Source organism: Cucurbita moschata, unplaced genomic scaffold (genome assembly GCF_002738365.1).
Source record: "Cucurbita moschata cultivar Rifu unplaced genomic scaffold, Cmos_1.0 Cmo_Scf00004, whole genome shotgun sequence".
Taxonomy (NCBI): Eukaryota; Viridiplantae; Streptophyta; class Magnoliopsida; order Cucurbitales; family Cucurbitaceae; genus Cucurbita; species Cucurbita moschata.
The window spans coordinates 187485-259573 of NW_019268520.1; the positions used below are offsets into that span (position 1 = coordinate 187485).

At 34.1% G+C, this 72089-nt stretch overlaps 1 protein-coding gene and 1 non-coding gene across 2 annotated transcripts; both read left to right on the top strand.

The window, feature by feature from the left end:
• Positions 1-17038: 17038 nt before the first annotated feature.
• On the top strand, positions 17039-28511 carry LOC111441681. The gene is made up of 4 exons (XM_023078767.1): positions 17039-17244; positions 17324-17405; positions 18985-19062; positions 28271-28511. Exons 1-4 carry the CDS (start codon positions 17100-17102, stop codon positions 28509-28511), a joined length of 546 nt encoding a protein of 181 aa, XP_022934535.1. The 5' UTR covers positions 17039-17099.
• Positions 28512-38559: 10048 nt separating this feature from the next.
• Positions 38560-38632, top strand: TRNAA-AGC. Its single transcript has one exon. It is a non-coding gene; the product is annotated as a tRNA-Ala (tRNA).
• Positions 38633-72089: the final 33457 nt, after the last annotated feature.

A 72089-nucleotide genomic window follows, 5' to 3' on the forward strand; every position in this document is an offset into this window, starting at 1 on the left:
ATATTCTTTTGAAGGTTATTTATTTCACTAATCCTCGTGGGCGAAAGGAAATTAAATTTTATCTTCTTTCCTAAAGCCTTTGACTCTAATCCTTTTTCAGTTATTTTAAAAGGATATAATTGAGTAAGGAAAGGAGTACCTAGGATTAACTCTTGTCCTAAGCCCTTTAATAAAAGGAAGAAATTTACGAAGCAAATTCTATATTGCAAACATGAACTTTTGATAGTCTGTAATTAATTTTGAGTTTGTTGTTGTTAGCACGTTAAGGCCCTCGGTAGTTTTTTCAAAATACTTTGTAGGTATTAGGCTTTCTTTAATGCAATTTTGATAGGCTCCAATATCTATGAGAGCCTTTAGTGTGATTTTGAAATCATAAATTTTTAAGGTAGCGAGAGAGTACCATTTTTTATATTGAGAAGTGGTGATGGCTCCAACGAAGGAACTTTGAAAATCTTCTTCGTCCAGGTTCGGTTGCGTCGTTTCCCTTTGTTCGGGCAGCCTTTCCTGAAGATTGAGAATTTCTTGACGAAGCATATAAGATTCTGACCTAGTTTCAGATCTTAACGCCTGTACTTCTTGTTTGAGATTATTAATCTCTCTTTGTAGATCTTGAGCAGTGAGTTCTCTTGGTTTTTCAAATCTTTGGAGAACTTATTGGAGTTGTACGGATTTCTTTCTTCCCTTTTAAGCGGTTTAGAGATTGTCATGGCATCTCTAAGTCGTTGAGCAATTTTCTGTTGAATTTCTGGATCTTGAACTTTTTCTACTACTTCGAGTAGAATTTCTTGATCCTTTGTAAGGACATTTATGCATCCTTCGCATGTCCTTTTTCCCTCCTGTTCTGATTCGTATTCTGTGCTAGAATATGAATCAGATTCTTCTTGGAGTTCGAGGATTTCTCCCTCGCTTGATTGCTCTGAGTCGGTTCGGGTCAGTCGTAATAGCTTATTTTTCAGCTCTTGATCTATATCCAACTCATTGATCTTTTCTCTAATCGGACACTTGTTAGCATAGTGTCCTTCTTCACAACATTTGAAGCAAGTTTGCTTTTTCTTTCCTCTATGGGTTTTCGTAGGAATATACTTTCTTCTTGAATACGTTGGCTTTTGAGATTGCACGGGTTTATTCCGGTACTTTTCTCTGGGCCTGTATGAATTATAAGATTTTGGATGCATCTTAACCTTCTTTCTTCTAGAGGTTGAGGGAGCTTCTATCCCCTTGCATACATATTGGTCACAAAATCTTCTAAACTTTTTTCTGTTTGATATTGAAGAATTGAGCTTGTTTTGAATCTTTGACTCATTACAAAATCTGAGTTCTTTTTCTATGATGAAGGATGCTATCGATCCATATGACAAAGTCTGCCATGGAATTGTTCCATTATACTTCGTTTTCAAACCGTCTTTGATCCTCTTTCGTTTTCATACCGTCTTTGATCCTCCTTGAGAAGTGTTTTGGTAGTCCATTGACAAAATTCTCTTTCCAGAATTCCAACGAACTATCTGTTCTAATAAGAACTTTGCTGAAGTACATGTCTTTATACCACCTGAAATCACCTAAGGTAGGGCATTTCAGGTTCATCAGTATCTCGGCGGATCTCTCCTAGTATTTCAGAGGGCCGCCGACGATAAATTCTATGAGGGTATAAATGAGGGTGTTGACAGCATCCTCTACCCTTTCATGTTGTATTTCAGTCCTAGTTGATGGAGCTTCTTCTTTGATGACTTGAGTAGTTGGCCTAACGACATAGTGGTTTAATATCTGTTGGCGAGTTATTTCGTCTAGATATTTGTCCCACCAGTCTTTGAGTTGCCCGGTAAATTCGGTTACTAAAACTTGAGCTATCTGATGGTCAGATTTATGGCCCTGTAATTTATACGCGCCTGCGACCATCATCATCTCATTGACAACATTCATTATCAGATAGTCAGACAATCCATCGATATTCCATTCATAGATTGTCATGCAATCGTAGTGGGCTTGAGTTTGTAGAGTCTTTTCTTCGAATTGAATATCCGGAAAAGACGGTTGAGGATACCAGTTTTTCTGATTACTGGTATTATTTTGACTTTTCTTGGAGATTCTTTCGATTCGATTGTAGAGAGGTTCTTCAACCTAGCCCAAAATCTCATCTTCGAATTCCTGGATTTCGTCGTCATTGTTTATGACATTGACAGATGAATCCTGATGTGTTATTACAGGATTTAGGATTCTATCCAACTTTTCTTCTATTTTGGCCATAACGGCCTCTTCTTTTGAAATCCTTTTTGTAAATATGTCGAGGTTTTCCGGTCTGAGTATTGGGATTGACTCATCGACTTTCGGTATGAACTACCCGCTTGTTCTTGCAGAGTACCAAAATTCTTCAAGATTTTCCCTTCGATACTCTCAAGCTGAGTGGAGATCATAGATAAAATCTTGTTTGAATAATTATTTTGATGCTGAATATTCTTGATATCCTTTAGGGTCGGATTACCCTTTTCTAGCCCTTCTGGGATAGTTTTGAAGGGACTAGCTTTGACCTTTTCTCCATAGTAATTGTCGAATTCGACTTCTTCTAACGGAGGATGTTTTGAATATACTTCACCTCTTCTGGTAGTCTTCCAGCTTCTTTGAGTCAAAGTGCATATTTGTAAAATATTTTCTTCAAACCATTCGAAGAATGGTATGTTTTCTTCTACGGTTTCCATGTGAGAATACCACTGAGCTCTTAACTCGCATCGCTCAGTTTCTTTGTAGGTTTGGAAGAAAGCTTTTCTCTTTGAAGAGTTGACAGCTGACATAAAATCTACCTTTAAAAATTCTTTGTCTATCTGGAAATCAGCTGTAATGACATTTAGCTGACTTTCGTAGACGGATTGAGTATCCATATCTATATGGGTTGGAGATCTTGAGCCATCCTCATAGTGGATTGATGCCCTCTGTTGATCATAACTGACCTCCTTTACCTTTAAGGGGTCATACATTGATCTTGAAATTCCCGACGTACTTGGTCTAGAACTCAAGAATTCTTTTACTTTTTATTCTGACGATGGTTCCTCGCTGAATTTTATCTCAATGCTTCCATCGGCATGCTCGATGATTTGTACTGGGTTTTGAGATTTCTTTTTCCTTGGAAGATTAGCATCTTCTATTTTTCAGAGTGTATTTCTGGTTATTTGATCCCAAGAAAGGGTTTTTGGAACAGTCACAGAAGACTTTCCAATATTTGCTTCTATGAGCATGGTTGATCCTTTTGGTGAGGATCTTAATGCGAGAAATATTTGTATTCATGAGTTTGTAATAAACCTTGAATATGACGACTGAAGAATGAGTTTCAGCCTTGATGTTCAAATTTTTTTATTGTAAATCCAGCATGAGGGCTGATAATATGTGCGGGTCGTGGAGCGACAAAGTAAAATTTGGATAACAATTGAAATAGACTGGTCCATTCTCTAGATTGGATTGAACCATCCCTAATAAAGAATTTGAGAAATCTTCATGTCTCTTATCTCGTAAGGAGATAAGGACTGAGATATCTAACCCAAGTCTGAACAATGGTTTTACAGCGACTTGGACAAGACCGACGTGAAGATAATTAAACTCCTCACGGTGTTGGAGTATAAGGGATTTTGAAAAAAGATTCAGAGACTCCCTATTGCTGTGAATTGGGATATTTTTCTCTAAGAATTTGATGCATGATCTTTGAGCAAAATTGAATGTTGAAATTTGGTAGATAGTTTTAGGATCTACCTTTAGAATAGTCCAATTTTGGAGTTGATCTTCGATCTTCGCGATCTGATATTCTTGATTGACAGTATTTGAGATTGTGAGATTTTCTCCCCTTCTATGCTCATTTGAACTTTCTTCTTCATCGGTAGAACATTTGAAATGGTTTGATTTTCTGAGCTTTCTCAAAAATTCGTTCATAAAGAGATATGTAAGATAAGAGATAGAGTAGAATTATTTTTCTCTGAATTCTTCAATTGATATTCAAGAGAGAGCTATCAGTCGATCGATTCTCTCCTTACATTGATGAAGTCCTTTTATAGACTTCGAATTTCAACGTAAATTTGAAAAAAGCCAACTAAGAGATAAGATCGAATCTAGCCGGACAGGACCCCTGCAAGATTTGTTTTTCTAAAAGTAAGAAAAGATATAAATTAAACTAATAATTTAAAAGACTAATAATTTACAAACACTACTAATTCACGTGTGAGCCTTCATTGTGTGGCTGACAAGTTGTCAATCTTTTTTTTGTCTCTGATGAAAGTGTCAGGTTGTAGATAAGATTTTCTTCAGAATTTTTCATATGACTAAGCACCCAAGCTTGCCAACGGACTTACTGCGCTTCCCGCGTCTTACCACCTGGAACACAAGGGCTATAGGCTTAGCTATCACATACTCCATATTATTAAGCGTAGGAATGGGCCCAAGTCTTGAACAAGGGGCCCCACCCTCTCATTGGCCCGAGAAGGATTTGGTTTGGTGGTTGGACCCCAAACCAATTGTTCATTAGATGATCAGTGGGACTCAAGGAACAAGAAGTAACTTTATGGGTAAAATGGTAAATTGACCCAGCTATAGTTACGAACAACCTGTGAAGGATCGACTTACCAATCATGGTTATATCAAATGGACAGAAATATATCAATAGTGAGGGGAGTGCAACTACTAGGCTAGAGTGGAGTGTCCTAGTAGTAAATGAATGTTGGTAAACAAGCTTAATGAGTTTAGCTGGTTAATCTCGGATCCTTAGAACAGTGTGACAAGTGAGTTCGAAGTGTTCGAATTCAAATTAGGGAATATACGCTAAATATATACGATATATTTAACTGTATTTTGTTTTAATTATGAATTAAACAAAAAGAGAGAATTGGAGATATTTAAATAAGATTTAAACATTTTAATTATGAATAGAGATTCATAATCAATATGTGCCGGAATTCATTGGGATTGGCATTTTATTTAATGTTAAATTTTAATTAAATTGTTTAATTAATTATTTCATATTATTTTTATTTGAAATTAATTATTTAAAGAAAGTTAAAATGTTGACTTCACCCAATAGAAAAATCCATGTTTGAGTTACAGGAATATTGTGTGTCAATATATGGTTTAACCAAACTTGCATATTTGCCGCATAATCCCACAAATTTGAGTGAAATTTTGAGTGTCAAAATTTGGTTTAACCAAACATCATGTTTGTCAAATAAACCCCACAAATTCAAGTAGAACTTTGAGTGTCAAAATTTGGTTAATTGGAACTTGCATACTTGCCACATAATCTCACAAATTTGAGTGTCAAAATTTGATAATCTCAAATTAGCATGAACATGCAAATAATTTGATTGAGATGTTGGGGCAAGCCCCAGGAAAGTCTAGGTTGTCTTCCAGCTCCATCTCGGCCGGCATCCCCCTTATCATGCAAATATGACTATATAAATAGAGAGATTAAAGTACATGGAAAGTTTGCTCGAAAAACTTTGAGAAAATCGCTCAAAACTCTCTCTTTACATATACTAAATTCCTATCAAGTTTAGTCACTCACCAGATTCCACAATCCCATTCTAAGGCCGGAGAATAGTAGGGAAGACACTAGTGATGGTTCGAAACCGGTTCGTGAGGAAAAAGAAATTCGATCTACAAAAAATAGTATTCAAACTCGTTGAGTTTTAATGCTTTTGAACATGCTAGCTAATTTACTATAATTGATGTACTTAAAGTGCCTAAGATCTAAATTTCTTTTGCACGTGTTATAGTAACACCATCAATTGGTATCACAGCAAGTTTTAGGCACTTTATTTACATTAATTTGAGCATGGTGGGTACCATTTCATGAATGAAATTTTGTGGTTGCTAAAGTGGATGTTTATGGTTTTGGCATTTTTTTTTATGTTTCCATTGTATTCAATTATTGTAATGGGCCTAATGTGTATGGGCTTTAATGAGTGGAGAAAGGTCTATAATTTTTTTGGAATTATTAGAGTCCATTTTAGGTTGTAATGTATCGAAAATGGAAGAGATAGCAAGCTGAACTGAAGAAGAAAATGGAAGAGGCGGTTTAGGTGTTTTTTTCTGCCAGCTAGGGTCCAGTTCAATGTTTTTAAGGGTTGGTTCGGCCTGTTTGTGATCCTCGGGAGCGATTCAAGTTATTTTTAATTATTAAAGTAATAATTTAGTTAATTGCTTGCTTTAAAATGCCAAAACCAATCCATTTTAATGTATTTAATTAATTTATGCATTATGAATGTATGTTTTAATTAAATAGAAAATGTATATGCATAAAGTATGTCATATAGATTTTAAATCCCATCATAGGCTAAGCATGTTTCATGCATTCCAAGTATGTTATAAGTGTTATAATATATAGTATGCATGTTTAGGGTTTTTTTAAGTTGACGGTTTACGGAACACCTGCTACCTGGAGATCGGGTCAGTACTTGAGCTTAGTTAGCCCAGTTTATGAGCATGCGTGAGTGATGTAAGGATTTTTTTTTTTTAATGAAAAATCACCTAGACATCATAGGTAAAAATTTAGTATAAATGTTATACTTGGAAAAATCACCTAGACTTAAAGTTATATTTAATTAGCCGGAATATACCTAAGTAATAAGTATACCCAACCATCTAAAATACTTAGTGGGAGGAAAAAGGTGTATGAGATACATCCTTTTCTTTTTACGCTCTCTGAAAAATTCACACCGTGAGATTCATGCTCAACCTCGTGTCGCCCTGGGAGCGACCTCCATTCGAAAGGTATTTGCATGAGTCAATAACAAGGTGAATAGAGAAAGTATTTATAGTAAGTGGGAGAAGGAAGTATATCAACACATCCTATGGTCTCCACCACTAGGTTGTACCGTGAGATTCCCATGTTCCGCCTGCATGTTGTCCTGGAGCAACTACCCATTCGGAGGGTCATAACATGGTAGTCGGAACAACGCCAACTTCAGAAATGGATAGGATTTCTTAGGTCAATTCCCAACTTTGGCTTTTTCATTCGATAGCATTATTGGGGCCGATCTCTGGGGTCTGAAAATGGCGAATCACACTTATGAAGAATTACTAAGAGTTAGTATATTCTTGACCAAAGTGGCGATAACTAAAACACTATAGGAATAAGAGTTATTCTGGGATTAGTGTTTAAGTCAAGAGTGTCTTGTTTAGTGAAGAAGTGATTGACTGCCCCTCAGTAGCAATTGCTCTAACTCACTAAAGTATCGTTGTAAATTAATAATTTTTGGGTACCATTATTACATTTGCTAAACCTGATTTGATTAAAAAGGATTAAGTCAATTCACTAATAGAATTTGTTTTAAATCTTAGCATGTCAAGCTCAATAGTACAATTACTCGCTTCTGAGAAATTAAACGACGACAATTACGCAACAAGGAAATCAAACCTAAACACAATACTTGCAAATGATGATTTGAGGTTTGTTTTAACGGAGGAATGTCCCTTAAACCCCGACTCAAATGCAAACCGAATAGTTTGGGATGCATATGACAAAAATGGTAAGGGGAAAGATAAGATTCCTATTGACCGCAAACTTAAGGTTTAAAATGCAGAGAATTGAAAATGTTTCCATTGCAATAAAAATGGGCACGAGAAAAGTCACTTCCCAAAATACCTTGTAGAGAAGAAAGCCGAAAAGGCACAACAAGGTAAATATGATTTACTAGTTGTAGAAATACGTTTAGTAGTAGAGTATGATCACTCAACCTAGATATTGAATTTAGAGGCCACTAATCATATTTGTTCTTTTTTTCAAGAAACTAGTTCCTGGAGAGTGTTTGCAAAAGGCGAGATAACACTCAAGGTTGGAACAGAAGAAGTTGTCTCAGCAAGACCAGTAGGAAATTTAAATTTGTTTTTCGGAGATAGATTCATTATATTAGATAATGTACTTTTTGTTCCTGGAATGTAAAGCAATCTAATATCTATCTCTTGCTTATTAGAACAATTGTATAAAGTATCTTTTGAAATCAATGAAGTGTTCATTTTCAAAAGAGGTATTCATATTTGTTCTGCAAAACTAGAAAACAACTTATATATGTTAAAACCGAGTGAATCAAAAGCTGTTTTAAATACCGAGATGTTTAAAACAGCTAAAACTCAAAATAAATGACAAAATATTTCTCCTAATACCTATCTTTGACGCTTAAGACTAGGCCACATTAATCTCAATAGGATTGGGAGAATTTTAAGAGAGGACTTCTAAATGAGTTAAAAGACAACTCTTTACCTCCATGTGAGTCCTGTCTTGAGGGTAAAATGACTAAACGACTTTTTTCTGAAAAAGGCTATAGAGCCAAAGAAACCTTAGAACTCGTGCATACGGATCTCTATGGTCCAATGAATGTCAAAGCATGAGGAGGGTATGAATATTTCATCAGTTTTATTGATGATTATTCAAGGTATGATTATCTTTACCTAATGCATCACAAGTTCGAAGCTCTTGAAAAGTTTAGAGAGTATAAGACTAAGGTTGAGAATCTATTAGGAAAAACTATTAAAACACTTCGATCAGATTGAGGTGAAGAGTATATTGACTTAAGATTCCAGGACTATATGATAGAACATGGAATAACGTCTCAACTCTCAGCCACTGGTATACCCCAACAGAACGGTGTATCAGAAAGGAGAAATAGAACTCTGTTAGACATGGTTCGGTCATGATGAGTTTCGCTCAATTACCTGATTTGTTTTAGGGATATGCAGTGGAAACTGCTGCATACATTTTTAACATGGTTCCTTCTAAGAGTGTTTCAGAAACACCTTATAAGTTATGGAGAGGGCGTAAAGGTAGTTTACGTCACTTCAGAATTTGGGGATTCCCAGCACGTGTTGGTGCAAAACCCCAAGAAATTAGAACGTCGTTCAAAATCATGCCTATTCGTAGGATACCCCTAAGAGATGAAAGGTGGTCTGTTTTATGACACTCAAGAAAATAGAGTGTTTGTATCAATAAACGCTACATGAAATGCTTATAGACTCCAACTCTTAGTGCTATTAATGCAATTATATTTCATATGAGTTTGTCATAAATGAAACTCAGGTGCATTCAATACAACTTTATTTTCTTGCCATACAAGGCAAAACAGAAGAACTAAATCAAACAAACTGATGAACTGAACCGAATCAATCTAACCAAACTGATTAGTTTGTTTCCTTTTTTGGGTGGTTGGTTTATTTGATAACTCTTGCATATTAGAACAATTCAATATTACATGCCTTACTTACAAACAAGTAAAATACTTGACCATCAACTTTTTGTTTTATAGTCCAACAACCCCTCAGGAAAATAGATTTCAAACTTGAGAGAAAAAAACATATTGAGTAGAAGATAAAAATGTTGGGTTTTATAGTAAGGGTATTTGGTCTAGTGGTATGATTCTTGCTTAGTGTGAGAGGTCTTGAGTTCAATTCTCGAAATGCCCCTATGTATTAATCTTTTTATTAGTATGGGCATTTATACTTACCATCTTTATAAACCATGAAAATATAATGATAATGCTCTTAATATTGTAAAAAGAAGAAAAACAGAAATTAAGCCAATTAAAACTATAATGATAATGTTCTTAATATCGTAAACCCTGTAGATAATTTTAGAATTAATCCTCTTAATATCGTAAAAAGAAGAAAAACAGAAATTAAGCCAATTAAAACTATAATGATAATGCTCTTAATATCGTAAACCCTGTAAATTAATCAAACACTTGCGGCTGTTTAGATCTAAAAGATATAATTACAAAAAAAAAAAAAAAAAAGAAATAACGATGATACATTCAATAAACAACTTAATATAAAGTCCATAATAAGGACAAAATTAATCAAACTCTTGCAGCGGTCTAGATCTAAAAGATATAATAACAAAAAAACTTAATATAAAGTCCATAATAAGGGCAAAATTAATCAAACTCTTGCAGCTGTCTAGATCTAAAAGATATAATAACAAAAAAAAAACTTAATATAAAGTCCATAATAAGGGCAAAATTAATCAAACTCTTGCAGCTGTCTAGATCTAAAAGATATAATAACAAAAAAACTTAATATAAAGTCCATAATAAGGGCAAAATTAATCAAACTCTTGCAGCTGTCTAGATCTAAAAGATATAATAACAAAAAAACTTAATATAAAGTCCATAATAAGGGCAAAATTAATCAAACTCTTGCAGCTGTCTAGATCTAAAAGATATAATAACAAAAAAAAAACTTAATATAAAGTCCATAATAAGGGCAAAATTAATCAAACTCTTGCAGCTGTCTAGATCTAAAAGATATAATAACCAAAAAAAAATGAAATAACGATGACACATTCAATAAACAACTTGATATAAAGTCCATAATAAGGGCATTTGATTTAGTGGTAGATTCTTGCTTTGGGTGCAAGAGGTCTCGAGTTTGGTAACCAAGAGTGACCCAATTCACTCCTCTCGGAAGAGAATGTTTGCTCTTAATATCATTTTGTGTTTCTCACTTTCAATTGACATCCCTATGCATCGTGGTGTTCATGTAGTGGGTTGGTTCACTTGAGCTCCCCTTTTCAAATACAACAATGGCAGCAAGCGTAGATTCATCATGGGTAAGATTCTTTCTCAATTGTACTATCGTCATCATTTTCACCCCTCTTGGTTGGTGGATGTTTGTTTGAATGATCGGTTGGTTCACTTGAGCTCCCCTTTTCAAATACAACAATGGCAGCAAGCGTAGATTCATCATGGCTAAGATTCTTTCTCAATTGTACTATCGTCATCATTTTCACCCCTCTTGGTTGGTGGATGTTTGTCTGAATGATCGTCGTTAGACTCCGTTACTACTAGGCATGTAACTTACCAAGAAAATTAATTCCAAGAAAATTTACCAAGTCGGGTTAGACTCCGTTACTACTAGGCATGTAACTTACCAAGTCTCCAGCTTGATAATGAATTTACCAAGGAAATTAATTCCAAGATGCTTCCAATTTGAACGATTGAGAGCTCATCTCCTCTTGATTTTTTCTTTAATTGTGTTCCTTAATTTACCCTACCGCTAATTGTATAAGACTCATTAAATGAATCAATCTCTAGACGAAGAATTTTAGACTCAAATTTCTAAATTTCAAACTTAAAACGTTTATCGAAAGTAAACTGATGGGTTCCAACGTTCCAACGTCGTTTAACTTTTGATTTCTTAACCAAAGTTGTTCCTCTCATAGCCATAAAATTCTACAAATTGGTTTAAAAGGATGACATTCATTATGAATGAGTAATTTCGCTATTTTTCAGAATTCTTTGCTAAAAGTTGCATAAAGATAATAAGAGCTTCTGTTGACTTATTTTTCTTCAAACTCTCTTCTAAAAACTTAAAAACTTATGCTCTTTGGATATGGGCTTATTTATAGTAAAAACCTGACAGAGATATATATATACTATTTGTGCTTTATAAGGTTGGATATAGAGGCAGGCTATTTATAATAAAAATCTGATAGGGATATATATACTAAATATTTATATATACTAGGTAGTTATATCTATTAAAGCTATATATATAATAAACTGAAATCATATATTTACTCATCAGTCAATTCTTTTAAAATGTACATTTCTCATTCTTCATATCCTCTATTTGCGTACCTGAAGTCATTAATACAAAACCTTAATCAATAATTCTTCTTACATTTTCTCTATCATGTTTTTTGTGTTCATTTAGATCGAGTGTGTGCGTTGTTGTGTGATCCTAATAATTGGTATCAGAGCAAGGCAAGATTCATCATGATCTGTGAAGATGGAAAGTTCAAAAACTGGAATTGAAAAGTTTGATGGATTCGAGATCAGTTTCTAGAAGATACAGATTGAAGATTACCTGTACTAGAAAGATCTTCAAAAACCTCTTTTGGGGGTGAAGCCGGATACCATGACCACAGAAGAGTGGAAGCTCAAGGATCGTCCCGTCTTAAAGTTGATCTGGTTGATGCTGTCCAGAAACATGACGTTCAACATCATCAAAGAGAAGACGATGTCGGGTCTATTGAAGGTGTAAAATATGTACGAAAATCTGTCGGCTATGAACAAGGTGTATTTGATGCAGAGGTTGTTCAATCTACAAATGTCTGAAGGTAGCTTTGTTGCAGATCATATAAATTAGCTCAACGTGATTGAAAGTTTTTTGAGCTCGGTGGAAATTATGTTAAAAAATGTAATTAAAGCATTGATTTTGATGTCATCTTTACCCGAGTTGTGGTATACTGTTGTTACTGCAATCAACAGTTCACGAGGATCTGATAAACTGAAATTTGATGAAATTCAAAATGTCAGCGAAAGTATTCCCAAATGGAAAATTGGAGATTCATCAGGCAATGCTCTCAGTGTTGATCGAAGGGAAAGAAGTAAATCAAAGAGCTCAAACAAACATGGGCGACCAAAATCAAGGAACCGAGAAAAATCTCCAAACAAACCAAATGTAAAGTATTAAAATTGTGGAAAAAAATGACACTTTCGGACAGATAGTACAAAATTGAAGAAAAACAAAATCACAAGTTTGAAGATGACAATGATTCTATATATTCAGCAGAAGATAATAAGGATAACAATTTAATTGAATTCTGGATTTTAGATTCAGTTGCTTCATTTCATTTGTCTTCAAGTAAGGAATTGTTTCCAAATTTCAAATAAGAAAATTTTGAGAAGGTGTATCTTGTCGACAACAAATGTTGGAGATTAAAGGGAAAAAAGATGTCTGCATACAAACTCTAGGAGGAAATGAGTGGACATTATAGGATATCAAATATATTCTTGATCTCAATAAGAATCTGATCTCATTGATCAGTTGGATAGCATAGGTTATGCAGCCGAGTTTCGAAAGAGTCAGGGGAAGATTGGGAAGGGTGTCATAGTGGTAGCATGACACAAAATCTAGAACCCTATACACCACTGTAGCGTGACCCCTATACACAATTCGTAATAACAACAACCATGTTTATACACCCTAAAGTAGTGTCAATAGACTTGCACATATGAGCGTCAAAGAAATGAAGATGATGGCTGCGAATGAAGTTTTAGAAGGCCTAAAATTTATTGATATGGGTATTTGTGAGAGCTGCGTTAATGGAAAAATATAAACGAGTTAGCTTCACAAAGGCTGCAAGAGAACCAAAGAAAGTGCAATTGGAAATAATCCATACAGACGTTTGGAGACAATCTCCAGTTTCATCATTTCTAGTACCGAAATTCCATTGGTTAGATGTCTCGCACTCTGCAGCGACAACTCTCTGTTTTCCTAAGGCTAGTGAGATATCTCACGACCACTCTTTTCCTCAGCATATCTTGACACTATAACTTTGATCCATTATTCTCTTATATGGTTAACATTCACTCTTTAATGTCCGAGAACATTTTATAACTACCACGAAACTCAAAACATACAATAAATTTTACAACATATCATATACTTCAAAATATGGTTAGATTGCTTACTTGATCGCGGTGAGACGTGTCAATGAGCTGAGTCATAGAGATATACGACTCTTTATCCTAAGAAAAAATCTGTATAATCTGAAATCCAATTGCTTTGATATCAAACAACTCTTTATTCAACTCTAGTTATTCCTCTTTTTCGCTTTTTTTTCTTTCTTTCTTTATTTTTCCTCTTTATTGAATTCTAATTAACATCTTACTATCCCCTACTTAGGAAAGATGGATCAAAATGAAAAATTTACCCTAGCATTAATTTCGACCGATTTTCCTATTTTATTATTATTTTCTTTTATACTTTTAATGAGTTTTTTTTTAATATTTGTAACTATTTTTTCTTCCATATCATATTTAAATTTGGTCTCTAAATCTCTCAATAAATTCCTAAAAATTTGAACTTAAAAAAAAATTAAGAAATTAATCTTCATTTGAACTCGTGTTACAGCATGACATAACATAATATATGTCAAACACTCACAAAGTACGACACGTGGAGGGGCTACGGAGCACGGGTTGTTAAAACCTCATACAATTTATCCAACCAAACCAATAGTAACACCACTTACCTGGTTGGTCCAAAGAGAAGTCACTAAATTTTGTTGTATTGATGTTCGTTAGATCATACTCATCGATGTCTAGTTCCAAAGCTAAATCCATACCGACTTCCTTCACTCACTTTCTTTTTCTCCTTCTTTATTTGAATCCGCATTGGATAGAGATAAAGAAAGTATGAGTTGGAGATTGAGAAATGGGAAGAGAAATAAAGAATGTGACGGAGGAAGAGGAGAAAATGGGAGGAAGTAGAGAACATGGATAAAATGGCAACTCTTGAGCTAATTTGAACTCCAAGTACCTTAAATAAAGTTGGTCTCCTCTAATATAAGGAATTTCTCTTATGATCATTAAATTCTTATAGACTCCACGCTCAATATCATAAAAACAATTATGCTTTATCTTGAACATGCCAAACATGAAATTAAAGCGGATTCAATTTAACTCCATTTTATTGTCATCTTGAATGATGGGTAGGGTATATTCTTGATTTACCTTAAAGTTCTTGTGGGATGATAGTTTATATTAGTTAAGCTTTTTGCAAAATCACAGTTAAAATACAACAACGATGAACCTAGGTCTATTAGTCATTTCAAAGACAATTTCTTTCTCCATCTTATCGGTAATAATAGTTCAACTAAATCCATATTATGCAAAAAATAAGTTTACGACTCATAACACCAACTACCTAACTTATGACCTAAATATTTGAAAACATAAGTTGTAGTTGATAATTACACAAAAATTTCCCTAAATCAATGAACTCGTGTCCAATTAGTCAATCCTAAAGATTGTAACTAGCATCGAGTAATTGAAGCTCCACATGAAGCAATTTAAATTTCTGGTTACTTAACTAAAGTTTATCTCATCTTTAATGAAGCATGATTTGCACTTAGGTTCATGAAATACTTATAGACTTCAACTCTGAGTACTATTAATGTTTCATATGAGGCAAAATAGAAGAATTTAATCAAACAAACTGATGAACTGAACCGAATCAATCCAACCCAAATTGATTAATTTGTTTCCTTTGTTGGGATGTTGGTTTATTTGATAACTCCGGTATATTATAACAATTCAATATAACATGCCTTACTTACAAGTAAAATATTCGACCATCAACTTTTCATTTTATAACCGTCCAATCACATAGAGAAAAATATATTTGAGTAAAAGCTAAAAATATTGGGTATTTAAGAAAAGGCATTTTGATTAGTGATACGACCCTCACTTACGGTGCAACCTCAAATGCTCCTATGTCTAAATCTTTTCTTATCGAAGGACTTCATATTTATATAAACTTGTTGTTCCTATTATTTACTTTTCAAACATACCTCTTAACTTCTCTACACCAATTGTTAGGCAACAAAGTCAACATAAAGGAATTAGAAAAGAGATATCAAAACTCAAACATGTTCGTAATGGCTTGGCCATTAAGCAGCAACCTAAAGTCTTTCTTTACATCCAAAGGCTTTGTACTTACCATCTTATGTAATAAAGGAAAAAAAAAAAAAAGAAGAAGAAAAACAAAAATTAAGGCGATTAAAACTATAAGGATAATGCTCTTAATATCATTTCATGTTTCCCACTTTCGGTGAGTATGCCTATCCAAATCTTAAGCAGGTCTTCTAGAAAGCTCTTTGTTTTTATTATGTTATTGTTTTGTTATCCAAGACACATTCTACATCCAAGGCTTAAGTTCAAGCGCATCGAGGACTTCATGTGTTTCATGCAATACGACAAAATACGACCTTAATACCTAGGCCCAAGGATTCATACATACGTTTTAAGTGGCATAACAAGGGCATTTGGTCTAGTGGTATGATTCTCATTTTGGGTGCGAGAGGTCTCGAGTTTGATTCTCGGAATGCCCCTTCAAGAGAGATTGTAGAATAAAACGAAGTAAATAAATACATTAAAATGACACACATGAAATACATACATTCCCATGAAATTGTGAATGTGAATGATAATCCAAATAATAATTGGATTAAAAAATATCAATGCATTCTAGGTTGAAATGATTCATAAATTATACCTAATTTTCTCCCATTTTGAACCTATTATTGATGACGAGAGGTTTAGGGTTTTGTGACATGAGAATCGTGGGGATGTAGCTCAAATGGTAGAGCCTTTGCATGCGCGGAAGAGCGCTCGCGATATGGGAATTGATACCCCGCTTCTCCAAAATAATACCTATCTATTATTAAATATGTTATTTCTTGCTCGCTTTGCATGTGAGAGGTACGGGGATCGATACCCCGCATCTCCAAAATAATATTATCTATTATTAAATATGTTATTTCTTTTCAATTTTTCCTTAGGCATGACATGTTGAGCAGCGGTAGACGAGAAATTTAGAGTTTTGTGGTACAAGTATTGTGGGGATGTAACTCATATGGTAGAGCGCTCACTTAGAGTTTTATAACATAAGAATCGTGGGGACGTAGCTCAGATGGTAAAGCGCTCGCTTTGTATGAGAGAGGTATTTAGGGATCGATACCTTACATCTCCAAAATAAAACTATTTATTATTAAATATATTTTTTACTTTCAATTTTCCCTTATTCATGACATGTTGAGTAGTGATATTTCTTCATTTCACTATTATTGATGATGGAAAATTTAGGGTTTTGTGATTTAAGAATTGTGGGTATTTAGCCCAGATGGTAGAGCACTCACGTAACATGCGAAAGGTACATCTCTAAAAGAAACTATTTGTTATAATATTTTATTTCTATTCAATCTTTCCTTATTTATGACATAATGAGCCGAAATATTTTTTTATTTACATAATTATTGATGACGGGACATTTAGGGTTTTCTGATGTAAGAATTGTGCGGATGTAGATCAAATGGTAAAGCGCTAGCTTTTCATGTGGGATTGATACCTTGCATCCCTAAATGAATGGATTATTAAATATATTATTTCTGTAATCACAGAAGAAAGAGAAATAGAAATAGAAATAGAAAAAAAAAAAAAAGGAAAAGTCGAGAGAGGGGTAAATTTGCCCCTCCGGCCACCTAAGGGGTCCAAATGAAACCTCATCCACCGTTCTGCAAAAGAAAAATAGTGAGAGAAAGGGGTAGAGAGAACCTAGAGAGAGGAGAAGGGATGAACCGCCGTAAGACTCACCGAAAACTACTGTTGGAGTCTATTCCGATGAAGATCATGATGCAGGGAGACTTTCTTGGAAGGGAAAAGAGAATGTGGGTGGCCAGAGTCCCATTTTTATTCAAGAAATCGGAAAACCCGCAAGGTAAGAATCTTGAACGTTTTCTCAGATCTACGGTTTTTCTTTGTGAATCAAGAGCTAAAATCTTGATATATTCATCTAGGAACAACTCTACGCATGTTCTGTGAAAAAGTTTGGCCGAGATCTCAACCTGAAGGCGGAGGTCCGAGAGTCGTCCGAGAATGGTGAGCGAATTTTTGACGTTCTTAACTCATCCGGTAGTCAAGCAAAAATTACAAAAAAAATACTAGGACGGAGCCCGTAATACGATCTAGAACTTTACCGAAGGAATCATATCGATACGATCTACGGATCGAAAGATATGAAAATCGAAAAAGGGGACTGTGTTTCGGTTTTCAGAGGACAGAGAAGAAAGAAGAAAAAGAAAAGGCGGCCGGTGAGCGGCGTTGGGCGGCAACAGGCGCCAGACACGCGTCGACCATCGGCTAGAGCAACGCAGCTCTAGTGAGGCGTCGACACGTGTTGTCTGCAAGCAGGGCCGAACCGCCAATGCGAGCCGAGCCGACCGAACCAGCCGACCTGCGACTACACGGAAGCGGGCGCGCGTGCAGCCTGCTACTAGTGCCTTCCCACGCGCGTAACCACGCACTCCCAGTGCGTGTGGAACGGCCAATTTGGCCCGATTGCTTTCTGTTTGCCTGATTTTTGTCCCGGTTCCAGTTCTAATACTATTTTTTACGTTAATAGGGACCTAATTTAAAGAAATCAGTATTTTTGGACACCTCACAGGCAAAGAAATGCTAGTAAAACGGGCACGCGTCAACCAGGTAAGTCACCACCTGGTATTTAGGAAGAAATACTTGTAGGATTCGCTTGGATTGCATGCATGCTAGTAGTTTTACTTCAGATTAGCTCTCCATGTAAATTATTAGTCAGAGTATTTGATATGATTGTATTGGGTGAATAACATGAGTGTTGCTGTATGCTTTATGCCTCCGCCGTATGTATGCATGCATTTAATTTATGTTGGGATTGTGTATTCCGTGTTCCGGGTGCTTAATGGACGAATTCGCCCCATTGAGTGCGAACTTCGTGCTCTGGGTGCTTGATGGAGATCATCGCCCCGTTGAGCCGGTATGCGTAGTATGCATGAATTATATAGTATGATGTTAAAAGACGATTGCATGTACACTCTGTTAATTGCTAGGGCCCATTTATATGATAAGCTTAGGGAATTATTGTTAGGAGTGATATGTCACTCCAGCTAGATTTAATTTTCCCGTAGGAACTTAGCGGTTTACCACGACAAGAAGGTACCTCGGAGTGTTCATAGATTGCTAGCGTGAGAACGGTATCTATAGCTTCGTGGGAGGACCAAGGGTCCCTGATTAGTCCTTACTGCTCTTAGCCATTTCGCATGGGAAATGTGTCCCCACGTCGTACAGCCCATTAGCTGCATGGGAACGGGTTGGGTCGCGCCCCCCATAGGGGGACTATATGGGCGTAGGGGTATTCAGCACACCCCTAGGCTAGATACCATGTAGTCCTAGATAGCCATGTAAAGGTAGCACCTTATAGAGAGATACCGACCACATTAGCTTGGCGTAAGGAACCTCTAGGTGTGTAAAGAAAGGACGAAGAACTGCTGAAACCTAAGGGGCAAGACCCAAGGGACTAAGACTAGAACCAGATGTCCTACAACCGAGTTAGAAAACCGTGGGAATCTGTAAATTAAGATGCGAAGAGAGCCTACAAGTAAGTGGCTTACTGAGTATAATTTTTATACTCATTCCTTTTTGTCAGGTGCCGGTCGAGGTGGAGGAGCGTTGGAGAGCTGTGCGGTCACAGAGGGGGTCGTTCTGGAGCATTAGTCCCTTTTCGGTCTTTTGGAGTCTTTTACGAATTCCTTTTGTATTTGTATTTTAATTTCTTTTGGTAAACTTAAAACCTCTTTTGAAATATTTTAATTTTATTTGATTTTCATCTTTTTATTTCACTCATCTTTTTATTTTCTTTTTTTTTTTTGTTTGTTTTCGATTTCGTCGTTTTAGTCACAACTCGACTTTTCGAAGTCTCGAAAATCGGGTCGTGACAATTTCTTTTCAAAAATTTCATATTTACGACATAATGAGTAGGGATAGTTTTTCATTTTCGCTATTATTGATGACGAGACGTTTATTAAATATGTTATTTCTTTTCAATTTTTCTTTATTCATGACATGTCTTTAAGTAGTGATATTTTTTCATTTTCACTATTATTGATGACAAGACGTTTAGGGTTTTGTGACATAAGAATCGTGGGGATGTAGCTCAGATGGTAGAGCACTCGCTTTGCATGTGAGAGGTACGGAGATTGATACCCCGCATCTCCAAAATAAAACTATCTATTATTAAATATGTTATTTCTTTTCAATTTTTCCTTAGTAGAGTAGCGATATTTCTTTATTTTCACTATTATTGATCACGAAAAATTTAGGATTTTGTGGTGCAAGTAGTGTGGGGATGTAGCTCAGATGTTAGAGCGCTTGTTTAGCATGCGAGAGGTGTGGGGATCGACATCTCACATGTACAAAAGAAACTATTTTTTATTAATAATTTATTTCTATTTAATTTTTCCTTATTTATGACATAATGAGTAGATATTTTTTTTTCATTTTCATTTTTATTGATGACGAAAAATTTAATGTTTTGTGAAGTAAGATTCATGGGGATGTAGCTTAGATGGGGATTGGTACCCAATCTCTAAAGGATAACTATCAATTATTAAATATATTATTTATTTTCAATTTATTTTTATTTATGACATAATGTGCCGATATAGTTTTTCATTTACACTATTATTGATGATGAGAAATTTAGGGTTTTGTGATGTAAGAATTGTGGGGATGTAGCTTAGATGGTAGAGTGCTCGCTTAGCATGCGTGAGGTATAGGGATCAATATCTCTTATCTTCGAAAGAATTTATTCGTTATTAATATTTGCTTTCTATTTAATTTTTCCTTATTCATGACATGATGGGTAGCGATATTTCTTCATTTTCACTACTATTGATGAAAGAAAATTTAGAGTTTTATGATATAGATATAAGAATTGTGGGGATGTAGCTTAGATGGTAGAGCGGTTCGCTTAGCATGCAAGAGGTACGAGGATTGATACTTTGCATTTGCATCCCTTAATTATGACATATTGAGCAGAGATATTTTTTCGTTTTCACTATTATTGATGAATTTAAAGTTTTGTAATGTAAGAATTGTGGGGATGCAGATCAAATGGTTTTATTTCTATTCAATCTTTTTTTTTTATTTTGACATATTGAGTAGAGATATTTTTTTATTTTCACTATTATTGGTGATGGTAGGTTTAGGATTTCGTGATGTAAGAATCGTGGGGATGTAGTTCAGATGGTAGAGCGCTCGCTTCGCATGTGAAAAGTACTTGCATCAACAAAGGAATCCTACTACCAAATATTCTATTTCTATTTCAAATTTTTCTTATTTATGGCATAATGAGCAGGGATAGGACGTTTAGGATTTTGTCATGTAAGAATTGTTGGGATGTAGCTAAGATGGTAGAGTGCACTCTTTGCATGCAAGAGCCACAGGGGGATCGATACCTTGCATCTCCAAAAGTAACTATTTGTTATTAATATTTTATTTTTATTCAATCTTTCCTTATTTATGACATAATGACATTTTCACTATTATTGATGATGGGAAGTTTAAAGGTTTTGTGAGGTAAGAATTGTATGGATGTAACTTAAATGGTAGAGCGCTTGCTTTGCATGCGAGAGGTACAGGGATCGCTATCATGCATCTCCAAAAGAAAACTATCAATTATTAATCTTATTTATGACATAATGAACAAAGGTAGTTTTTCATTTTCACTATTATTGATGACGGGACGTTTTCGGTTTTCTAATGCAAGAATGTGGGGATGTAGCTAAGATGTAAGTGCATCTCCTAAAGAAACAATTGGTTATTAATATTTTATTTCTATTCAATTTTACCTTATTTCTGACCTAATGAACAGAAATATTTTTTCCTTTTCACTATTATTGATGACGGATAGTTTTGGGTTTTGTTATGTAAGAATTGAAGGGATGTAGCTAAGATGGTAGAGTGCTCTCTTTGCATGCGATTGGTACGGGGATCGATACCCTGAATACCTAGCTTTATATTCCTAAATGCTCTATAATATGGTGGTGCCTTAATGAGATATTTTAAATGGATTGTATACGTGTTTAAATGTGGTTTGCGCAACATAAAAAGATAGGGATCTTAAATTTTTAAGATTTTTAAGTCACTCTTGAAAAGTATGGTGTGGGATTAAGAATATATTAAGTCTTCGGACTCATGTTTGCCATTTGTAGAGATGACATATAATAGAGTAATTCATATTACCGTTCTCCTTTAGATCAATTCATTCTAATAATTTTGTGAGTAAAGCAACCACAAGTAAGGTAGATCTGATTAAAACATTGCACAAACAGGTGAAGGAGACAATTGAGAAACAAAAAGTTACTTTAAGAATTAATATTTTTGTGAGTAAAGAAACTATAAGGTCGGATCAAAACATTGCATAAAGAGGTGAAGGAGAACAATTGAGAAACAAATTTCAAAGTTGCTTAAAGAATTAACGAAGGACGGAAGGAAATCATTTTTCAACACGAAAACTTGGTTTGGATACATTTTCGGAAGGAGCAATTTCTATCTCAAAGGAAGACAAAGTTACATCCAAGAGGGGATTAACCCTTATCAAGTTCTTGAAATAATTAATAACAATGCATATAAAATGATCTTCTTGGAGAATTTTCAACACATTCTACTTTCAATATTCAATGTTGCTGACTTAAGCCCTTTTAATGTAGGTGATGATTTTTCTTATTCGAGAACGAATGCTTTTGAAGAGGGGGAAGATGATAAGGATTACGGTAATCCAAATGTTCCAACTAGACCAGCCAATAAGATTCAACAAGCATTCATTCTTCTTTTATAAAATTGGATAGGCTTTGTTCAACTCTTATTTCATGTGTTACAAGCTTATTCGATTGAGGAAGGACCATTTAGAGCTTCAGAAGTGAATATTTACACAGTTCAAGTAGAGGATGAAGTTGCAACCATCCGTGGTTAAAAACTTTATTTATTTTTAATTCATAAAGTATGTAATGGGCAAATTGACCTTGTCTTTGGTGGAGATTCAAGGAGATTTTGATTAAATCCAACCTCTAACTTCTTTGGTGGGGAGACTATAAATATCCTCAAATTTTTATGTAAATATCCTCAAATTATTATGTAAAAATCAGATGGCAGAGGAATGAAATTGATCTCTCAGAGAAGTTCCCCTTAAAAATCCTAGCATTATCTCTACCATTTCTAAGTTTCAACCAATTGTTAGGGATAGAATTGCACATGAGTCTATCAAATTAAGTACCGATTGTGAGGTTGAGTGAAATTCTCAACCTTCTACTATTATTTTTGGGATTTATTCTCTGCCTATTCATTGTAATTTATCCTAATACAAACAAGTTTGTTTTTTAGTGAATGTATTAAGCACATGAGTTTATTAATTACTATGAACTTTTGTTTAAAATGAAGTAAATACAAATGGAGCAAGTATATATACCAATAAAAGAGGAATTATGTTTACTAGTACATTTTTTTTTTAACATGAGATAGAAGTAAACATAGTAGTAAAAAGAAACGACATAAACTTAAAAGAAGTTAATTCCATTTTACAATATAGATATTGTTAAAGGATAGCAAATAAGTAGTTTTGACATATCAATGTAGGTTTTGAAAACTAAAATTAAAAAATTAAAAAATTAAAAAAATTAAAAAAATAAATATAAAATAAAAGTCGTTTTCAAAAACTTAGTTTGTGGTGAAATTTTGCTTAAAATTCATATGTATTGTTTCAATCAATATCTATCCCAAAGGAATGCATTTGCTTTAGTGGCAATGCCGCTTTAACATAATTTCAGCTTAGTTATTCATAATCTTAAGGGTACAAGGTAGGAATTATAGGATATGAACTTTATTTATGTCAATATTTTTTACTTTCAATTTTCCCTTATACATGATATGTTGAGTAGCGATATTTCTTCATTTTCACTATTATTAATGATGAAAAATTTAGGGTTTTGTGATTTAAGAATTGTGGGTATTTAGTCAGATGGTAGAGCGCTTGCGTAGCATTCAAAAGGTACAAGGATCTATACCCTACATCTTCAAAAGAAACTATTTGTTATTAATATTTTATTTCTATTCAATCTTTCCTTAATTATGACATAATGAGACGAGATATTTTTTCATTTACACAATTATTGATGACGGAACATTTAATATTTTCTGATGTAAGAGTTGTGCGGGTGTAGATCAAATGGTGGAGCACTTACTTCTCGTGTGGGTAGTACGGGGATCAATACCTTGCATCTCCAAATGAACGGATTATTAAATATATTATTTATTTTCAATTTTTTCATATTTACGACATAATGAACAAGATAGTTTTTCATTTTCACTATTATTGACGACGAGACATTTAGGGTTTTGTGAGGTAAGAATCGTGGGGATGTAGCTTAGATGGTAGAGCACTTGCTTTGCATATGAGAAGTATGGGGATCGATACCCTTCATCTCCAAAATAAAACTATTCATTATTAAATATGTTATTTCTTTTCAATTTTTCCTTATTCATGACATGTTAAGTAGCGATATTTTTTCATTTTCATTATTATTGATGACGGGACGTTTAGGGTTTTATGTCATAAGAATTGTGGGGATATAGCTCAGATGGTAAAGCGCTCGCTTTGCATGCGAGAGGTACAGGGATTGATATCCCGCATTTCCAAAATAAAACTATCTATTATTAAATATGTTATTTCTTTCAATTTTTCCTTAGTCATGACATGTTGAGTAGCGATATTTCTTCATTTTTATTATTACGAAAATTTAGGATTTTGTGGTGCAAGTAATATGGGGATGTAGCTCAGATGGTAGAGCGCTCGCTTAGCATTCGAGAGGTATTGGGTAATGTGAGGATGTAGCTTAGATGGTAGAGTTCTCACTTAACATTTGAGAGGTATTGGGATCAATACTTCATTTTCACTAGTGGGGATGAGGTTTCAGATGGAAGAGTGCTCACTTAGCATGCAAGAGATATGGAGATCAATAACTACTCTTATTTTGACATATTGAGCAATCTTTTCTTATTTTGACATATTGAGCAGAGATATTTTTTTCATTTCACTATTATTGGTGATGGTAGGTTTAGAATTTTATGACGTAAGAATTGTGGATGTAACTCAGATGGTAGATCGCTTGCTTCAATGTGAGAAGTACGGTGCGATACCCTGCATCTCCAAAGGTACGGTGCGATACCCTGCATCTCCAAAGGAATCCTACTCCCAAATATTCTATTTCTATTTCAAAATTTTCTTATTTATGACACAATGAGAATGGATAGTTTTCATTTTCAATATTTTATTTCTATTCAATTTTTTCTTATGAATAGAAATATTTTTTCATTTTCACTGTTATTCACGACCTGCAGTTTTGGGTTTTGTTATGTAAGAATTATGGGGATGTAGCTTCTGGTAGAGTGCATCTCCTAAAGAAACTATTCGTCATGAATATTTTATTTCTATTCAATTTTTCCTTATTTTTAACATAATGAGCAGAAATATTTTTTCATTTTCACTATTATTGATGACGCGCAGTTTTGGGTTTTGTTATGCAAGAATGGTGGGAATGTAGCTAAGATGGTAAAGTGCTCTGTTTGCATGCGATTGGTATGGGGATCGATACCCCAAACATCCCACTCTATATTCCTAAATGCTCTATAATATGGTGGTGCCTTAATGGGATAGATATTTTATATGGACTGTATACGCCTTTAAATGTTGTTTGCTACAGGCAAAAAACATAGGGATAGTTAAATTTTTAAGTCACTTTTGAAAAGTATGGTGTGGGATAAATTGGATTATTGCCTATTATTTCTAAGAATATATTAAGTCTTCGGACTAATGTTTGCCATTTGTAAAGATGATATATAATAGAGGAATTCATAGTACCGTTCTACTTTAGAGAAATTCATAGTACCACTCATTGTTCTCCTTCTGAAAATGCTTATGAATTTAATCTGCCTATTCTTTCTAAGAATATTAAATCTTGGGATGAATGTTTGCCATTTGTAGAGATGGCATGTAATAGAGCAATTCATAGTACCGTTCTCCTTTAGATCAATTCATAGTACCACTTATTGTTCTCCTTTTGAAGATGTTTATGGATTGCCTCTTGATTTGCTTCCTATCCATTCTAATATTTTTGTGAGTAAAGCAACCACAAGTAAGGTCTAATCAAAACATTGCATAAAGAGGTGAAGGAGATAATTGAGAAACAAAATTTTAAAGTTGCTTCAAGAATTAACAAAGAACGGAAGGAAATCATTTTTCAACTTGATAACTGGGTTTGGATACATTTTCACAAGGAGCGATACCCATCTCAAAGAAAGACAAAGTTACATCCAAGAGGGGATGACCCTTATCAAGTCCTTGAAATAATTAATAACAATGCATATAAAATGATCTTCTTGGAGAATTTTCAGCACATTCTACTTTCAATGTTGCTGACTCGAGTGCTTTTGATGTAGGTGATGATTTTTCTGATTCGAGGACGAATTCTTTTGAAGAGGTGGAAGATGATAAGGATCACGGTGTTCCAAATGTTTCAACTTGACCAGCCAAGAAGATTCAACAAGCATTCACTCTTCATCTTTATAATTGGATAGGCTTGGTTCAACTCTCATTTCATGTGTTACAAGCTTATTCAATTGAGGAAGGACCATTTGAAGCTTTAGAAGTGAATATTTACGCCGTTCAAGTAGAGGATGAAGTTGCAAGCATCATTACATGATTTGTTAGAAATCTTTATTTATTTTTAATTCATAAAGTATGTAATGGTCAAATTGTCAAATTGACCTCGTCTTTTGTGGAGATTCAAGGGAATTGAGATTAAATTCTTGCCCCTAACTTCTTGTGTGGAAGACTATAAATATCCACAAATTATTATGTAAAAATCAAATTTGAGAGAAATGAAATTGATCTCTAAAGTTGAGAAGCTTGGAGCATCATATATGTCATTTCTAAGTTTTAAGCAATTGTTGGGTAAAGTTGAGAAGTTTTTGGGTAAAGTTGTGAAGTTTTCTAAGTTTCAAGCAATTGTTGGATAAAGTTGAGAAGTTTGGAGCATCATATATGTCATTTATAAGTTTCAAGCAATTGTTGGGGTAGAATTGGATCTGAGCCATTCAGTCTTTAAGTTTGTTTTTGTAGAGAATGTATTCTAAGTTTCAAGTCATTGTTGGGGTAGAATTGCATCTGAGCCATTGATTCTTTCAAGTTTGTTTTTGTAGAGAATGTATTAAGCACACGAACTTAATAATTACAGTAGACTTTTGTATAAAATGAAGTAAATACAAATAGAGTAAGTATATATAACAATAAAAGAGGAATTATGTTTACTAGCACATTTTTTTTTTAACCTGAGATAGAAGTAAACATAGTAATAAAAAAAAATTACATAAACTTAAGAGAAGTTAATCCCATTTTACAATATAAATATTGTTGAATGGTAGCAAAGAATTAATTTTAACATATCAATCTAGGTTTTGAAAACTAAAATTAAAAAATTAAAAATTTTAAAATAAATATAAAATAAAAGTCGTTTTAAAAAACTTTGTTTGTGGTAAAATTTTACTTAAAATTCAAACGTATTATTTCAATATTTATCCTAAAGGTATCAATAATGTCATGTAGATAACGAAGATATGGAGAACCAAAGATATCAATTGTGTCATGTAGATAACTGAGTATCGTGTAATCGTGTAAACTGATGGGTTCGTTGGATATGGAGGCTGACTATTTATAGTAAAATATATATATATATATATATACTAAATATTTATGGAGGCTGACTATTTATAGTAAAAATGAGATATATATATATACTAAATATTTATGGAGGCTGATTATTTATAGTAAAAATCTGATAGAAATATATATACTAAATATTGTAGAAAAAATGGAGGACCAAAGATATAAATAAAATGGAGGACTAAAGATATCAATAGTGTCATGTAGATAACGGAGTGTCGTGTAAACTGATGGATTCTAAGGAGGACCAAAGATATCAATAGTGTCATGTAGATAACGGATTGTGATAACACAGTGTCGTGTAAACTGATGGAGATATATATACTAAATATTTATGTACATTAGGCATAGAAAAATGGACGACCAAAGAGATCAATAGTGTCATGTAGATAACGGAGTGTCGTGTAAACTGATGGGTTCCAAGGAGGACCAAAGATATCAATGGTGTCATGTACAATAACAAGTGTGATAACACAGTGTGTGTAAACTGATGGGCTCCCAAGAATATTGGATATAGAGGCTGACTATTTAGAGATATATATACTAAATATTTATATATATATATATAGGTATGGAGGCGGACTATTTATAGTAAAAATTGGGATATGGAGGCTCACTCTTTGGAGTAAAAAGTTTTTTTTTTTTCTTTAAACTCTCTCCAGGCTTACTATTTAGTAAAAATCATCAAGATATGGGGCTGACTATTTATAGTAAAGATAAGATAGATACAGGTAAACTGATCGGTTCCAAAGTTTCCCGTCTCCATTTGCTTAATTTTTCTTTAAACTCTTGTAAAAAATACTAACTATTGGCTCTAGAATGTTAGATATGGAGGCTGATTATAGTACAAATCAGATAGAGATATATATACTAAATATTTATATATTTATATGTAGTAGGTGGTTATGTGTTAAAGCTATATATATATATAATAAACTGAAATGATATATATACTCATTCGTCAGTTCTTTCAAAATCTATGCATACCTTGAAGTCATTAATACAAAACTTTTAGTCAATATTTCTCCTTACATTCTCTCTATCAAGTTCTTTGTGAAGATGGAAAGTTCAAAGACAAGAATTGAAAAGTTTGATGAATTCGATATCAGTTTCTAGAAGTTTCTAGAAGATGCAGATTGAAGATTATATGACTAAAAAGATCTTCAGAAATCCCATTTGGGGGTGAAGCAGAATACCATGACCACGGAGGACTGGAAGCTCAAGGATCGTCACACCTTAGAGTTGATCTGGTTGACGCTGTCCAGAAACATGATGTTCAACATTATCAAAGAGAAGACGACATCGGGCCTATTGAAGGTGTTGTCAAATATGTACGAAAATTCGTCCGCTATGGACAAGGTGTATTTGATGCAGAGGTTGTTCAATCTACAAATGTCTGATGGAAGCTTTGTTGCAGATCATATAAATTAGTTCGACGTGATTGTCAGTCAATTGAGCTTAGTGGAAATTATGTTCAAAAATGAAATTAAAGCATTGATTTTGATGTCATCTTTACCTGAGTCGTGGTATACTATTGTTGCTGCAATCAACAATTCACGAGGATCTAATAAATTGAAGTTTGATGAAATTCGAGATGTCAGCAAAAGTATTCTCAAACGAGAAGTAAATTAAAGAGCCCAAACAAACATGAGCGATCAAAATCAAGGAATCAAGAAAAATCTCCAAACAAATCGAATGTAGAGTGTTAAAATTGTGGAGAAAAATGACACCTTCGGACAGGTTGTACAAATTGAAGAAAAGCAAAATCACAAATTTGAATTTGAAGTTGACATTGATTCTATATAAGATACTAAGGATGCTTTAATTCGTAGCATGAATAGCCCAATTGAATTCTGGATTTTAGATTCAGTTGCATCGTTTCTTTTGTCTTCAAGTAAGGAATTATTTCAAAATTTCAAGTAAGGAAATTTTAGGAAGGTGTATCTTGCCGACACAAAACCTTGAAGATTGAAGGGAAGAGAGATGTCTACATACAAACTCTAGCAGAAAATGGTGGACGTTATAAGATGTCAGATATATTTCTGATCTCAAGAAGAATCTGATCTCTATAACACAGATTATGCAGCCGAGTGTGGGAATAGTTTGGGGAAGATTGTGAAGGGTGTCACGGTGGTAGCATGACACAAAATCTGGAACCCTATACACCATTGTAGGGTGTATAAACATGGTTGTTGTTGCTAAGAGTGCTTTCAATTAAAGTCTACTTGAATTTGAAGCACTCTGAGCAACAACAATCATGTTCATACACCCTACAATAGTGTCAATAGACTTGTACATATGAGACTCAAAGAAATGAAGATGATGGCTGCGAATGGAATTTTAGAAGGCCTAAGATATATTGATATGGGTGTTTGTGAGAGCTGCGTTATGGAAAAATATAAATGAGTTAGCTTCACAAAGACTGTCAGAGAACCAAAGAAAGTTCTATTAGAAATGGTCCATACAGACGTTTGGGGACCATCTCCAATTCTAGTACCAAAATTCCATTTGTAAGATGTCTCGCACTCTACATCGACAACTCTCTGTTTACCTAAGACTAGTGAGATATCTCACGACTACTCTTTTCCTCCTTACCATATCTAGACACTATAACTTTGATCCAGTATTGTCTTATATGGTTAACATTCACTCTTTAATGTCCAAGGATATTTTATAACTATCACGAAACTCAAACCATACAATAAATTCATACAAGTTTTAAAATATATCATATATTTCGACATAGGGTTAGACTGCTTACTTGATCGTGGTGAGACATGTCATCAAACTAAGTCATAGAGAATATACGACTCTTTATTCTAAGAAAAAATCTATATCATCTAAAATTCGACTGCTCTAATATCAATTTGTCACAATCAAAATTTGGAGGGTTCAAAACTCAAATAGAAACTAAAATGGAGAGTGGAAACAAATAAAAATAAAAGTAAATTAATATAAAATAAGAAAATGCTATAAAATTAAAATAAGATTTAGAGTTTAATCTATCTTTACCTATATTTTTCTCTTCATTTATAATTAGTCATAAAAAGAAATAATTGGCAGTACTTTTACCGGATTCAATTCCAATTTCTTCGCAAAACTCTACAAATCTCTCTCTAACTCTCTTTCAAAACAATTCCCCTTCTTTATTTTCTTCTTCTTAGTTTTATTTTCTCTTTTTCTTCATTATTGAAATCTAATTAGGGATTTTACTGTCCTCTAGTCTGGAAAGATGGGTCAAAATGAAAAAATTGAGAAATTAATCCTTATTTGAATTCGCGTTACAGCATAACATAACATAATACATGTCAAACACTCTCAAAATACGACACGTGAAATGGCTGCGAAGCACGTGTTGTTAATACCTCATACAATTCATCCAACCAAGCCAATAGTAACACCATTCACCTGGTTGGCCTAAAGAGAAGTCACTGAATTTCCTGTATAGATGTTCGTTAGATCATACTCATCGATGTCAAGTTCCAAAGCTAAATCCAAATCGACTTCCTTCACTCTCTTTCTTTTTCTCCTTCTTTATTCAAATCGGCATTATTAGGGATAAAGAAAGGAAGAGTTGGAGATTGAGATATGGGAAGAGAAATAAAGAATGTGATACAGGAAGAGGAGGAAATGGGAGGAAGGGGAGAACATGAATAAAATGAGCACACACGCAACTCCTAAGCAAGTTTGAACTCTTAGTACCTTAAATAAAGTTGGTCTTCTCTAATAAAACAGGAATTTCTCTTATGATCATTAAATTCTTATAGATTCCAAGCTTAATATCATTAATACAATTATGCTTTATCTTGAACACGCCAAACATGAAACTAAAGTGCATTCAGTTTAACTCCATTTTATTACCAATATTGAATCATGTGTAGGGTATATTATTGATTTACCTTAAAGTTCTTGTGACATGATAGTTCATATTAATTAAGCTTTTTACAAAATCACAGTTAAAAGACAACAACAATGAACCTAGGTTTATTAGTCTTTTAAAAGACAATTTCTTTGTCAATCTTATCGGTAATAACAGTTCAACTAAATCCATATTATGCAAAGAAACAAGTTTATGACCCATAATAACAACTACCTAAATTATGACCTAAAAATTTGAAAACATAAGTTGTAATTAATAATTACACAAAAATTTTCCTAAATCCATGAACTCATGTCCAATTAGTCAATCCTAAAGATTGTAACTAGTATAGAGTAATTGAAGCTCCACATGAAGTAATTTAAAGTTCCCGTTACTTAACTAAAGTTTATCTCATCTTTAAAAAAACATGAGTTGCACTTAAGTTCATGAAATGCTTATAGATTCCAACTCTTAGTACTATTAATGCCAGTATGTTTCAGATGAGTTTGTCATAAATGAAACTAAGATGCATTCAATACAACTTTATTTTGTTGTCTTACGAGGCAAAATAGAAGAATTAAATCAAACAAACTGATGAACTGAACTGAATCAATCAAACCCAAATTGATTAGTTTATTTTGTTGGGTTGTTCGTTTATTTGATAACCCTAGTTATAGCCATGCAACCACTCAAAGAAAAATATATTTGAGTAGAAGCTAAAAATATTTGGTTTGGTGATATGATTCTCACTTAGGGTGCAAGAGGTTTTGAGTTCAATTCTTGTAATGCCCCTATGACTAAATCTTTTCTTATCGAAGGACTTCATATTAATATAAACTTTTTGTTCCTATATCAAACATACCTTTTAACTTCTGTACACCAATTGTTGGGCAACAAAGATTAAAAAGTTTTTCTTTACATCCCAAGACTTTATACTTACCATCTTAGGAAACAAAAAAAAAAAAGAAACATCCCAAGACTTTATACTTACCATCTTAGGAAACAAAGAAAAAAAAAAAGTTCTTATTATGTTCTTGTTTTGTTCTCCACGACATATTCTCATCGAGGACTTCATGTGTTTCCTGTAATACAACAAAATATGATCTTAATACCTAGGTCCAAGGCTTCATACATACGTTTCAAATGGCATAACAAGGGCATTTGGTCTAGTGGTATGATTCTCGCTTTGGGTGCGAGAGGTCTCGAGTGCAATTTTCGAAATACCCTTTCAAGAGATTGTAGAATTAAAGATATTTACAAAGTAAATAAATATACTTTAAAATGACACAAGTTAAATACATACATTCGCATGAAATTGTGAATATGCCTTTCATACATACAGTTCAAGTAACACATAACAAGGACATTTGGTCTAGTAGTATGATTCTCACTTTGACTGCAAGAGTTCTTGAGTTAAAAAAAAAAAAAAAAAAAGAGTAAATATGAAAGAATGAAGTGAATACTCCACCATTTGTTACTCTTCAATTTCTATTTTAGTATTTTGTGAGGTAAGAATCGTGGGGATGTAGCTCAAATGGTAGAGCAATCCTCTTGCATGCGAGAGGTGCGGGCATCGTTACCATGCATCTCCAAAGAATATTATCAATTGTTAAATATATTATTTCCTTTCAATTTGTTCTTATTTATGACATAATGAGGAGAGGTGCGGGCATTGTTACCATGCATCTCCAAAGAAGACTATCAATTGTTAAATATATTATTACCTTTCAATTTGTTCTTATTTATGACAATGAGGAGAGAGCTCAGATAGTAAAGTAATCGTCTTGCATGCGAGAGGTGCGGGCATCGTTACCATGCATCTCCAAAGAATATTATCAATTGATAAATATATTATTTCCTTTCAATTTGTTCTTATTTATGACATAATGAGGAGAGGTGCGGGCATCGTTACCATGCATCTCCAAAGAATACTATCAATTGTTAAATATATTATTTCCTTTCAATTTATTCTTATTTATGACATAATGAGGTGAGATAGTCCTTCATTTTCACTATTTAGTTTTTCATTTTCACTATTATTGATAACAGGATGTATGGGTTTTGTGTCCTTCATTTTCACTAATTAGTTTTTCATTTTCACTATTATTGATAACAGGACGTATGGGTTTTGTAATGTAAGAATTTTGGGGATGTAACTAAGATGGTAGAGTGCTCTTTTTGCATGTGAGAGGTATAGGGATCGATTGCCCGCATCTCCATTAGTCTTACTTCAAAAATGATCTCCATTAGTCTTACTTCAAAAATGATTAATGATGAATAAGTAAAATTGATTATATTAACAATTTATATGAAGATCAAATAAAGTAAATGAAATAATGATGATATGTTGAATGCACACTTGAATATGAAGTCCATGATGGTGTTAATCTAACACATCATGATGGTGTTAATCTAACACATGCGGAAGCAATTTGGATCTTAGGCAATTTTAGAACATCAATTATTGTAAATAACTAGCATGTTCATAAGTATTAAAACTTAATGAGTTTAAATACTAACCTTTTATAGTTCAAACTTCTTTTGCCTCACGAATCGATTTCGAACCACCACTGGTGTCTTCTCCACTATCCTCCGGCCTTAGAACGGGATTGTGGAATCCGGTGAGTGACTAAACTTGGGAGGAGTTTTGTATATGTGAAAGAGTGTATGTGAGAGGTTTTTCTCAAAGTTTTTCACCAAGATAAAGAAAACCTCCCATGTATTATGATCACTCTATTTAAAGAGTCATGTTTGCATGTTCATGCAAAGTTGAGATCACCAAATTTTGACACTTAAAATTCCACTCAAATGTTTGGGATTATGTGGCAAGCATCCATGTTTGAGTTAACCAAATTTTGACACTCAAAATTTCACTCAAACTCGTAGGGTTTATTTGGAAAACATGCAAGTTTGGTAAACCAAATTTTGACACCTCAAAATTCCACTAACATGGATTTTTCCATTAGATGAAGTCAACTTCATTTTAATTCAATAATTAATTTGAATAATGAATTTCAAATTAAAGTAACATTAAATGATTAATTAAACTATTTAATTAATATTTAATATTGATTCAAATGCCAATCCCAATCAATTCCGACACATAATTGATTAAGATATTTAAATCTTATTTAAATATCTCAGATTCTCTCTTTTTGTTTAATTCGTAAATAAAACAAAATTGCGGTTAAATATATCGTATATATGTAACGCATATTCCCTAATTTGAATTCGAACACTTCGAACTCACTCGTCACACTGTTCTATGGTTTAGTCCGATATGAGCTAGCAGAGGGACCTAATGGACCTATAGATCATGGGCTCCAACGATCCAAGATAACCGGTTAAACTCATTAACCTGGTTAACCAACATGCGTTAACTACTAGGACACTCCACTATAGCCTAGTAGTTGCACTCCCCTCACTATATATATATTTCTGTCCATCTGATATAACCATGATTAGTAAGTCGATCCTTCACAGGTTGTTCGTAACTAGAGCTGGGTCTATTTACCGTTTTACCCCTGAAGTTACTTCTTGTTCCTTATGTCTCACTGATCCTCTAATGAACAATTGGTTTGTGGTCCAACCAGTAAACCAAATCCCTCTCAGACAAATGAGAGGGTGGGGCCCCTTGTTCAAGACCTGGAGTCAGTGCTTAAGGGAACTACCTTTCCTCTATCCTTAAAAGCGGGTAGGAGCGAATTCCGTCTTGCACCCCACGTCCCCAGCCATTCACCCAGTCTTACTCCTGAAATGGGAGGCCTATTGAGTCGGCGAACTAGAGCCACTCTCACCCATACAAATCTAAAGGATAATTCTGAATAAACAGGAGTTCATGGTTAGGTTAGGATTAAAACCGAGTTACCTAGGTTATCGAATGAAAAGAAAATCAGTCTCAATAGTAAACGACATTATAAAGTGAGAGTAGTTTTCTTCATGGTCCAATCTTATGCAATACTCATTGCATAGGACGCCCCCACTCACATGTCTCCACATGTACAATTTAGTGACCACATTGTTTATATCATATACAAAAGTGGGCCGCATCCATAGTGTCCCCAGAATAAGTTACTCAGCCTTATCCTTATACTATAGATCATTTTGACTATATACTTGAACTTGATCCACTCTTATGTCTCTACATATAGTTCAAGTAATCATACTATAGCCAGAGTGTTCTTAGTTTATTGGATTTAGATTAATGATCATAAAGTTTACTTTATTCAATAACAATTTTTACTGAATAAACAACAATAATAACTTTATTGAAAATAGAATATATCTTTGTTTACAAACTATGAGTTTTAGGACATAAAACCCAACAGTCCACAACAAGGACATTTGGTCTAGTGGTATGATTGATTCTTGCTTTGGGTGTGACCTAAAAGGCTTAAATAATGTATCAATCCAACGCACTTAATTTGTTTCACTTTGTGTTCTTGTAGGTGAAACAATTTATTAATTAAGAATTCTGTGTAAGAATTCTGTGTATTGATTGTAAAGGGTTGATGATTAATTAAGAATTCCAAGTATTGATTGTAAAGGGTTGATGATTAATTAAGAATTTCGTGGATTGATTGCAAAGGGTTAATGATTTTCTTTCCGTTAAATCCTTGAACTTCCTCCTATACAAAAAGACGTACCTTACCTGAATAAAGTATTCTAATTGAATACATAAAAGTTATTCACAATTGAAAAGCTCAACAAAATGCTTTTAGCCCCTCAACTCCCAACAAATATAGAATTCAAACTTGAGAGAAAAAATCATATCGAGTGAGAGCTAAAAATGATAGATGTTCAAGAAGGGGAATTTGGTCTAGTGGTATTATTCTTGCTTAGGGTGTGAGAGGTTCTGAGTTCACATCTTAGAATGGCCCCTGTCTTTAATTCTCGATTGGGAATGGAAACTATGAGGATACCACTTTCAAATCATTCCATGAGGGCTTGAGAAAGTCTTGCACTGATGGAAGGCATTATACCCTCGACCCACACAAATTGTTCAATGATATTTTTTTTCTAGGAACTCTTTGTTATGTTAAGGGGCACAGATCCCAATAGTAGTTTTACCTAAAAAACCGTGACCCAACCCTCGCTTTCTGCATCCAACCATTTCATTTTCAACCAAAACGCATGCTCCAAGCCCAACTCGAAAGATCCATTACAAGGACATTTGGTCTAGTGGTATGATTCTTGCTTTGGGTGTGAGATGTCCCGAGTTCGATTCTCGAAATACCCCCAACAACAATTATATCAAATTGAATAACATGGATGTTTAGAAAAAAAAAACAAATTGAATAAAGAAATAATTCACATGGATGTTTGGAAAAAAAATAAATAAGAAGAATAGGAAGACTTGATGAGATTCTCTTCCAATCATTCCATTACTAGTCATACGCCCCTTTTGGAAAACTACAACGACCCCGAGTGACCAGACAGACTTAAATGTAGCCACTGGAGAGGTTGTAACAATCCGAACGATCCCACTACATTAGGACCCTTTCGACTTGCACAAAAGCCATTTCTTTACTAGGAGCCATTGAAAATCACTTCTCGGTTCGTTGACTCTTCATGTCTTCTCTATTGGTGTCTAAAGTTTTTCTTCTTTGCATGACGTCATACCACCTGCTTCTACTTGATGTCTTCTTGGTCAGAATAATAACGTTTCAAGACACATTCTACATGCAAGGCTTAAGTTCAAGCGCATCGAGGACTTCATGTGTTTCCTGCAATACGACCTTAATACCTAGGCCCAAGGATTCATACATACGTTTTAAGTGGCATTACAAGGGCATTTGGTCTAGTAGTATGATTCTCGCTTTGGGTGCAAGAGGTCTCGAGTTTGATTCTTGGAATGCCCTTTCAAGAGAGATTTTAGAATAAAACGAAGTAACATTCTAACTGTGAATGTGAATTGATAAGCCTAGAATAATCCAAATAATAATTGGATTAATAATATCAATGCATTCTATGTCGAAATGATTCATAAATTATACCTAATTTTCTCCCATTTTGGAATTTTCATTTTGGATCTATTATTGATGATGAGATGTTTAGGGTTTTGTGACATGAGAATTGTGGGGATGTAGCTCAGATGGTAAAGTGCTTGCTTTTCATGCGAGAGATATGGGGATCGATACCCCGCATCTCCAAAATAAAACTATCTATTATTAGATATGTTATTTCTTTTCAATTTTTCCTTAGTCATGACATGTTGAGTAGCGATATTTTTTCATTTAGGGTTTTGTGGTGCAAGTAATGTGGGGATGTAGGTTAGATGGTAGAGCACTCACTTAATATGCAAGAGGTATGGGGATTGAGATCCCGCATCTCTAAAAGAAACTATTTCTTATTAATATTTTATTTCTGTTCAATCTTTCCTTATTTATGACATAATGAGCGGAGCTATTTTTTTCATTTTCATAATTATTGATGACGAAACATTTAGGGTTTTCTGATGTAAGAATCGTGGGGATGTAGCTCAGATGGAAGTACGAGATTGATACCTTACTTGTCCAAATGAATCGAGTACTAAATATATTATTTCTTTTCAAATTTTTCATATTTACTACATAATGAGCAGAGATAGTTTTTCATTTTCACTATTATTGATGACGAGACGTTTAGGGTTTTGTAACATAAGAATCATGGGGACGTAGCTGAGATGGTAAAGTGCTTGCTTTGCATGCGATAGGTATGAGGATTGATACCTTGCATCTCCAAAATAAAACTATCCATTATTAAATATATTTTTTATTTTCAATTTTCCCTTATTCATGACATGTTGAGTAACGATATTTCTTCATTTTCACTATTATTGATGACGAAAAATTTAGGGTTTTGTGATTCAAGAATTGTGGGTATTTAGCCCAGATGGTAGAGCCCTCGCGTAGCACTCGAAAGGTACGGGGATCTATACCTTGCATCTCCAAAATAAACTTTTTGTTATTAATACTTTATTTCTATTCCATCTTTCCTTATTTAGGACATAATGAGTCCAACTTTTTGTTATTAATACTTTATTTCTATTCAATCTTTCCTTATTTACGACATAATGAGCCGAGATATTTTTTCATTTACACAATTATTGATGACAGGACATTTAGGATTTTCTAATTTAAGAATTGCACGGATGTAGATCAAATGGTAGAGCGCTCGCTTCTTGTGTGGGTAGTACGGGGATCGATACCTTGCATCTCCAAATGAATGGATTATTAAATATATTAATTTTTTTCAAAATTTTCATATTTACGACATAATGAGCCGTGATAGTTTTTTATTTTCACTATTATTGATGATGAGACGTTTAAGGTTTGATAGTTTTTCATTTTCACTATTATTGATGACGAGACGTTTAAGGTTTTGTGATGTAAGAATTGTGGGGATGTAGTTCAGATGGTAGAGCGCTTGCTTTGCATGCGAGAGGTATGGGGATTGATACCCCGCATCTCCAAAGTAAAACTATTTATTATTAAATATGTTATTTCTTTGCAAGATTTCCTTATTCATGACATGTTAAGTAGCGATATTTCTTCATTTTCACTATTATTGATGATGAAAAATTTAAGATTTTGTGATTCAAGAATTGTGGGGATGTAGCTCAGATGGTAGAGCGCTCGCTTAGCATGCGAGAGGTACGGGTATCGATAACCCGCATCTCCAAAAGAAATTCTAATCAATCTTTCCTTAATGACATGATGAGCGGAGATATTTTTTCAATACTCGCATCTCTAAAAAAAACTATTTGCTATTAGTATTTTGATATGTTTTTTCATTTTCACTATTATTGATGACAAGACGTTTAGGGTTTTGTGACATAAGAATCGTTGGGATGTAGCTTAGATGGTAGAGCGCCCTCTTTGCATGCGAGAGGTACGGGGATCGTTTCCCCGCATCTCCAAAATAAAACTATCTATTATTAAATATGTTATTTCTTTTCAATTTTTTCTTAGTCATGACATGTTGAGTAGCGATATTTCTTAATTTTCACTATTATTGATAATGAAAAATTTAGGATTTTGTGGTGCAAGTAATATGGGGATGTAGCTTTGATGGTAGAGTGCTCGCTTAGCATGCGAGAGGTATGGGGATTGGTACTCCACATCTCCCAAAGAAACTATTTTTTATTAATAATTTATTACTATACAATTTTTCTATTCAATTTTTCCTTATTTATGACATAATAAGTAGACATATTTTTTCATTTTCACTTTTATTGATGACGAAAAATTTAATGTTTTGTGAAGTAAGAATCATGGGGATGTAGTTTAGATGGTAGATTGGAGAGGTATGGGGACTGGTACCCACTTCTCTAAAGGATAACTATCAATTATTAAATATATTATTTCTATTCAGTTTATTTTTATTATGCCATAATGTGCAGAGATAGTTTTTCATTTTCACTATTATTGATGACGAGACATTTAGGGTTTTGTGATGTACAAATCGTGGGGATGTAGCTCAGATGGTAGAGTGCTCGCTTAGCATGCGAGAGGTATGAGGATGGGGATCAATACCTCTTATCTCCGAAAGAATCTATTCGTTATTAATATTTTATTTATATTCAATATTTCCTTATTCATGACATGATGGGTCGTGATATGTCTTCATTTTCACTATTATTGATGACAAAAAATTTAGAGTTTTGTGATATAAGAATTGTGGGGATGTAGCTTAGATGGTAGAGTGTTTGCTTAGCATGCAAGAGGTATAGGGATCAATACTTTGCATTTGCATCTCTAGAAGAAACTATTTGTTTTTAATATTTTATTTTTATTCAATATTTCCTTATTTATGACATAATGAGCAAAGATATTTTTTTGTTTTCACTATTATTGATGAATTTAAAGTTTTGTGGTGTAAGAATCGTGGGGAAGTAGATAGTAGATCTGTTTTATTTCTATTCAATGGTTTTATTTCTATTAAATCTTTTCTTATTTTGACATATTGATTATTTCTATTCAATGGTTATATTTATATTAAATCTTTTCTTATTTTGACATATTGAGCAGAGATATTTTATTTTTAATTTTCACGATTATTGGTGATGGTAGGTTTAGGGGTTTATGACATAAGAATTGTTGTGATGTAGCTCAGATGGTAGAGCGCTCGCTTCGCATGTGAGAAGTACGGGGATTGATACCTTACATCTCCAAAGGAATCCTACTACCAAATATTCTATTTCTATTTCAAATTTTTCTTATATATGACATAATGAGCAAGGATAGTTTTCATTTTCACTATTGTTGATGATAGAACGTTTAGGATTTTGTCATGTAAGAATTGTTGGGATGTAGCTAAGATGGTAGAGTGCACTCTTTGCATGCAAGAGCCACGGGGATCAATGCCCTGCATCTCCAAAAAGATGAACTATTTGTTATTAGTATTTTATTTTTATTCAATCTTTCCTTATTTATGACATAATGAGCAGAGATATTTTTTTGCATTTGTTTAAAGGTTTTGTGATGTAAGAATTGTATGGATGTAGCTTAAATGGTAGAGTGCTTGTTTTGCATGCGAGAGGTACGGGAATTGCTATCATGCATCTCCAAAGGAAAACTATCAATTATTAATCTTATTTATGACATAATGAGCAAAGGTAGTTTTTCATTTTCACTATTGTTGATGACAGGACATTTAGGGTTTTGTGGTGTAAGAATTGTGGTGATGTAGGTAAGATGGTTTAGTGCACTCTTTACATGTGAGAGATACGGGATCGATACCCCAAATCTCCAAAATTTTCATTTTCACTTTTATCGATGCCGTGACATATACCCCACATCTCAAAAAGAAACTAATTGTTATTAATATTTTATTTCTACTCAATCTTTCCTTATTTATGACATAATGAGCGGAGATATTTTTTTATTTCCACAATTATTGATGACGAGACGTTTTGAGTTTTCTAATGTAAGAATTGTGGGATGTAGCTCTGATGGAAGAGCTTCCCACGTGGGAAGTACGGGATCAATACCTTGCTTCTCCAAATGATATTATTTCTTTTCAATTTTTTCTTATTTACGACATAATGAGTAGGGATAATTGTGGGGATGTAGCTAGATGATAGAGCATTGCATGCAAGAGGTAGGGGGATTGATACCTCGCATATCGAAAGGAAGACTATCGATTATTAAATGTATTATTTCTTTAAAATATTTTCTTATTTATGACATAATGAGCAAAGATAGTTTTTCATTTTCACTATTATTGATGACAAAACGTTTAAGATTTTGTGATGCAAGAATCAATTGGATATAGCTCATATGGTAGAGGGCTCACTTAGCATGTGAGAGGTATGGGGATTGATACCCTGCATCTCCTAAAGAAACTATACGTTATCAATATTTTATTTCTATTCAATTTTTCCTTATTTTTGACATAATGAACATAAATATTATTTCATTTTCACTATTATTGATGACGAGTAGTTTTCGGTTTTGTTATGTAAGAATTGTGGGGATGTAGCTAAGATGGTAGAGTGCTCTCTTTGCATGCGATTGGTCTCGGGATTGATACCCTGAATACTCCGCTCTATATTCCTAAAATGCTCTATAATATGGTGGTGCCTTAATGAGATATTTTAAATGGATTGTATACGGGTTTATAAATGTGGTCTGTGCTACACACGAAAAGATAGGGATGTCAAATTTTTGAGTGACTCTTGAAAGGGACTAATGTTTGCCATTTGTAGAGATGACATACAATAGAGCAATTCATAGTATCGTTCTCCTTTAGAGCAATTCATAGTACTATTCATGGTTCTCCTTTTGAAGATGTTGATGGATTTAATCCACCTATGCCTCGATTTGCTCCCTATTCATTCTAATATTTTTGTGAATAAAGCAACCACAAGTAAGGCAGATCTGATCAAAACATTGCATAAACAGGTGAAAGGAGACAATTTAGAAACAAAAAGTTACTTTAAGAATTAAATATTTTTGTGAGTAAAGCAACCATAAGTAAGGTCTGGTCAAAACATTGTATAAAGAGGTGAAGGAGATAATTGAGAAACAAAATTTCAAAGTTGCTTAAAGAATTAACAAAGGACGGAAGGAAATGATTTTTCAACCCGATAACTGGGTTTGGATACATTTCCATCTTAAAGGAAGACAAAGTTACATCCAAGAGGGGATAACCCTTATCAAGTCCTTGAAATAATTAATAACAATGTATATAAAATGATCTCCCTGGAGAATTTTCAGCATATTCTACTTTCAATTTTCAATGTTACTGACTTGAGTCCTTTTGATGTAGGTGGTGATTTTTCTGATTCGAGGACGAATCCTTTTGAAGAGGGGGAAGATGATAAGGATCACGGTGGTCCAAATGTTCCAACTGGACCAGCCAAGAAGATTCAACAAGCATTCATTCTTCATCTATAAAATTTGATAGACTTTGCTCAACTCTCATTTCATGTGTTACAAGCTTATTCGATTGAGAAAGAACCATTTGGAGCTTCAGAAGTCAATATTTAAACCGTTGAAGGAGAGGAGGAAGTTGCAAGCATAGTTGTTAGAAAATGTTATTTATTTTTAATTCATAAAGTATGTAATGGTCAAATTGACTTGTTTTTTTGGTGGAGATTCAAGGGGATTGAGATTAAATCCAGACCACTACCTTCTTTTGTGGGGAGACTATAAATATCCTCAAATTATTATCTAAAAATCAGACTCTAGAGGAATGAAATTGATCTTTGAAGTTGAGATGTTTCCCTAGAAAATCGGAGCATTATCTCTACCATTTCTAAATTTCAATCAATTCTTGGGTAGAATTGCACATGAGTCTATCAAGTTCGATTGTGTGGTTGAGTGAAATTCTCAACTTTCTATTTATTGGGTGAAATTCTCAACCTTCTACTTATTTTCTGGATTTCTTCTATTGATCGTAATACAAACAAGTTTATTTTTTTTCAGGGAATATATTAACCACATGGGTTGATTAATTGCTGTGAACTTTTCAAATGGAATAAGTATTTAAAATGTATTAAGCACATGAGATTATTAAATATGTTTACTAGCACTTTTTTTTTTTTTTTAACATGAGATATAAGTAAACTTAGCAGTAAAAGAAACACTTCAAAGAAGTTAATCCCATTTTACAACATAAATATTGTTAAAGGGTAGCGAAGTAGTTTTGACATATCAATTTAGGTTTTGAAAACTAAAATTAAAAAATTAAAAAATTAAAAAATAAATATAAAATAAAAGTCGTTTTCAAAAACTTAGTTTGTGGTGAAATTTTACTTAAAATTCAAATGTATTGTTTTAATATCTATCCCAAAGGAATGCATATGCTTTAGTCGCAATGCAGCTTCAACCAAAATAATTTGAGCTCGGTCATTCATAATCTCAAAAGTACATGGTAGGAATTATAGGATATGAACTTTATTTATGTCAATATTTATTAATAATATTAATTGAAGTACATCCAATGGATTTGAATAACAAATTCTATTATGTGATGGACAATGTGAAATTATCGTGACAATAATAGTAGGTTCTAAAGCACAAAAGAAATACGTGGATAAATTTCAAATCTTGAGGCACACAAAACACATGGACTAGGAACTAAAAATGATTGATCCACTACAAGGTCATTTGGTAAAGCACAAAAAAAATATGTGGATAAATTTCAAATCTTGAGGCACACAAAACACATGGACTTAGAACTAAAAATGATTGATCCACTACAAGGTCATTTGGTTTAGTGGTATGATTCTGGTTTTGGGTGCGAGTTTCTGTGTTGGGTTGTTGGTTTATTTGATATCCCATGAATATTAGAATAATTCAATTTTGATATCCCATGAATATTAGAATAATTCAATATTAACATGCCTAACTTACACGTGAAAATTAGATAGCTAGATGGCTTAGCCATTAAGCAAAAACACTCTTAGGAAACATATGTATACTTACCACCTTAGGAAACAAAAATTAAGGCGAGCAACCTAGTGCTTTAATAAATACTTTTCCTTATGATTACATATTAATGGTGTAATATGTTGAAGGTATATGTACACTTACCATCTTAGGAAACAAAAATTAAGGCGAGCAACCTAGTGCTTTAATAAATACTCTTCCTTATGAAAGATTTGATTGGGGGACAGATAGGTGGCACCAATGTTGTCACGCCACAGGCTAGGCGATCGTTCTTGCGAGATCCCGAGCTCACGCAAGAGGATTTGGATCTAGGTTAATTTGGTGGTGGCATAAGCAACCGCCTTGCGAGAAACTGTCGATTATTTCCTTGAACTCTTGGAGATAAGATTGCCACAAAAGAAGATCAGTACAATAAATCTTGAATGTATTTATGTTGAATTCGGCAGTGGCATAAGCAACCGCCTTGCGAGAAACTGTCGATTATTTCCTTGAACTCCTGGAGATAAGATTGACACCAAAGAAGATCAGGACAAGAAATCTTGAATGTATATGTGTTGTGTCAGAACAAGTCCATTGAAAGTATGGTGGACCTCAATCCCAAGAAAATAACTCAAAATGCCAAGATCCTTGACGGCATAATCATCCTGAAGCTCTGTAAGAAGTTTCTTAGTAGTCGTAGGAAATAAGCTGATGATAATCTTTTTCAACTGTGTTCATTAACTTAGTAGCCGTAGAAGATATGCTGATGATAATCTTTTTCAACTATGTTCATTAACTTACCCTACAGCTATTTGTATAAGACCCATTAAACGTAACTTACCCTGCAGCTAATTGTATAAGACCCATTAAACGTAACTTACCTATAGCTAATTGTATAAGACCCATTAAACGAATCAATCTCTAGATGAAGAATTTTGGACTCAAAGTTCTAAATTTGAAACTTAAAACATTTACAGAAAGTAAACAGATGGGTTCCAATGTTCAGAGCCTCCATTTGCTTATTTTTCTTTAAACTCTCCTAGAAAAACTAACTATTTGGGCTTTTAATTGTATAAGACCAAACGTAACTTACCCTACAGCTAATTGTATAAGACCCATTAAACGAATCAATCTCTAGATGAAGAATTTTGGACTCAAAGTTCTAAATTTGAAACTTAAAACATTTACCGAAAGTAAACAGATGGGTTCCAACGTTCTGAGCCTCCATTTGCTTATTTTTCTTTAAACTCTCCTAGAAAAACTAACTATTTGGGCTCTAGAATGTTGGAGGCTGACTATTTGCAGCAAAAATCAGATAGAGATATATATACTCAATATTTATATATAGTAGGTGATTATATCTATTAAAGCTATATATATAATAAACTGAAATCATATATATACCCATTAGTCAGTGCTTTCAAAATGTACATTTCTCATTCTTCATTACCTCTCTTTGCATACCTTGAAGTCATTAATACAAAACTTTTAGTCAATATATCTCCTTACATTTTCTCTATCATGTTCTTTGTGTTCATTTAGATCGAGTGTGTGCGTTGTTGTGTGATCCTAATAATGGGTATCAGAGCAAGGTGAGATTCACCGCAATCTGTGAAAATGGAAAGTTCAAAGACAAGAATTGAAAAGTTTGATGGATTCGATATCAGTTTCTAGAAGATGTAGATTGAAGATTCTATGTACGAGAAAGATCTTTAGAAACCCTTTTTGGGGGTGAAGCCTGATACCATGACCGCGGAGGAGTGGAAACTCAAAGATCGTCACACCTTATGGTTGATCTGGTTGACGCTGTCCAGAAACACGACGTTCAATATCATCAAAGAGAAGACGAAATCGGGCCTATTGAAGGTGTTGTCAAATATGTACGAAAATCCGTCAGCTATGAACAAGGTGTTGTCAAATATATACAAATGTCTAAAGGTAGATTTGTTGCAGATCATATAAATTAGTTCAACGTGATTGTCAGTCAATTGAACTTAATGGAAATTATATTAAAAAATGAAATTAAAGCATTAATTTTGATGTCATCTTTACCCGAGCCGTGGTATACTGTTGTTGCTGCAATCAACAGTTCACGAGGATTTGATAAACTGAAGTTTGATGAAATTCGAGATGTCAGTGAAAGTATTCCCAAATGGGAAATTGGAGATTCATCTGGCAATACTCTCAGTGTTGATCAAAGGGAAAGAAGTAAATCAAAGAGCCCAAACAAACATGGGCGATCAAAATAAAGGGATCGAGAAAAATCTCCAAACAAACCAAACGTAAAGTGTTGAAATAGTGGAGAAAAATGATACTTTCGGACAAATTGTACGAAATTGAAGAAAAGAAAAATCACAATATATTATTTCATTTCAATTTTTTCTTATTTACGACACAATGAATAGAGATAATTGTGAGGATGTAGCTTAGATGGTAGAGCAATTGTTTTGCATGCGAGAGGTGCAGGGATCGTTACCATGCATCTCCAAAGAATACTATTAATGGTTAAATATATTATTTCTTTTCCATTTTTTCTTATTTATGACATAACAAGGAGAGATAGTCTTCCATTTTCACTATTTAGTTTTTCAGGAGGTATGGGATTTGTGATGTAAGAATTGTGAGGATGTAGCTAAGATTGTATTTGTTGGGTTTTATGTCCTAAAACTCATAGTTTGAATTTATTGAATAAAGTGAATGTTACGACGATTGTATTTGTTGTTGGGTTTTATGTCCCAAAACTCATAGTTTGAATTTATTGAATAAAGTGATGTCCTAAAACTAATAGTTTGAATTTATTGAATAAAGTGAATGTTACGATGATTAATCTAAATCCAATAAACTATGAACAATCTGGCTATAGTATGATAATAAACTAAGAACACTCTGGCTATAGTATGATTACTTGAACTATATGTAGATACATCAGAGTGGATCAAGTTCAAGTATATAGTCAAAATGATCTATAGTACAGGGATAAGGTTGAGTACCTTATTCTAGGGACACTATGGATGTGGCCCACTTTTGTATATGATATAAATAATGTGATCACTAAATTGTACATGTGGAGACATGTGAGTGGGGGCGTCCTATGCAATGAGTATTGCATAAGATCGGACTATGAAGAAACCACTCTCACTTTATAATGCCATTTATTGTTGAGACTAATTTTTTCATTCGATGACCTAGGTAACTCGATCTTAATCCTAAGTTAACTGTGAACTCATGTTCATTCGAAATTATCCTTAGATTTGCATGGGTGAGGTGGCCCGAGTTTGTCGACTCAATAAGCCTCCCATTTCAGGTGTAAGACTGGGTGAATAGCTAGGGACATAGAGTGTAAGATGAAATTCACTCCTACCCGCTTTAAGGGATAGTAAAGAGGTTGTTCCCTCAAGTACTGACTCCAAGTCCTCATTGGCCCGAGAGGGATTTAGTTTGGTGGTTGGACCACAAACCAATTGTTCATTAGATGATCAGTGGGACTCAAGGAACAATAAGTAACTTTAGGAGTAAAATGGTAAATTGACCCAACTCTAGTTACGAACAACCTGTGAATGATCGACTTACTAATCATGGTTATATCAAATGGACATAAATATATCTATAGTGAGGGGAGTTCAACTACTAGGCTATAAATATATCCTAGTAGTTAACGAATGTTGGTTAACAAGGTTAATGAGTTTAGCCGGTTAATCACGGATCGTTAGAGCCCATGATCTGTAGGTCCATTAGGTCCCCCTGCTAGCTCATATCGAACTGAACCTTAGAACAGTGTGACGAGTGAGTTCGAAGTGGTCGAATTCAAATTAGGAAATATACGCTAATATATACGATATATTTAACCGCATTTTGTTTTAATGATGAATTAAACAAAAAGAGAGAATTGGAGATTAAGGTACATGGAAAGTTTGCTTGAAAAACTTTGAGAAAATCGCTCAAAACTCTCTCTTTACATATACTAAATTCCTATCAAGTTTAGTCACTCACTGGATTGCACAATCCCGTTCTAAGGCCGAAGAATAGTAGGGAAGACACTAATGGTGGTTCGAAACCAGTTCATGAGGAAAAAGAAATTTGAACTACAAAAGGTTAGTATTCAAACTCATTGAGTTTTAATGCTTTTGAACATGCTAGCTAATGTACTATAATTGATGTACTTAGAGTGCCTAATATCCAAATTTCTTCTACACGTGTTATAGCAACACCATCATTGATATCAGAGCAAGTTTTAGGCACTTCATTTACATTGATTTGAGCATGGTGGGTACCATTTCATGAATGAAATTTTGTGGTTGCTAAAGTGGATGTTTATGGTTTTGACATTTTTTTTTTGTGCTTCCATTGTATTCAATTATAGTAATTGGCCTAATGTGTATGGGCTTTAATGAGTGAAGAAAGGTCTGTAATTTTTATGGAGTCATTAAAGTCCATTTTAGGTTGTAATTGATCGAAAATGGAAGAGATAGCAAGTTGAACTGAAGAAGAAGATGGAAGAGGCGGTTCGGGTGTTTTTTCTGCCTTTGGGGTCCGGTTCAACATTTTTAAGGGTTGGTTCGCCCAGTTGGTGATCCTCAGGAGCGGTTCAAGTTATTTTTAATTATTAATGTAATAATTTAGTTAATTGCTTGTTTTAAAATGCCAAAATCAATCCACTTTAGCGTGTTTAATTAATTATGCATTATGAATGTATGTTTTAATTAAATAGAAAATGTATATGCATAACGTATGTCATATATATTTTAAATCCCACCATAGGCTAAGCATGTTTCATTCATTCCAAGTATGTTATAAGTGTTATAATGTATAGTATGCATGTTTAGGGTTCCATGAGTGATAGATATAAATTGTTATATTATTGCATGGAATGGATGATTATATAATTGTTATATAAAGCCTGTTATAGGTTATTTTCAACGTCATAAAGCGAGATAGACGATAAAATCTATAACAAAGATAAACGCATGCTCACTTAAGGTTAACAGCCAAGCACGATCAATTTTAATAGTTAAAATAGGTTGATATCTTGTAAAACTGTGGTTACAAGAAAGCTCACCTGGCATGATCTTGTCTAAGGCTAGAGGTACTTAACTTGACGGTTTACGGAACACCTGCTACCTGGAGATCGGGTCAGTACTTGAGCTTAGTTAACCCAGTTTTATGAGCATGCGTGAGTGATGTAAGGATTTTTTTTTTAAAAAAAATGAAAAATCACCTAGACATCATAGGTAAAAATCCAGTATAAATGTTATACTTGGAAAAATCACCTAGACTTAAGTTATATTTAATTAGCCGAAATATACCTAAGTAATAAGTATACCCAACCGTCTAAAATACTTAGTGGAAGTAAAAAGGTATATGAGATACATCTTTTTCTTTTTACGCTCTCTGGAAAATTCACACTGTGAGATTCATGCTCGGCCTCGTGTCGCCCTAGGAGAGGTCTCCATTCGGAAGGTATTTGCATGAGTCAATAACAAGGTGAATAGAGAAAGTATTTATAGTAAGTGGGAGAAGGAAGTATATCAACACATCCTATGGTCTCCACCACTAGGTTGCACCGTGAGATTCCCATGTTTCGCCTGCATGTTGCCCTAGAGCAACTACCCATTCGAAGAGTCGTAACATGGGAGTCGGAACAACTTAAACTCCAGAAATTGATAGGATTTCTTAGGTCCATGCCTAACTTTGGCTTTTTAATTTGATAGCATTGTTGGGGCCGATCTCTGAGGTCAGAAAATGGCGGGTCACACTTACAAAGAAATACTAAGAGTTAGTATATTCTTAACCAAAGTGGCGATAACTAAAACACTATAGGAATAAGAGTTATTCTAGGATTAGTGTTTAAGTCAATAATGTCTTGGTTTAGTGAAGGAGTGATTGAGTGCCCCTCGGTAGCAATTGCTCTAACTCACTAAAGTGTCGTTGTAAATTAATAATTTTTGGGTACCATTATTACATTTGTTAAACCTGATTGGATTAAAAAGAATTAAGTCAATTCACTAATAGATTTTTTTTTTAAATCTCAGCGTATCAAGCTCAATAGTACAATTACTCGCTTATGAGAAATTAAACGGCGACAATTACGCAACAAAGAAATCAAACCTAAACACAATACTTGCAAATGATGATTTGAGGTTTGTTTTAATGGAGGAATATCCCTTAAACCCCTGCTCAAATGCAAACCGAATAGTTTGGGTTGCATTTGACAAAAAAGGTAAGGGGAAAGATAAGATTCCTCCTAACCGCAAACTTAAGGTTCAAAATGCAGATAATGGAAAATGTTTCCATTGCAATAAAAATGGGCACGAAAAAAGTCACTACCCAAAATACCTTGTAGAGAAGAAAGCCGAAAAGGCACAACAAGGTAAATATGATTTACTAGTTGTAGAAATACATTAAGTAGAGTATGATCACTCAACCTAGATACTGAATTCAGGGGCCACTAATCATATTTGTTCTTTTTTTCAAGAAACTAGTTCCTGGAGAGTGTTTGTAGAAGGCGATATAACACTCAGGGTTGGAACAGAAGAAGTTGTCTCAGCAAGATCAGTAGGAAATTTAAAGTTGTTTTTCAGAGATAAATTCATTATATTAGATAATGTACTTTTTGTTCCTAGAATGAAAATAAATCTAATATCTATCTCTTGCTTATTAGAACAATTGTATAAAATATCTTTTGAAATCAATGAAGTGTTCATTTTCAAAAGAGGTATTCATATTTGTTCTGCAAAATTAGAAAAGAACTTATATATGTTAAAACCGAGCGAAACAAAAGTTTTTTTTAAATACCGAGATGTTTAAAATAGCTAAAACTCAAAATAAATAACAAAAGATTTCTTCTAATACCTATCTTTGACACTTAAGACTAGGCCACATTAATCTCAATAGGATTTGGAGATTGGTTAAAAGAGGACTTCTAAATGAGTTAGAAGACAACTCTTTACCTCCATGTGAGTCCTGTCTTGAGGGTAAAATAACTAAACAACCTTTTTTTGAAAAATGTTATAGAGCCAAAGAAACCTTAAAACTCGTGCATATAGATCTCTGTGGTCGAATGAATGTCAAAGCACGAGGAGTGTATGAATATTTCATCAGTTTTATTGATGATTATTCAAGGTATGACTATCTTTACCTAATGCATCACAAGTCTGAAACTCTTAAAAAGTTCAGAGAGTATAAGACTGAGGTTGAGAATCTATTAGGAAAAACTATTAAAACACTTCGATCAAATTGAGGTAGAGAGTATATGGACTTAAGATTTTAGGATTATATGATAGAACATGGTATAACGTCTCAACTCTCAGCCCCTGGTATACCCCAACAAAATGGTGTACCAGAAAGGAGATATAGAACTCTATTAGACATAGTTCGGTCTATGAGGAGTTTCGCTCAATTACCAGATTCGTTTTGGGGATATGCAGTGGAGACCACTGCATACATTTTGAACACGGTTCCTTCTAAGAGTGTTTCAGAAACACCTTATGAGTTATGGAGAAGGCGTAAAGGTAGTTTACGTCACTTCAGGATTTGGGGATGTCGAGCACATGTGTTTGTGTCAAACCCTAAGAAATTAGAACGTCGTTCAAAATTATGCCTATTCGTAGGATACCCCTAAGAGACGAAAGGTGGTCTGTTCTATGACCTTCAAGAAAATAGAGTGTTTGTATCCACAAACACTATGTATTGAGTGAGATTTCTAAAGAAGCTACTGATAAAACAACAAGAGTTGTTGATCAGGCTGGTCCTTCAACAAGAGTTGTTGATGGAGCTCGCACTTATGGTCAATCACATCCTTCTCAAGAGTTGAAAATGTCTCAACGTAGTGGGAGGGTTATAACTCAACCCAATCGTTACTTGGGTTTGGCAGAAACACAGGTCATCATACCTGATGATGGCGTTGAGGATCCATTGACCTATAAACAGAAAATGAATGATGAAGACAGAGATCAGTGGATCAAAGCCATGAACCTTGAAATGGAGTCAATGTACTTCAATTCAGTTTGGGAACTTGTAGGTCAACCAGATGGGGTAAAAGCCATGAATCTTGTGTTTTTTTTAGGTAAAACAATTTATTAATTAAGAATTTCCTGTTTTGTTTCACTTTGTGTTTTTGTAGGTAAAACAATTATGATCATTAAATTCTTATAGATTCCAAGCTCAATATCATTAATACAATTATGCTTTATCTTGACACGCCAAACATGAAACTAAAGTGCGTTCAGTTTAACTCCATTTTATTGTCAATATTGAATGATGTGTAGGGTATATTCTTGATTTACCTTAATTTTCTTGTTTTGTTCTCAACGACATATTTTCATCGAGGACTTCATGTGTTTCCTGCAATACAACAAAATACGACCTTAATACCTAGGCCCAAGGCTTCATACATATGTTTAAAAGTCCATAACAAGGGCATTTGGTCTAGTGGTATGATTCTTCCTTTGGGTGCGAGAGGTCTCGAGTTCAATTCTCGAAAATGCCCCTTCAAGAGATTGTAGAATTAAAGAAATTTACAAAGTAAATAAATACACATTAAAATAACACAAAAATTAATGATCAACAAGTACAATTGATTATATTAACAATTTATATGAAGATCAAATAAAGTAAATGAAACTTGAATATGTTGTGGACATTTGGTCGAGTGGTACGATTGATTATTGCTTTGGGTGTTGACCTAAAAGGCCTAAATAATGTATTATTCCGTGTATGAATAGACCCTATTGAGAGTTTACTCCGGCCGTCGGGGACCCTATTGATTGATCTCTTTCTCCTCTGACTCATGAACCACCGGAACCTGATTTCATTCCTTCACCTCGGGATGAAAAGCTCAACAAAATGCAAGGGAATTTCTTCTAGTGGTATTATTCTTGCTTAGGGTGTGAGAGGTCATAACAATAGTGAGATTGGTCATATGATTATGATTCTAATTTGAGATTACATTTACTCACGTTTTTTCTAGCATGAGATAGTAGAAAAATTGTGAAAGGGACGAAGTAAATCCCAAAAGAATGCACATATGCTTTAGTGGCAATGCAGCTTCAACCAAAATAATTTGAGCTGAGTCATTCATAATCTCAAAGGTACAAGGTAGGTTCTAAAGCACAAAAACATGTGGATAAATTTTAAATATAGAGGCCCATAAAACATATGGACTAGCAACTAAAAATGATAGATTCAGTACAAAGCATTTGGTCTACTAGTATGATTATATGTCTTTATAATATGTTAATTGAAGAGAGCAAAGCACGTAACAAGAATACAAAATTGTGTATGTAAGATTCTCTTCCAATCTTGGAAACTATGAGGATACCACTTTCAAATTATTCCATGAGGGCTTGAGAAAGTATTGGAAACTATGAGGATACCACTTTCAAATTATTCCATGAGGGCTTGAGAAAGTCTTATGGTAGTACCATTTATTTTCTATTGCCGAATTTTGATAGAGCCTCGACCCTAACTTCAAAGTCATTACACCCTTGACCCTAACTTCAAAGGCATTACACCTTTGACCCACACAAATTGTTTTATGATATTTTTTTCTAGGAACTCTTTGTTATGTTAAGGGGCATAGATTCTCTATTGCACTAATCTCCCAATAGTAGTTTTACCTAGGTCATTTGTCGTCACAATTCTTTTAAGGAAGATGCACCCAAATAACCTGTGAACAATAACATTTAAAGATGTTTCAGAGAGCGGGAAGAGGCGGAGCAGAGAATAGGAATGAGAAGGACACCAAAATTTTCAATGAGTCGTATAAGGAAGAAGGAATTAGTAGGTTCGATTTTGGGTCCGTTTGAACTAAAATTTGAGACTCACAAGCCTTAGTCCATTTGTGGTAAAGAAAAAAAACCTTTCGTGGCCTAACCCTCATTCGAAGCCTGCATCCAACCATTTCATTTTCAACCTACACGCATGCTCCAAGCCCAACTCACGTAAATAGTCAAAAGATCCACTACAAGGGAATTTGGTCTAGTGGTATGATTCTTACTTTGGGTTACTTTGTGTGCGAGAGGTTTTGAATTCGATTCTTGAAAGATTATGCATCTCGACGAGATATGATTTTGATGACTAGTCATACACCCAATATTCTCCTAACAATAATGGGAAGAAAGAACTCCTAACAATTAAATTGAATAAAGAAATAATTAGATGTTTGAAAAAAATAAAAAGAAGAAGAATAGAAGACTTGAGATACACCCCTAGTGGCACAACAATAATGGGAAGAAGAACTCTTAACAATTAAATTGAATAAAGAAATAATTGGATGTTTGAAAATAATGGGAAGAAGAACTCTTAACAATTAAATTGAATAAAGAAATAATTGGATGTTTGAAAAAAATAAAAAGAGAATAGAAGACTTGAGATTCTCTTCCATTGAGATTCTTTCAGCATCGAGACAATGATTATGCATCTCGACGAACAAGTCACATTCTCCTATAAAATACATTTTGGGAAATTTTAGTCCGGGTGGGTGTAGATATGATTTAGTGACATAACAATAATGGTAAAGACCTATCTAACATGAAAGCAAGTAAAAGGGGTTTGGAATGGGAAATTTTAGTCCGGGTGGGTGTAGATATGATTTAGTGACACAACAATAATGGTAAAGACCTATCTAATATGAAAGCAAGTAAAAGGGGTTTGGAATGGGAAATTTTAGTCCGGGTGGGTGTAGATATGATTTAGTGACACAACAATAATGGTAAAGACCTATCTAACATGAAAGCAAATAGAAGGGGTTTGGAATGAGCATGCCGCCTTGGACAACAAATTATTTACAAAAATTGCTGAGACATGCAGCCATAGACAATACGCCTTGGAAGAAACTAGTCACATTCTCCTTCACATTCTCCTATAATACATTTTTGGAAATTTTAGTCCGGGTGGGTGTAGATATGATTTTGATGACTTGTCATACACCCCTAGTGGCACAACAATAATGGTAAAGACCTATAGAACATGAAAGCAAGTAAAAGGGGTTTGACATTCTTTATATTGTTTATTGGCATACCTGAAATCATTAATACAAAACCTTTAGTCAATATTTCTCCTCACATTTTCTCTATCATATTTTTCGTTTCATTTCGATCGAGTGTGTGCGTTGTTGTATGATCCTAATAACTGGTATCAGAGCGAGGCAAGATTCACCATGATCTGTGAAGATGGAAAGTTCAAAGACTGGAATTGAAAAGTTTGATGGATTCGATATCAGTTTCTAGAAGATACAGATTGAAGATTATCTATACCAGAAAGATCTTCAGAAACCTCTTTTGAGGGTGAAGCCGGATACTATGACCACAGAGGAGTGGAGCTCAAGGATCGTCACGCCTTAGGGTTAATTTGGTTGACGCTGTCCAAAAACATGACGTTCAACATCATAAAAGAGAAGATGACATTAGGCCTATTGAAGATGTTGTAAAATATGTATGAAAATCCGTCGGCTATGAACAAGATGTATGTAAGGACCGTGTTGACACGATGACTCAAAAAGGCGGGTAAATTTTTCCTTCTTGATAAAACCATTAAAATTTAAAACATAATTTTCATTATACCAAAATAGTGCGCGCACATTACTAATTTAAAATAGGACGTAATTGATAAAACACAAAATAAGGAACAGACATAAAACATTTTAAAACAAAGGGTTGAAGATGACGGGTGAGGTTTGTCTATGGCACCTGCTCTAGAGTCCGCTCCCGTCCTCAACTAGCTCCTTATCACCTGGAAAAAAACTGAAGAATAAGGAATGAGTACAAGACTTAGTAAGTAGCCTACTTGTAAACTCTTAATCGTGTCCTTGATATGCTAGGGTACCACATTCTCTGTTCTTGCTTGTTCTCGATCTTATTCTTGTTGTAAGTACTTGGCCCTCTAATTCTTGTTCTTGACTTGGGGTTCTTATCTTGATCTTTCTGAGGACTTTGGTCCTTGAATCCTAAAACCTTGGTTTTCCTTTAAGGGCCTTAGTACTATGGTTTTTGGTTCTTGGTCCTTTGTTCTTGGTTTTTGTTCATAGAACTAGGATCTTGATTCTTGTTCTATTCCATGATCTTTCTCTTGTTCTTGATACTTTCTTGGTTCTTGTTTTGTTCTTGATTCGTTCTCCAAGACACTCCCCCTAGAATCTACTTGAGGGTTCATAGCATTTGGAGGTCATCTAGGTCATGAACTGTAGGTAGATGTCCTTATGGGCATTATGGTCATTTTGCACCATTTCTTTGTTTACCTACTTATCCTTATCCAATGACTACCAAACTTCATATATAACCTCAACATGCTATAATATCCTCAGCCTTAAAATTTCATAGGTAGCGGAGTTTATCTATTGAGTTATTTTAACGTTACCTAAATTTTGAGCAATTTGTTCGGTTCAAGGTCTTAACTTACGGTTCTTAGGGTTTTTCTTTCATATATCCTAATTTCATACTTGGTTTAGGGTTCATATGGAAAAACAAGTGATCCCTACAAGTATTTCTTAACAAACAGTCCAAGGTGGCTACTTACCTCGTTGTCGACGTTTGGGACCTTCGTTCTTGAGCTTTCGGTACCCAAATTACCTCAAATTTCCTTTCATAGACTCCTTATTGTGTCTACTTTCGGGAACCATAAGGTTTTTAATGAGAACCGGTCTGGAAGAGGGATAAAATTAAGAAAACCTGAGGAAAGGTTGAGTCTTGGGTTGACATGGGCGGTTCAACTGAATTGGCCACGTCATCGTCTTCTTCCTCCAAACGGGAAAAAGATGCGCGCAACCATTCGTGCTGCCGTCTGAAACTCGCCCTCCCCAGCTCCTATCATGCTGTTTCTCCCCTTGATTCCTTCATAAAACTTAATGATGGTATTACAAGGAAGAGCTAGGGATTGATTTCATACCTTTTCATGGATCGTAGTCCAAGATATTTGCTTCCAAAGTTCGTCCAAAATATGATTTCTTGCCCGAGTAAAAAATAAAGGATTTCTTATTGGGTAGCCGATTCTAGGGGTTTTCGAGCCTCGATTTCTTCACGAAACCTCTTCCTTATTATTCCCTCAAGATAAAGGAATTGGTTTGGAGGAACGACTTTGAGTGTGGGATCTTAATTTTGAGAAACCACTCTTGGTCTACAAGTTACCTGACACCTCCGATTTTTTATCTCTTGGGTATCTTGTTCTACGATGTTTCAGCTCTCCATTCCTTCAGAAAAGTTACTCGAATTCTTCCTATAAAGCTAGAGGAATTCTTAATTTGAAGGAAAAGAGGCTGTAGGTAGGAATTCGACACTTACCCCCAATTTAAACCCGAAATAGATTTTCTTCAATTGGTGACATTCCTGAGGTTATTTATCTTCGTGGTCTTCTATGGAAACATTCTCTGGAGGTGCAGAAACCTATTGGGATCGTCCCTTCTCGAAGAATACTTGTACATCCTTGGATTGGAATTTTGAGTTTTCCTTGAAGCTCTTTAATGGCAGATTGGATTGGGGGAATTGTTTCTAGGCACTTTTAGAACTCTATTCCTTCATAGAACTTGTGGGTAATCTTGTTTAGAAGCTATGGGAACAAGTTTGAAATGAAATGGTGGAGAATTGCTCTCGAATTTAGAAGAAACCCCAAAGTAGGAGACCGAAAATCTAAACACTTATTGCCAACGACTGGGAGCGCGAACTTGCTCGATTCTTGTTCCAAACGATTGCCCCAACTTCATAATTTATAGGGAAAACTTAAAAAGATATTGGGAGCTCCAGAATCGTCGTGAATTATCGGTTGGATTTTCTGGAAAATCCGTCGAAAATATCTACTCCGATCAGAGACTCACTAACTTTGGTTTTAATCCTAGTCGTTGGATGTGATGATCTGTGAGTGTTCTAGAAGATATCCAGGTTTGGAGGAGATCCAAAGGCTGAGAGTCGAGATTCGAAGAATTATGTGCAAAAGGTACGGTGAAGGTTCTGATTTTTTACCAGAATGGCAAATCCATAATTATCCTTAACTTCAAGGGTATTTTCGTAATTTTCCACTTTCAGAATCTTTTATTATTATTTTCTCGAATAATCCCTAATTTTTCCTAAAAATTCTTCATCCCTCGTTGGCCATTTTTTTCCTTCTTGACCATCTTAAAATTCCTTCGATATAAGGAATTATAAATCTACAAAATCCTTGATAATTGGAAAAATGACCTTTTCGTCCTTTTCGCTTACGCTTTCATTCCCAATCCTTCTCCAAAGGTCTTAAGTCCTTAAGATTACTTCCCAAAGTTTAGAAATGACTTACTAAGACCCCTTTCCTTTCAATCCAAACAATTTCTTTCCATGGATCCTTTGGGTCTTGCATAAGTGCCTTTTCTTCATTTTTTTGGGTGTTACAATGTATTTGATGTAGAGGTTGTTTAATCTACAAATGTCTTAAGGTAGCTTTGTTGGAGATCATATAAATTAGTTTAACGTGATTGAAAGTCAATTGAGCTCGGTGGAAATCATGTTCAAAACAAAAATTAAAGCATTGATTTTGATGTCATCTTTACCCGAGTCGTGGTATACTATTGTTGCTGCAATCAACAGTTCACGAGGATCTGATAAACTGAAGTTTGATGAAATTCGAGATGTCAACGAAAGTATTCCCAAATGAAAAATTGGAGATTCATCAGGCAATGCTCTTAGTGTTGATCGAAGGGAAAGAAATAAATGAAAGAGCCCAAACAAACATGGGTGATCAAAATCAAGGAACCGAAAAAAATCTCCAAACAAACCAGACGTGGAGAAAAATGACACTTTCGGACAGATGGTACAAAATTAAAGAAAAACAAAATCACACATTTGAAGATGACAATGATTCTATCTATTCAGCAGAAGATACTAAGGATGCTCTAATTCTTAGCGTGAAAAGCCCAATTGAATTCTAGATTTTAGATTAAGTTGCTTCGTTTCATTTGTCTTCATGTAAGTAATTGTTTCAAATTTTCAAATAAGGAAATTTTGGGAAGGTGTATCTTACCGACAACAAAACGTTGGAGATTGAAGGGAAGAGAGATGTCTGCATACAAACTCTAGCAGGAAATGAGTGGACATTATAGGATATCAAATATATTCCTCATCTCAAGAAGAATTTGATCTCTATTTGTCAGTTGGATAGCACAGGTTTTGCAGCCGAGTTTCAAAAGAGTTTGGGGAAGATTGTGAAGGGTGTCATGGTGGTAGCATGACACAAAATCTAGAACCCTATACACCACTGTAGGGTGAACCCTATACATAACTCGTAGTAATAGCAACCATGTTTATACATCCTATAGTAATGTTAATAGACTTGCACATATCAACGTCAAAGAAATGAAGATGATGGCTGCTAATGGAGTTTTAGAAAGCCTAAAATATATTGATATGGGTGTTTGTGAGAGCTATGTTATGGAAAAATATAAACGAGTTAGCTTCACAAAGGCTGCCAGAGAACCAAAGAAAGTGCGATTAGAAATGGTCCATAGAGACGTTTGGGGAACATCTCTAGTTTCATCATTTCTAGTACCAAAATTCCATTGGTTAGATGTCTCGCACTTTGCAGCGACAACTCTCTGTTTTCCTAAGGCTAGTGAGATATCTCACGACCACTCTTTTTCTCTTCAGCATATCTAGACACTGTAACTTTGATCCATTATTGTCTTATATGGTTAACATTCACTCTTTAATGTCCGAGGACATTTTATAACTACCACGAAACTCAAAACATACAATAAATTCATACAAGTTTTACAACATATCATATACTTCAAAATAGGGTTAGACTGCCTACTTGATCACGGCGAGACGTGTCATTGAGCTGAGTCATAGAGATATACGACTTTTTATCCTATGAAAAAATCTGTATAATCTAAAATTCGGCTGCTCTAATATCAAACAACTCTTTATTGAACTCTAGTTATATTCTTCTTTTTCACTTTTTTTTTCTTTCTTTCTATTTCCTCTTTATTGAACTCTAATTAGTGATCTTACTGTCCCCTACTTAGGAAAGATGGGTCAAAATGAAAAATTTACCCTAGATTTTCCTTTTTTTTTTTACTATTTTCTTTTATACTTTTAATTAGTTTTTTTTTTTAATTTTTGTAACTATTTTTTTCTTCCCTATCATATTTAAATTCGGTCAATAAATCTCTCAATAAATTCCTAAAAATTTGAACTTAAAAAAAAATTGAGAAATTAATCCTCATTTGAACTCGTGTTACAGCATAACATAACATAATACATGTAAAACACTCACAAAGTACGACACGTGGAGGGGCTACAGATCACGCGTGTTTAATACCTCATACAATTCTTCCAACCAAGCCAATAGTAACACCACTTACCTGGTTGGTCCAAAGAGAAGTCACTAAATTTTTTGTATTGATGTTCGTTAGATCATACTCATCAATGTCTAGTTCCAAAGCTAAATCCATATTGACTTCCTTCTCTCTCTTTCTTTTTCTCCTTCTTTATTCAAATCCGAGGTGCATTGGTTAGGGATATAGAAAGGATGAGTTGGAGATTGAGAAATGGGGAGAGAAATAAAGAATGTGATGGAGGAAGAGGAGGAAATGGGAGGAAGTGGAGAACATGGATAAAATGAGCAGGCACACAACTCTTAAGCCAGTTTGAACTCCTAATAACTTAAATAAAGTTGGTCTCCTCTAATAAAATAGGAATTTCTCTTAAGATCATTAAAAACTTATAGACTCCAAGCTCAATATCATAAATACAATTATGCTTTATCTTGAACACGCGAACCATGAAACTAAAGTGGGTTCAATTTAACTCCATTTTATTGTAATCTTGAATGATGTATACAGTATATTCTTGGTTTACCTTAAAGTTGTTTGTGGCATGGTAGTTTATATTAGTTAAGCTTTTTGCAAAATCACAGTTAAAAGACAACAACGATGAACCTAGGTCTATTAGTCATTTCAAAGACAATTTCTTTCTCCATCTTATCGGTAATAACAGTTCAACAAAATCCATATTATGCAAAGAAACAAGTTTACGACTCATAACTCCAACTACCTAAATTATGGCCTACAAATTTGAAAACATAAGTTGTATTTGATAATTACTTAAAAATTTCCCTAAATCAATGAACTCATGTCCAATTAGTCAATCTTAAAGATTGTAACTAGCATAGAGTAATTGAAGCTCCACATGAAGTAACATAAAGTTCCTGTTACTTGACTGAAGTTTATCTCATCTTTAATGAAGCATAATTTGCAATTATGAAATATTGTATTTCTTTTCAATTTTTCCTTATTCATGACATGTTAAGTAGCGATATTCTTCATTTTCCCTATTATTGATGATGGAAAATTTAAAGTTTTGGGATGCAAGAATTTTGGGGTTGTAGCTCAGATGGTAGAGCGCTCGCTTAGCATGCGGAGGTACGGGGATTGATACCCCGCATCTCCAAAAGAAACGCTATTCAATCTTTCCTTATTTATTTCATATTGAGTAGATACGGGGATCGATACCTCGCATTTCTAAAAGAAACTATTTGTTATTACTATTTTATTTCTATTGAATTTTTCCTTATTTATGGCATAATGAGTAGTGATATTTTTTCATTTTCACTATTATTGATGACAAGACATTTAGGGTTTTGCGACATAAGAATCGTGGGGATGTAGCTTAGAAGGTAGAGCGCTCGCTTTGCATCCGGGAGGTACGGGGATCGGTACCCCGCATCTCTAAAATAAAACTATCTATTATTAAATATGTTATTTGTTTTCAATTGTTCCTTAGTCATGACATGTCGAGTGGCGATATTTCTTCATCTTCACTATTATTGATGATGGGAAATTTAGGATTTTGTGGTGCAAGTAATGTGGGGATGTAGCTCAGATGGTAGAGCGATGGTAGAGCTCTCGCTTTGCATGGAGAGGTATGGGGACTAGTACCCCGCATCTCGATAACTATCAATTATTAAATATATTAATTATTTTCAATTTATTTTTATTTATGACATAATGTGTAGAGATAGTTTTTCATTTTCACTATTATTGATGACGAGACATTTAGGGTTTTGTGATGTAAGAATCGTGGGGATGTAGCTCAGATGGTAGAGATCTCGCTTAGCATGCGAGAGGTATGGCGATCAATACCTCTTATCTTCGAAAGAATCTATTCGTTATTAATATTTTATTTTTATTCAATATTTCCTTATTCATGACATGATGGGTAGCGATATTTCTTATGACAAAAAATTTAGAGTTTTGTGATATAAAAGTTGTGGAGATGTAGCTTAGATGGTAGAGCGTTCGTTTAGCATGCAAGAGGTATGGGGATTGATACTTTGCATTTGAATCTCTAGAAGAAACTATTTGTTATTAATATTTTATTTTTATTCAATATTTTCTTATTTATGACATAATGAGCAGAGATATTTTTTCGTTTTCACTATTATTGATGAATTTAAAGTTTTGTGATGTAATTATTGTGGAGATGTAGCTCAGATGGTAGAGCGATCTCTTTGCATGCAGGCATGTAGCTCAGATGGTTTTATTTCTATTCAATCTTTTCTTATTTTGACATATTGAGCATAGATATTTTTTTTATTTTCACTATTATTGGTGATGGTAGGTTTAGGATTTATGACGTAAGAATTGTGGGGATGTAGCTCAGATGGTAGAGCGCTTGCTTTGCATGTGAGAAGTACGGTGCGATACCCTGCATCTCCAAAGGAATCCTACTACCAAATATTCTATTTCTATTTCAAGTTTTTTTTATTTATGACATAATGAGTCGGGATAGTTTTCATTTTCACTATTGTTGATGATGGGACGATTAGGATTTTGTTATGTAAGAATTGTTGGGATGTAGCTAAGATGGTAGAGGGCACTCTTTGCATGCAAGGGCCACGGGGATTGATGCACCGCATCTCCAAATCACTATTTGTTATTAATATTTTATTTTTATTCAATCTTTCCTTATTTATGACATAATAAGCAGAGTTATTTTTTCATTTTCACTATTATTGTTGATTTGAAGTTTAAAGGGTTTAAACTTGCATTGTACGGATGTAGCTTAAATTGTACGGATTGAGTGCACTAAATGGTAGAGCGCTTGCTTTGCATGCGAGAGGTACAGGGATCGCTATCATCCATCCAAAGGAAAACTATCAATTATTAATCTTATTTATGACATAATGATCAAAGGGAGTTTTTCATTTTCACTATTATTGATGACAGCACGTTTAGGGTTTTGTGATGTAAGAATTGTGGGGATGTTGGTAAGATGGTTGAGTGCACTATTTGCATGCCAGAGGTACGAGGATTTTTGGTTTTGTTATATAAGAACTGTGGGGATGTAGCTAAGATGGTAGAGTGCACTATTTGCATGCCAGAGGTACGAGGATTTTTGGTTTTGTTATATAAGAACTGTGGGGATGTAGCTAAGATGGTAGAGTGCATCTTAAAAACTCATTAATATTTTATTTCTATTCAATTTTTCCTTATTTTTGACCTAATGAGCAAAAATATTTTTTCATTTCACTGTTATTCATGACCTGTAGTGTTGGGTTTTGTTAGGTAAGAATTATGGGGATGTAGATAAGATGGTAGAGTGCTCTGTTTGCATGCGATTAGTATGGGGATCGATTCCCCGAACACCCTGCTCTATATTCCTAAATGCTCTATAATATGGTGGTGCCTTAATGGGATAGATAATTTATATGGGATTGTATAATAGGCAAAAAAAAAAAAAAAAAAAAGATAGGGGTTGTTAGATTTTTAAGTCACTTTTGAAAAGTATGATGTGGGATAAATTGGATTATTGCCTATTATTTCTAAGAATATATTAAGTCTTCGACTAATGTTTGCACTTTGTAGAGATGACATATAATAGAGGAATTTATAGTACCGTTCTCCTTTAGAGCAATTCATAGTACCACTCATTGGTCTCCTCCTGAAGATGTTTATGGATTTAATCTGCCTATTATTTCTAAGAATAATAAGTCTTTGGACTAATGTTTGCCATTTGTAGAGATGACATAATAGAGCAATTTTTCATAGTACCGTTCTCATTTAGAGCAATTCATAATACCACTCATTGTTCTTGTTTTGAAGATGTTTATGGATTTAATCCACCTACGCTTCTTGATTTGCTTCATATTCATTCTAATATTTTTGTGAGTAGAGCAACCACAAGTAAGGCAGATCTAATCAAAACTGTAACGACCCAAAATTTTCTACTTAATTTAAGGTCGCTACTGTATACGTACCATAAACATTGAATGTGGAAGACTTCATTTAAATTCCATAAAACATAACCTTTATCTTAAAACACAGCCATGGACTTATGTGTTTCGAAAACATCTTTAAAACGACAGAACAAAACACTAAATAAAATAAATAAGCGTTTAAGTTAAAAACATCCTATTCTAGCTTAAGTCTAAGAAAATAAATACCACTATCCTATGCATGTGCCATGGTCTCGAGTTGTGATGCCGTCGTCAGCCATACAGGAATGCCTTACCTTAACCTGAAAAATGTAGTAGCACATGGCTTGAGTATTTAACGAAATACTCAGTAAGTGACCCCACTATTGGAGTTAAATGCAATAATCACATGCAATAAGATGATGAGTCCTATCTTTCATTCCGTTTTTCCCTACGGTGCTGTCCTAACGGGTAATTTTAGACGTGTACCATATACTCTACACACAGCCCATACGTGCGAGTATGGGCTCACCAGCTAGTTTGCACACGGCTGGGCCACTTTCCTTATTCAGTGGACATACTCTGGGAGCCCCTTAGGTCGGACAATCGCTAGAACTAGTAACCGTCACAGCAGCGCTATGCAAAGCAGAACGATCGTTGTCCTACCATTGGATGTACGCATCTGTACCCTCGTGATGGGATAGGGGTATCCCCCCAAATGTATGAGCACACATAATGCATGAGGTCCAAAAACTTTTCCATTTTCATTATCCTTTAATACAACCCCGCTAGCATTGTGTACATATCGTATCATTTTTCATATTGTTTCAGATATCGTTCATCATTCATGTCATATCGTTTCTCATTCTTCAGTTCTTAAATCATACATAATTCTAACAGAGTTATATTTCATGTCATTTATCGTAATTTCATGTCATTTATATCATGCTGTATATACACAATTGAAGAGACCTAACATAACGTTCTATGCTTTTAACATATCATTTCATCATATACACATCAAACTATGACATATTGCATCACAATGTATCGTATCATAAACAAGTCATAACGTAAACACTTCGTAATCATATCGTTCTCTAACTTATCATAGCCTTAACGTTCTTATACCTATCACAGACATATCATTACGTGAACGTACCTTAGTCATCTCATCACAAGAACTTAACCTAACGCTATCGTTCTATCAATCTATCACAAACCTATCCCTTTAAACCCATAACCTAATCCTCAATCTTCCCTCCTCCCTCTTTGTAATTATTTTCATTTTGTAAATAGATTTTCAACTCGCTAAATATTTTCAATTCTGTAAATAAGATATTACTCTAACTCTATATTTATTTTTATTGTGTAAATCGATATTATTGGCCAATTTTAATTGATTGTTTGGCTACTATATTACAGATTTAGATCTGCCAACTAAAATTTTATTGACTCCAACCTTATTTCCTATCACTTACAAAGCTAACAATTTTACTTGAAGCAGAGGTGGTTCAATCTACAAATGTCTGAAGGTAGCTTTGTTGCAGATCATATAAATTAGTTGAACGTGATTGAAAGTCAACTGAGCTCGGTGGAAATTATGTTAAAAAATGAAATTAAAGCATTAATTTTGATGTCATCTTTACCCGAGTCGTGGTATACTGTTGTTTCTACAATCAACAATTCACGAGGATCTGATAAACTTAATGTTTGATGAAATTCGAGATGTCAGTGAAAGTATTCCCAAATGGAAAATTGGAGATTCATCAGGCAATGCTCACAGCGTTGATCAAAGGGAAAGAAGTAAATCAAAGAGCCCAAACAAACATGGGCGATTAAAATCAAGGAACCGATAAAAAATCTCCAAACAATTCAAACGTAAAGTGTTGAAATTGTTGAGAAAAATGACACTTTCGGACAGATGGTACAAAATTGAAGAAAAACAAAATCACAAATTGGAAGATGACAATGTTTCTATCTATTCAGCAGAAGATACTAAGGATGCTCTAATTCTTAGCGTGAACAGCCCAATTGAATTCTGGATTTTAGATTCAGTTGCTTCGTTTCATTTGTCTTCAAGGAAGGTATTGTTTCAAAATTTCAAATAAGAAAATTTTGTGAAGATGTATCTTGCCGACAACAAACGTTGGAGATAGAAGGGAAGAGAGATGTCTGCATACAAACTCTAGCTGGAAATGAGTGGACATTATAGGATATCAAATATATTCCTCATCTCAAGAAGAATCTAATCTCTATTGGTCAGTTGGATAGCACAGGTTATGCAGCCGAGTTTCGAAAGAGTTTGGGGAAGATTGTGAAGGGTGTCGTGGTGGTAGCATGACATAAAATTTGGAACCCTATACACCACTGTAGGGTGAACCCTATACACAACTCGTATGAACAACAACCATGTTTACACATCCTACAGTAGTGTCAATAGACTTGCACATATGAGCGTCAAATAAATGAAGATTATGGCTGCAAATGGAGTTTTAGGAGGCCTAAAATTTATTGATATGAGTGTTTGTGAGAGCTGTGTTATAGAAAAATATAAACGAGTTAGCTTCACAAAGGCTGCCAGAGAACAAAAGAAAGTACGATTGGAAATAGTCCATATAGACGTTTGGGGACCCTCTTGAGTTTCATCATTTCTAGCACCAAAATTCCATTGGTTAGATGTCTCGCACTCTGCAGCGACAACTCTCTGTTTTCCTAAGGCTAGTGAGATATCTCACGACAACTTTTTTCCTCCTCAACATATCTAGACACTATAACTTTGATCCATTATTGTCTTATATGGTTAACATTCACTCTTTAATGTTCGAGGACATTTTATAACTACCACGAAACTCAAAACATACAATAAATTCATACAAGTTTTACAACATATCATATACTTCAAAATAGGGTTAGAATACTTACTTGATCGCGGCGAGACGTGTCGTTGAGCTGAGTCATAGAGATATACGACTCTTTATCCTAAGAAAAAATTTGTATAATCTAAAATTCGGCTGCTCTAATATCAAACAATTCTTTATTGAACTCTAGTTATATTCTTCTTTCTCGCCTTTTTTTTTCTCTTTCTTTTTGCTCTTGATTGAACTCTAATTAGTGATCTTACTATCCCCTACTAAGTAAAGATGGGTCAAAATGAAAACTTTACCCTAGCATTAATTTAGACTGATTTTTCTATTTTTTTTCTATTTTCTTTTATACTTTTAATGAGTTTTTTTTTTTTTTAATTTTTGTAACTATTTTTTCTTCAATATCATATCTAAATTTCGTCTCTAAGTCTTGCAATAAATTCCTAAAAATTTGAATTTTAAAAAAAAAATTGAGAAATCAATCCTCATTTGAACTCGTGTTACAGCATAACATAACATAATATATGTCAAACACTCACAAAGTACGACACGTGGAGGGGCTACGGAGCACGCATTGTTAATAACTCATACAATTCATCCAACCAAGCCAATAGTAAGACCACTTACCTGGTTGTCCAAAGAGAAGTCACTAAATTTTTTGTATTGATGTTAGTTAGATCATACTCATCGATGTCTAGTTCCAAAGCTAAATCCCTATTGACTTCCTCCACTACTTTCTCTTTCTCCTTCTTTATTCAAATCCGCATTGGTTAGGGATAAAGAAAGGATGAGTTGGAGATTGAGAAATGGGAAGAGAAATAAAGAATGTGATGGAGGAAGAGGAGGAAATGGGAGGAAGTGGAGAACATGGATAAAATGAGCACGCACGCAACTCTTAAGCCAGTTTGAACTCCTAGTACCTTAAATAAAGTTGGTCTCCTCTAATCTAATAAAACAGGAATTTCTCTTATGATCATTAAATTCTTATAGACTCCAAGCTCAATATCATAATACAATTATGCTTTATCTTGAACGTGCCAAACATGAAACTAAAGTGCGTTCAATTTAACTCCATTTATTGCCATCTTGAATGATGTATGTGTAGGGTATATTCTTGATTTACCTTAAAGTTGTTGAGGCATGATAGTTTATATTAGTAAAGCTTTTTGCAAAATCACAGTTAAAAGACAACAACGATGAACTTAGGTCTATTAGTCATTTCAAAGACAATTTCTTTCTCCATCTTATCGATAATAATAGTTCAACGAAATCCATATTCTGTGAAGAAACAAGTTTACGACTCATAACTCCAACTACTTAAATTATGACCAAAAATTTTGAAAACATAAGTTGTATTTGATAATTACACAAAAATTTCCTTAAATCAATGAACTCCTGTGTCCAATTAGTCAATCCTAAAAATTGTAACTAACATAGAGTAATTGAAGCTCCACATAAAGCAATTTAAAGTTCCCCTTACTTAACTAAAGTTTATCTCATCTTTAATGAAGCATGATTTACACTTAGGTTCATGAAATACTTATAGACTCCAACTCTGAGTACTATTAATGCAATTATGTTTTATATGAGTTTGTCATAAATGAAACTAAGGTGCATTCAATACAATTTTATTTTATTGTCATACAAGGAAAAATAGAAGAATTAAATTAAACAAACTGATGAACTGAACTGAATCAATCCAACCCAAATTGATTAGCTTGTTCCCTTTGTTGGGTTGTTGGTTTATTTGATAACCCTGATATATTATAACAATTCAATATAACATGTCTTACTTACAAGTAAAATATTAGACCATCAACTTTTCATTTCATAACCGTCCAACCACTCGGAGAAAAATATATTTGAGTAGAAGCTAAAAATATTGGGAATTTAAGAAAAGGCATTTGGTTTAGTGGTATGACCCTCACTTACGGTGCAACCTCAAATGCCCCTATGTCTAAATCTTTTCTTATAGAAGGACTTCATATTTATATAAACTTGTTCCTATTATTTACTTTTCAAACATACCTCTTAACCTCTCTACACCAATTGTTGGGCAACAAAGTTGACATAAAGGAATTAGAAAAGAGATAACAAAACTTAAGCATGTTCGCAATGGCTATGCCATTCCTAAAGTCTTTCTTTACACCCTAAGGCTTTATACTTACCCTCTTAAGAAATTAAAAAAAAAAAAAAAAAAGAAAAGAAAAATTAAGGCGATTAAACCTATAATGATAATGCTCTTAATATCATTCATGTTTCCTACTTTTGGTAAGTATGCCTATCCAAATCTTAAGTAGGTTTAGTAGAAAGCTCTTTGTTCTTATTATGTTCTTGTTTGGTTCTCCAAGACACATTCTACATTCAAGACTTCAGTATGTAAGAGGTATGGGAATCGATACCTTGCATCTCTAAAATAAAACTATCTACTATTAAGTATATGTTTTACTTTCAATTTTCCCTTACTCATGACATGTTGAGTAGCGATATTTCTTCATTTCACTATTATTGATCACGGAAACTTTAGAGTTTTGGGATTCAAGAATTGTGGGTATTTAGCCTAAATAGTAGAGTGTTTGCGTAGCATGCGAAAGGTACGGGGATCTATACTCTGCATCTCCAAAAGAAATTATTTGTTATTAATATTTTATTTCTATTCAATCTTTTTTAATTTATGATATAATGAGCCGAGATATTTTTTCATTTACACAATTATTGATGACGGGACGTTTAGGGTTTTCTAATGCAAGAATTGTGCGGATGTAGATCAAATGGTAAAGCGTTCGCTTCTCGTGTGGGTAGTACGGGGATCGATACCTTGCATCTCCAAATGAATGGATTATTAAATATATTATTTATTTTCAAATTTTTCATATTTACGACGTAATGAGTAGGGATAGTTTTTCATTTTCACTATTATTGATGACGAGACGTTTAGAGTTTTGTGATGTAAGAATTGTGGGGATGTAGCTCAGATGGTAAAGCGCTCGTTTTGCATGCGAGAGGTACAAGGATTGATACCCTGCATCTCCAAAATAAAACTATCTATTATTAAATATGTTATTTCTTTTTCAATTTTTTCTTAGTCATGACATGTTGAGTTGCGATATTTCTTCATTTTTCACTATTATTCATGACGGAAAATTTAGGGTTTTGTGGTGCAAGTATTGTTGGGATGTAGCTCAGATGGTACTGCGCTCGCTTAGCATGCGAGATGTTCAGGGATCGATATCCATATTTCTTCATTTTCACTATTGTTAGGAATTAACGGATCTCAATAATGGTATGATATTGTTCTCTTTGAGCATAAGCTCTCCTACATTACCCGAGCAGTTGCCTACTTGAAGTACAATATCGGTATTTACAATTTTTACTTCTCTATTATATTGCTCAATACGTTCACGGATAATATTACTAATTTCATTTGCTTGAAGGGTTACCATGAGTATTTCGTAATTCTTTTTTTTTTTTTTCAAAAAAAAAAAAAACAACTATTAGCACTGATGGTAGGTAAATGTAACTCGTTGTTCAAACAACTATTCAGAGTTCCTAGAGCTCCTTGTAAGGCTTGTTGGAAAACTTGTTGTCGTACTTGATTAATCGCTTTTTGTTGTTCAAAATGATCAGTTTCATTTTTATAATTTTCTAATTGTTCCAAACTTTTAGAAGTTGAATTAATCAAATTCAATTTTTCTCGTTCTATCTCAGAGTATCCATTCACTCGAAACTGATCCGCTTCCATTTCGACTTTTCGTAAGCGGGCCCGGGCTTTTTCCAGCTGTTCAATGGCCCCTCCGCGGAGTTCTTCTGAATTTTGAATTGTTTTCAAGATCCTCTGTTTTCGATTATCTAATAAATCACTTAATGAAAGTAGATTGTCTTTCCATTCATTTCAAAACTTCGACGATCCCTTCCCGAACCAAACATGAATCTTTTTCATTTAGCTCTCACGCTTAATTATTACAATTATGTCTCGGAAATTCCCATATATCTTTTTGAATGTAATGAGCCTATCCTCTTTTCTCTATTCATATTCCACAAAGAAAAATAAAAAAGAAAAAATCAAATTGATCATTAATCCAAGACCCGAATATTCGGAGGACTCTTCTGACCAAACAAACAATTGTCAACAATTATTCCAATAATTACATATCCGATTTGACCGATGAAGAATTTCTTATGAACGAATTTCTTAGAAAGCTCAGAAAATCAAGCCATCTCAAATGCTCTACCGATGAAGAAGAAAGTTCAAATGAACATCGAAGGGGAGAAAATCTCACCATCTCAAATACTGTCAATCAAGAATATCAGATTGCCAGAATCGAAGATCAACTCAAAAATTGGACTATTCCAAAGGTAGATCCTAAAACTATCTACCAAATTTCAACCTTTAATTTTACTCAAAGATCATGCATCAAATTCTCAGAGAAGAACATCCCAATTCATAGCAATAGGGAATCTCTAAATCTTTTTTCAAGATCTCTTATACTCCAACATCGTGAAGAGTTTAACTATCTCCATGTCGGTCTTGTCCAAGTCGCGGTAAAACCATTGTTCAGACTTGGATTAGATATCCCAGTTCTTATCTCCTTACGAGATAAGAGACATGAAGATTTCTCAAATTCCTTGTTAGGAATGGTTCAATCCAATTTAGAGAATGGACCAGTCTATTTCAATTGTTACCCAAACTTTACTCTGTCTCTCCACGACCCACACATATCATCAGCTCTCATGCTAGATTTACAGTCAAAAAATTTAAACATCAAGGCTGAAACTCATTCTTCAGTCGTCATATTCAGGTTTTATTATAAGCTCATGAATACAAACATTTCTCCAAGAGCATTAAGATCCTCACCAAAAGGATCGACTATGCTCATAGAAGCAAATATTGGAAAATCATCAGTGACAGTCCCAAAAACACTTTCTTGGGATCAAATAACCAGAAGCACTCTTTGGAAAATAGAAGATGCAAATCTCCCAAAGAGAAAAGAGTCTCAAAACTCAGTCCAAATCATCGAACATGACGATGGAAGCGTTGAAATAAAATTCAGCGAAGAACCTTCGTCAGAGTCGAAAGTAAAAGAATTCCTAAGTTCTAGACCAAGTACTTCAGGAATATCAAGGTCAATGTATGACCCCTTAAAGGTAAAAGAGGTCATTTATGATCAAAAAAGGGCGTCAATCCACTATGAAGATGGCTCAAGGTCTCCAACCCATACGGATATGGATACTCAATCCGTCTAC

Bases quoted from the DNA above. Each gene is read 5' to 3' on its own strand.
- LOC111441681 (XM_023078767.1), top strand. From the start codon at position 17,100: ATGAACCGCCGTAAGACTCACCGAAAACTACTGTTGGAGTCTATTCCG. The intron at 17,245-17,323 runs GTAAGAATCTTG...ATATTCATCTAG, and splicing joins GAAATCGGAAAACCCGCAAG to GAACAACTCTACGCATGTTC. The intron at 17,406-18,984 runs GTGAGCGAATTT...CCTTTTTGTCAG, and splicing joins CCGAGAGTCGTCCGAGAATG to GTGCCGGTCGAGGTGGAGGA.